At 51.3% G+C, this 67,484-nt stretch overlaps 4 protein-coding genes across 13 annotated transcripts in view; 1 reads left to right on the plus strand and 3 right to left on the minus strand.

Annotated features, from left to right (window-relative positions):
- Nucleotides 1-309: 309 nt before the first annotated feature.
- On the minus strand, nucleotides 310-21,378 carry INPP5B (inositol polyphosphate-5-phosphatase B). Of its 6 annotated transcripts, XM_081016982.1 has the most exons (22): nucleotides 20,982-21,373; nucleotides 20,798-20,868; nucleotides 20,339-20,436; nucleotides 19,597-19,626; nucleotides 18,722-18,838; nucleotides 14,043-14,145; nucleotides 12,969-13,139; nucleotides 12,369-12,470; nucleotides 11,574-11,688; nucleotides 10,701-10,817; nucleotides 9,360-9,547; nucleotides 8,275-8,386; nucleotides 7,648-7,757; nucleotides 5,906-6,041; nucleotides 5,216-5,326; nucleotides 4,429-4,591; nucleotides 3,224-3,459; nucleotides 2,769-2,885; nucleotides 2,341-2,425; nucleotides 1,411-1,538; nucleotides 1,178-1,289; nucleotides 310-817 (listed from the first exon to the last, which is right to left on the minus strand). In XM_081016982.1, exons 1-22 carry the CDS (start codon nucleotides 21,312-21,314, stop codon nucleotides 693-695), a joined length of 2,880 nt encoding a protein of 959 aa, XP_080873108.1. In that variant the 5' UTR covers nucleotides 21,315-21,373; the 3' UTR covers nucleotides 310-692. The 6 variants fall into 6 exon arrangements, with proteins under 6 accessions (XP_080873108.1, XP_080873106.1, XP_080873109.1 ...); XM_081016980.1 differs by having other exon boundaries at nucleotides 20,767-21,378; XM_081016983.1 differs by lacking the exons at nucleotides 20,798-20,868; nucleotides 20,982-21,373 and adding an exon at nucleotides 20,758-20,775.
- Nucleotides 21,379-21,589: 211 nt separating this feature from the next.
- LOC308483321 (uncharacterized protein) lies at nucleotides 21,590-30,195 on the minus strand. Of its 2 annotated transcripts, XM_081017070.1 has the most exons (9): nucleotides 30,143-30,195; nucleotides 26,350-26,421; nucleotides 25,739-25,798; nucleotides 25,416-25,483; nucleotides 24,954-25,052; nucleotides 24,315-24,480; nucleotides 23,970-24,034; nucleotides 23,361-23,456; nucleotides 21,678-22,873 (listed from the first exon to the last, which is right to left on the minus strand). In XM_081017070.1, the coding sequence occupies exons 2-9, from the start codon at nucleotides 26,387-26,389 to the stop codon at nucleotides 22,622-22,624; spliced, it is 846 nt and encodes a 281-aa protein (XP_080873196.1). In that variant the 5' UTR covers nucleotides 26,390-26,421; nucleotides 30,143-30,195; the 3' UTR covers nucleotides 21,678-22,621. The 2 variants fall into 2 exon arrangements, with proteins under 2 accessions (XP_080873195.1, XP_080873196.1); XM_081017069.1 differs by lacking the exons at nucleotides 26,350-26,421; nucleotides 30,143-30,195 and having other exon boundaries at nucleotides 21,590-22,873; nucleotides 25,416-26,019.
- A 2,354-nt stretch (nucleotides 30,196-32,549) lies between these two features.
- SF3A3 (splicing factor 3a subunit 3) lies at nucleotides 32,550-44,852 on the minus strand. Of its 2 annotated transcripts, XM_081018040.1 has the most exons (17): nucleotides 44,676-44,850; nucleotides 44,521-44,568; nucleotides 39,606-39,658; nucleotides 39,258-39,363; nucleotides 37,963-38,035; nucleotides 37,623-37,714; nucleotides 37,137-37,219; nucleotides 36,660-36,798; nucleotides 36,402-36,470; nucleotides 35,931-35,998; nucleotides 35,298-35,405; nucleotides 34,993-35,062; nucleotides 34,729-34,893; nucleotides 34,510-34,620; nucleotides 34,091-34,181; nucleotides 33,674-33,729; nucleotides 32,550-32,807 (listed from the first exon to the last, which is right to left on the minus strand). In XM_081018040.1, exons 1-17 carry the CDS (start codon nucleotides 44,769-44,771, stop codon nucleotides 32,730-32,732), a joined length of 1,506 nt encoding a protein of 501 aa, XP_080874166.1. In that variant the 5' UTR covers nucleotides 44,772-44,850; the 3' UTR covers nucleotides 32,550-32,729. The 2 variants fall into 2 exon arrangements, with proteins under 2 accessions (XP_080874166.1, XP_080874167.1); XM_081018041.1 differs by lacking the exons at nucleotides 32,550-32,807; nucleotides 33,674-33,729; nucleotides 34,091-34,181 and adding an exon at nucleotides 34,391-34,433 and having other exon boundaries at nucleotides 34,472-34,620; nucleotides 44,676-44,852.
- A 4,704-nt stretch (nucleotides 44,853-49,556) lies between these two features.
- Nucleotides 49,557-67,484, plus strand: part of FHL3 (four and a half LIM domains 3) — a 22,298-nt gene continuing 4,370 nt past the window's right edge. Inside the window, exon 1 of one of the 3 annotated variants that reach the window (XM_081017072.1) lies at nucleotides 49,557-49,687. The gene's annotated coding sequence lies outside the window, so the exon portion shown is untranslated. Of the gene's footprint in view, nucleotides 49,688-49,866; nucleotides 49,891-60,475; nucleotides 60,640-67,484 lie in introns of those variants that run through there. The other 2 variants (XM_081017074.1, XM_081017073.1) reach the window with 2 other exon arrangements.

The raw sequence follows: 67,484 nt of genomic DNA on the forward strand, positions 1-67,484 counted from the left end.
GAATCAACAGACTCCCTCCAGTCAAAAAGAGTGAACCAGGCTCCCAGAAAGCCATGAACTAGACATGAAGCCAGTGTGGCATTTGAATGGCCAGAGATTTAGCTTTAAGCCAGCTTTGTGCACACTCCTGATCTCTATCCAAGAGAGGGCTATCGAAGCCTACTAGCCATGATGGCTATGCTCATGATGGGCCATTGCCTGATGCAGCAGATTCTATGCTCTTATGTTAAGATCCCAAAGGCGCCCTTCAGGTGTTGCTGCTGCCAAGCCAGACACCTCCTTGGATTAAAAATGAGAGCAAGCAGCATGGACGTTAATAAGTTAAAATGTTTAATTATATTTATGTTACATTCTTTGCTTATAAAAGTAGCTGATTTGGGTTATCAAAGATTAAGCATTAAGACAATGGCAGATAAAGGAGGACATTGTTTTGTCACAAAACATGACATACCACAGTCAAGATCCAGTGTGCAGACTGACTGCTGGTTTAATATAAAAACTCACTGTGCTTTATAGTGCTGCTAACACAGTAGCAGCTGCTTCTTCCCCCCTGACCTGTGCTCCAGGATTAAAAAGTATGTACATGTCTTTACATTTTTTTAAAAAAACACAATTACTGCAAAATCTAATTTTCTGAATATACAAAACTATTTTTTACACAAGCCCTGCCTATAGTTACTAGTCCTCGGCCTTCACAGTGTGATCTCTTCCCGCAAGAGGAACTGCTGGATGAATTGCTGAGCTTTCCGCTTCTCGGCAATGTCTGGCTTGGTGTGACCAGGAGGGGGACGGAGCAGTAGCCCCCCAAATATGCTACCTGCACAGGAAACATGATAAAAAAATCCATTAGTGTTTGCATACATAAGTGGCATCTGAGTTCCATGTAAGGAGCTATCAAGGGGGATGACTGCCCTTCTCAAGGCCCACCACACCAGCTGATGGTTTTTTGGCACGGTGTCCCGAATAATTAAATGCACAGGAGTTGAGATGCCAACTCACCACCTCCACTTGGCTCAACCTATGTTTTGAAACAAGCTGCTCTAGGGCATAGTTAAATGAGCTGCATTCCTGTCAGGTGTGTGACATGCCAAAACATTTAAATCAAATAGGTCACGACCCCGTTTATCCCAGTTCACTCATCCTAGGATCATCCACCAAAGCCAGGATCAGTTCTTACCAAGAATATTCACATCCAAGTGGTTTTTCACAGAGTGCTGCAGTAGTTCCCGCAGAAATGCTATCAGATAACTGAAGACGTTTTTATGACACTTGGGCAGCGTGGAAACCACCTGGGAACAACAGAGAAGGAAGCTGTCGCACGCATGCAAACACACTTCCCCCACCAAGGGACCAGGCAGCCTCTTGGCATTACATGTCTCCCATTTTGGCAGCCGGCCTCTACTGGCTCACCTGATTGCTCAGCACATGGCTGTCAGCAGCCTCCAAGCACTTGTCGTACAGCATGTAGCAGATGACCGGCTCAGGGAGACTCTCCAAGAAGAGCAGCAAAGCTTCCGCCACCGAGTGGTTGCTGCCATCTGGCCAGTGATGTTTAAGGAACAGGCAGTCGCCAAGATGAGGCCAGTGCCAGCTGCAATGCTGAGACACTGGGAAAGCCCACTCATCCATAAGGAGGCCCCAGCGTAGGGGGCCGCACAACCACAGAAGCAGTAAAAAAATGCAAGATGACAACTAGCTGCAATAAGGTATTCACAGGGGGAGAAATGTTTGCCTCATCTGGCACAGAAACCCAGTTCATAGGTAGCTGGGATGGGGATCGGGTTGGCTGAACTGCTAAGGGAGGGAGTAAACATGCACAGTCATACCTTGGGTTGAAGTAGCTTCAGGTTGAGCGTTTTCAGGTTACGCTCCGCGGCGACCCGGAAGTAACGGAACGCATTACTTCCAGGTTTTGCCGCTCGCGCAGACGCTCAAAATGACGTCACCTGGAAGCGGCGAATCGCGACCCGTGCATACGCAGACGCACGTTGCGTTCACTTCAGGATGCGAACGGGGCTCTGGAACGGATCCCGTTCACATCCAGAGGTACCACTGTACTTTGCAGAGAGAATCAGCAGACTCCACAAGGGAATGCAGTACAATTGCCTCTTATGCAGGGGTTACGTTCCAGAAACACCAGAAGGCTTTCCCAGCATGGCAAGAGCATTTAAGCCCTCTGCCTTGCTTGCATTTAACTTGTAGAATTTCAACCAGCCTGCCTTCAATCGCATATGGTTGAAATCGTGCATAATATGCAGTTGTACTGTACTGAATTACAAGGGGTGGGAGAGAGAAAGATAATGCCAGTCCCGCTTTCAAACACACTTCCTCCAAGGATACTGAGTGTATCCATCATCCCTGTGTCCAGGCAATCACGGATCTGTTCAAACTCGACCCTCAGGCCCGGCTGCTGGAAGAGGTCCTCCTGCAAACGTGAGCAGCCACAGTAAAAGGCAAAGAAGGCAAAAAAGGATCAGTTTCACTTTGCTAGATCTGCTGGAAGTGCCTTCCTGTGGAGCTGCACCCATGAATACAATCACACATCCCAAGGGCACAATGAACCCAATGCAGCCAAACTCCAGGGCACAAACAGTGTAGAAGCCCCCTTGTTAGTTAGCAAGCACCATAGATACTGTTCGTTCCCCAGCATTTAATGAGCACTCCTGCCCCTGCTGGGCTTTGCCAAAGCTAAGCTCCTATCCTTCCCTCTTCCCATAACAAGGCCAAGCACACAAAAGGAAGTTCAGGTCCAGCGGCATCCTTCTAACCTGCTGGCAAGCATTGCGGTACAGGTGGTCAACCATCATCCACAACTCCTTAGGAATGTCCAAGGGCTTCTCGGGCCAGGAGGCATCATTGTCACTTGACCACAATGGCAGCAGAACCTAGAAGGGAGCAACAGGGTTGGAGAAAGACCATGATCCCAGTGGTAGAGCACCTGCTCTACATGCAGAAGACTCCAAAGCTCAATTCCCTATGGCATCTCCAGATAGGACAGGGAATGCCCCCCTGCTGAAGAGCCATAGCCAGTCAGTGTGAACAGTCCTGGATTGGAAGGACTGTGTAGTCTAAGGCAGCATCCTCTGCAAAGCAGCATTGCACATGAAGCAGAGTTGGAAGGTCCCCAAAGAGTCACCTAGTCTGCAATCCTCCTCCCAAGCCAACTCCCCCAAAATGTCTTTGGGATGAAGGGCAGCAGACTTGGTTGGCCATAAGAACTCACTAGCTTTCTGATGGCCTCTGGCGACATCTCTTGGATGGGCTCCCTCATGTGGCACAGGGTCTGCAGGGGGCACCCAAAGCAGCTGGGCAGGTAGTTCCCTGACACGGGCAAGAAGTAATCTTTGCCCCGGTCGAGGTGCAGCACCAGGATGTCCTCCAGCTGGTCCTCTCCAGAGTTCAAGCGCGTTGCTGTTGACTTGTTCACAAACAGTTCCAACTCGACCGTCACCTCGGCATCTTCAGGGAGAATGAAGACGGACAGTTTGACAACACCGAGCCTCAAAGCATCTCACAACCACATGTAGTTTGTGGGGTGGGGAGAAAGAGGAAAGATGGATCCCTACAAGGAAGGTCCCTGACGGAAGATGAGCAAGCTCCTGCTGAAAGAAACATTCCGGAGCAAACCCACAAAATGCTCACCCAGCCCCACTGTCAACACACACCAGGATCCACAGTGTCAAAGGCCTCAAAGGATAAATTGAGAGCTAGTGTGGTGTAGTGGTTAGAACGCTGGACTAGGACTTGGGAGGGACCAAGGTCTGAATCTCCACTTGGCCACCAAGTTTACCCGGCGACCTTGGGCCAATCAGCCCAACCCACCTCACAGGGTTGTTGCTGTGGGGATTAAATGAGGAAGGAGAGAAAACCATGTACACCACTCTAGAGCTCCTTGGAGAAAACGTGGGGTATAAATGCAAATAAATAAATGCAAACTGAGGGGCCTGAAGCTGCTCACTTGACAACATCTCCAAGAAAAGGGGAGCGGTGGCTGCTTTGTGAGTCCAAAGACTGCAGGCAGAAGACTGTCTCTGGATGAGGCACTGACAGCCCCAGCAAACAGAGTCTGCTCACAGATACCCAGAGCCCTCCCTGCCCTGACAGACAGTGAAATGCAAAAGGTACCTTGTGTCGCAATAAATCTGTCTTTAATTTTTTGCTGGACTTTTGCTGTTCTTGCTACAAACACGGCTGTTCTCCAGATCAATGAAGTGATATTTTAATTTGTGAGCAACTGTGGCTATTTTTTCGAAGCTTGAATCAAACTGAACATATTTGGAGGGCCATGGATGGATCGGGTGCACACAGCCACAGGATGCTGAAGCAGGTTGGGCTGGCCAAGAGCAATCTGTGGCTGTCACCCGGGGGGGAGGATCAGGCAGAAAGCGTGGTAAAACCCCATGAAAAGACAGAGACCTCCCAGCTCACCTGGTAACAGGAAGCCCTTGTTGGGGTTTGCCATCAGCCATGGCTTGCAGTAGGCCTCTTCATCCAGCTTGTTGATGAACTCAAACTGGCAAGGAACAGGCCCATTGTGGATGGTGAAGGACGCCAACTGGAGCTGCATGTACTTCACATCCTTGAAGAGGAACTGTGGGTGGGGAAAGAACCACAAACACGGAGGAGAAGGGTGGGAAGGGAAAGGGGAGTTGTGCATATGTAGCCTGGAGAAGAGACTGAGGGGAGATAGGAAAGCCATCTTCAAATAACTGAAGAGCAAGCTTGTTTTCTCCTGCTCCAGAGGGGAGGACCTGAACCAATGGAAGTGACAAGGGACAAGGAAGGGGATTCCAATTAAAGGTTAGGAAGAACTTTCTGAGGGTAAAAGCCATTCGGCAGTGCAACAGAGTCCCTCGGAAGGTGGTGCACTCTCCTTCATTGGGGGGTTTCCAACAGAGGTCAGACAGACACCTGTCAGGGATTCTGTAGCTGTGATTCCTGCATGCCAGAGGTTGGACCCTAAATTACCCTTGAGGTCCCTTCAAACTCTACAATTCTATGAACTAAGGGCTTGACCCCAAGCTCCACTGAACATCCAGGTCCCAGCGGCAAGCTTGGGAAAGAGGTCTGCTGGGAGGCTCGTTCTGTGGAATGCCACGAGCTTGCCATGCCCCATACGTGGCCTTGAGCCAGCAGGCCCAGTGGGGCTGTATCTCCAGAAGCAAGCCTCTTGATGCTGCCAACTGGCCAGGGCAGCAGCAGCAGCTGATCCTACCTCCCTCTTGGAGAGGGTGACCGACGGGATGCTGGCGTTCTCCATCTTGTCCAAGGAGCGCACTATGTCTTCGAAGGATCTGCGGTAGAGCTCCTTGTCCACCACCTTCACCTGAATGGAACATGCAGCAGCAGAAGGGTCATTGGGGGGAGAGACAGAGGGGAGGAGGTTCCCCCTCCTGAGAGTCCTCAGCATCACCTGCCATATTAACTAAGCACCCAACACGCAAGCTGCAGAGGAAGCTGGCTGTCAAACGCATCCCATGGGGCACCCCCCCAAAGTGATCAAGGGTCCTGCAATCCCACTCCTCTAGCTTACACAGCCATAATCCTTGTTCCAGCCCTTTCACCCCTGGACTGTATAAGCTCAGCTGATAAGGAGAGATGTCACCATGTGGTAGGTGCCCAGGAAAGACCTACAGAAAGGAGGCCCAAGATTTTATTTTATTTTTTGCAGGGGGGTGAAGGTGGAAGATGCAGCATTTGCCTGTGCAGCACAGTGTCTGGCCAGCTTCAGAGCTAGCCAAGGTTGCTGGGATTCTGGGTTGGACTGGATGACCCTTGGAGTGCCCTTCCAACTCCATGATTCTGTAGAAGAGAAGGAGAGGGTGGCAAAACAGAGGGAGCCAGAGTAACGGGAGCCCTCCCCAGGCTCTCACACCAGCTGGGCTTGCGGGAGGCGGATGCCTACCCCAATGTCAAAGATGGCACTGACTGGCTTGTGGTCGCTGCCCCTCAAGGCCATGTGGCTCCGGTAGCTCAGCTGAGAGATATTCTTCCCTCTCCACAGGATCCGGTCACACCAGGCTGGCGTGCGGCATTTCTCACTGCATGGGAGGCAAAGCAAGGAGAAGAATGGTCATTTCGGCCACCAGACTTGGCGCAGAAGCTCTTGTCCATTCTGCTGTTGCTCTGTCAGGAGGAGAGCACACAAAGACAGTGGAAACAGCAGACAGCGTCTGCAATACCCTGAGAGATGGGAGACCTCAGTCACTCCATACCCAAAATGAAAGGAGTCCCTGCCAGAAGAAAACTAGCATATCAGACATGCTGGTTCCAGCTTAGTCCTCTCCTCAATACGCTAGTTTTCTATGGAGTGGGGATCTACTGTGTGGAGGAACGTTTTGCTCTGGGTGTACCAGCTGTTTTCAACCCATTTTCTGAGATGTAGGAGTCACTGGCAGCCCACAATTGAAGTCTGCAGGGATGGTTTCTAGAGATGTCCTAGGAATGGGGGTCCGTATTGCTCCATTAGCTTCCCCATACTCCACACGGATGTTGCTGTTCTATTAATTCAGCTGCTCTGGAGAGTGAGTGGACTGGCCCCAGGCTTAAAAGCCACATGGGATGAGCCTGGAAAGAGAACAGTGCACTCTCCTGGAAACCTCCCAAAAGGGAAATATGTAACTGCCAAATAAAATTACAAGGCTGCTGTAAACTATATCAGGAGAGGTTAGCTTCCTAAGTCCAGGGACATTGTTGTTGTTGTTGTTTAATTTATTACCCACCCTTCACTCCAAGATCTCAGTGTGGACTGCAACAATTTAAAATACAGCATTAAAAACTTTTTTATAAAAAAAAAACTTAGTTTAAAAATACAACCACAAAAAATAACATCTCATAAAAATAACAGTAACATGTAATAAAAGGTAACCGAAAGTTCATAGTTGCTTATTTTTAGATCTGCAGTCTTTCTGCATTAGAAATCTCCAAGGCCTCTTTCTAAACAGAGATGACTTTTCCCACGTCGTGGGATGCATCCAGTAAAATACACCCTTTCATGCCATTTTAAAGTCCAACTACAGTGGTACCTTGGGTTAAGAACTTAATTCGTTCTGGAGGTCTGTTCTTAACCTGAAACTGTTCTTAACCTGAAGTACCACTTTAGCTAATGGGGCCTCCAGCTGCCGTCGTGCCGCCGGAGCACGATTTCTGTTCTCATCCTGAAGCAAAGTTCTTAACCCGGGGTACTATTTCTGGGTTAGTGGAGTCTGTAACCTGATGCATCTGTAACCCGAGGTACCACTGTACTAACCAAAAGTGGCAGCTTTCAAAATGGTGGGAAGGGCTGCCACATCATCCCCTTGCCGGCATTAAGCCAAGGGGAACATTTTGCTTGTGCTTCCTCCAGTTTGTAAGCCCTCTGAGGTGGGGCCATCACCAGCTTGTGTATTTCAGGGTTTTTTTCTCCAAAGCAGCATTCTAAAAGCTGCTAACTGGATGTTAAAAAACAAAAAACAAAACAGAAGTTCACAGGTTAAAATGGCTTTGCATGCATGTTTTTTTTTTTTGTCTGGTCTTGTGCAGATGCTACAGAGAAACATCTGCACAAGAGAAGCCTCTGGGCTGGACCATCACCACTTCCGTGTTAGAGATGGTGACATGCAAAGAACAGAGCATCCAAAATGGCTGTGGCACTCCTGACAAGCCTACCTGGTGTCCCAATCATCAGACCCAGTATTGTATTTGTACGTTGGCTGGAAGGAAATCTCTCCCTCCAGGAAGCCTTCAAAGACCGCCTTGGCCTCCATCTGCTTTTTCAGCTGAGAAGGAAAGAGAGCAGAGAGGTGAAACTGAGCAGCAAAGCATCTTTCGAACCCAAGCCTCCCTCGGGATTGTCCACGCCTCCCTTCCTGCTTTCTTGCGGCAAATCCTGCCTCCTGATGCAGGCCAACCACATCCATTAGAACTCCTGACTTACTAGAGCAAGATAGTTGATTGGTTATGCTACATGTCTTAAGGCTCCTTTGGAACTCACCAGGACTGTTTTCTGTCTTGATGGAATAACAGTCCAGTTGGGTTTTGTTAAATTTGCTTTCAGGTTTCTCAAAAATTTAATGAAAACATTTATTCAAAGGAGAAGTAAAGGGACTCTTGTAGCTGAAAGATTCCCCAGCCATTCCTAGCCACTTTCTGGAACCAGCTGCAGCAACAGAGCAGCATTCCCCAACACCTGCCCTGGCCCCATGAATGCTGCAAGAGCTCTGCACTCTCTCTTTGGAAGGTTGACCCTTGTTGGAAGGCAGATCTCGCCTGCCTACCGAAAGCTCCCTCACATACTTGGTCATGCTGATAAAGGGTGGCAAAATCGTGGGCCTCCACCAGCTTCTTCACCCGCTCCACGTCCTGCTCCTCCAGCCTGTAGTTCAAGTCTCCCAGCCACAAGACCACACTGCAAGGGAGGCACTGGTGTAAGGAAATGGCTCCAGCACCCTTGAGGCTCTTCACAGCTCCTATTCCCAGCCACGTAGCCCCAAGATGCACAGTGTCACCCCAGCAAATGAAGAGATGTCCCCAGCTCCTTGCCCACCTTCCTAGTTCCTCCTACTAACTTGGAAGCAAATCAGTGACCACCAGAAGCTCTGGGAAACAGATGATCCTTCACACAAGTCCTAGACTTGAAGCCACCTCACATAGCTAGAAGGTGGAAGACAGGCAGCAGACTACAGTGCTGGCAAAGAGAGCTGCTTTGTAGCCCTCCAGTTGGATTCCAAATCCCACTAGTACAGCCAAGGCCAGGGATGATGGGAACTGTAGTCCAGAGGACTCCCATTACTGGCAAACTGTCTTGGCTGATGAAATAAGCAGAACAACCAAACTACACAGCAGATACATGCAACTGTCTCCTGGGGGAGGCTTTTCCAAAAGCAAATGAAAAGCAACTATAGAAGTCTATGAGCACAAGAAGGGAGAGCTGCTGTTGCTGAATCCCTTTCCTTCCAGCTGTTTCTCCATCCAAAACACCCTCCTTCATGGGAGAAAGACACCGTGCAAGATGGGGTGGGGTTGTACTTTGAAAGGGAAAATGGCAGGAATGGGGTTAAGCAGCCACTCCCTAAACTGCTTTTCATTTTTAAAAAAGAAAGAAATGGTAGGTAATAGAATCAAATTTACGTAAAGCCAAACAAATATTAAAAATTAGGGAAATGGGGTGAGGTGGGGGGTGAGGAGAAGAGACAAGGCCCAGAGGAGACATACCATAAGACGACAACAAAAAACACAGTTCAGATGGGGGGGGGTACAAATAATAAAATTATTATTATTATTCCCAAACCCATAAAGCCAAGTTTCCATATTTGCTCCACAACTTCACAGAAGAGGCTGGATCCTATCCCACTTGCTTCCCTCCCCCTGCCCCCACTTACTCGTGCTTGCCAATGGTGAGGGGTGGGAGGCCTGGCTCTGGCGGGCAGAACTGCATGCGTCCACAGATATCACGGAAGTCCTGGTTCCGCCGCTCGTACTCCTCAGTGTGGGCTGCCAGGTGGGCGTTCACGAAGCAGACGGTGGTGTTGTGGAACCGGAAGCGGATGGCCACTCCCCCCTTGTTGCCCTTCATTCGCAGCAGAAGCAGAAGCAGCAGAGGAGAAGCCGGGAGAGAGAGAGAAAGTGGCGACTCTTACTCCCTGCCTGCTATGGAAGGAGCAGGCAGAACAGACTCCAAAGCAACCAGCCAAGACCTCTCTGAAGCAAGCAGGAAGGTGCAAAGAGAGGGCCTACGAAGCAGGGGGTGGCTAACCTTTTGGGGGCCAAAGGGCTAAAGCAAAACTATGTAAAAGCAGGCATGGCCAAGTTTTAATTAAAGGAGAAATTTTGCTGACTCTCAAAAAAATTTGGGCATCACAGAATCACTGCAGAGGACCCACAGGAGCAGATAGTGCAAAGTCAGAGTGGTTATAGCGTCAGACTAGGATCAGGGAGAAACCAGGGTTTGAATCCCCGCTCAGCCACAAATTCTATTGGATGACTTTGGGCCAGTCACTGCCTCGCAGCCTCACCTACCTCACAGGGCTGTTGTGAAGATAAAATGCAAAGGAGAAGTGTGTGCACCACACTGAACTCTTTGCAGAAAAATGGTACAGTGGTACCTCGGGTTACAGACGCTTCAGGTTACAGACGCTTCAGGTTATAGACTCTGCTAATCCAGAAATAGTACCTCGGGTTAAGAACTTTGCTTCAGGGTGAGAACAGAAATCGTGTTCCAGCGGCGCAGCAGCAGCGGGAGGCCCCATTAGCTAAAGTGGTACCTCAGGTTAAGAACAGTTTCAGGTTAAGAACGGACCTCCAGAATGAATTAAGTTCTTAACCTGAGGTACCACTGTATATAAATGCAATAACAGTAACAACTATTTTTAAAATGTTTTTTAAAAAGTTTGGCAAATTGTGGGGGTGGGGTTGAGTTGGGACCCCTCAAAACCTTTTGAGGGTCCAGATGCAGCCCACGTTCTGCAGGGGAGCCTGGTACCCAGGCCAAACAAAGCCCAGAGGCCCCCTCATGTTCATCTCCTGCAAGAGTAGATGAGATGCTGGTGACGGCAGTAAAACCTGAATATTAACAGGCAGCCCACAGCAGCCTCATCACACCCCAGAAAGGATGAGGGGCACCACCCTGCAAGGCTGTCACAGAGAGAGGTCTGGGTGGCCCCAGAATGGCAACAGCAGACTCTCCCCTGCCCACCCCCAGTTTGAGGGTGATGAATACTCACCATCCTCCCCATGATGCCCGTGCCAACCGTCTCGGCCTCCACCTCAGAAACATGCACAGCGAGCTCAGTCCTGACGTAGAACAGCATCAGGATCCCAACAAGCCGGATAAGTTTTACCTGCATGTTAACCAGGGAAACAAAGAGACAAAGGCTATAGAATAATAGGTCTGTAGAGAAATGACCTCTTGGGGCCATTTAGTTCACACCCCTGAAATGCAGGAATCACAGCTCAGCAATCCCCAACAGATGGCCATCCAACTTCTGCTTAAAAACCTCCAATGAAGGAGACTCCACCACCTTACTATCAAAGTCCTTCCTAATGTTTAGTCGAAACCTCCTTTGTTGTCATTTGAGTCCACTGGTTCGTGTCCTACCCCCAGAGCAGCAGAAAACAAGTTTTCTCCATCCTCCATATGACAGCCCTCCAGATATTTGAAGACGGCTCTTATATCACCTCCCAGTCTCCTGTTCTCCAGGATAAACATCCTCAACTGTTCCTCATCAGGCTTTCTTTCCATGCCCTTTATTGGTTGCCCGCTGCTAAAGTTCCAGCTTGCCAATATGCCAGGTGTGACTTCACTGGCTGCTGCCCACATTGCCTGGAAGGAAAATGGAATTCCCCCCCCCCCCCGTCCTTGCAGAAGGCCCCTTTTTGCCTTGCCCATCACCTGTGGACTTGGAGAAGGCATGAGCCACTTTTACAGTCCTTCACAGGGAAGCAGAGTCCCCTTGTCCCCAACCCCTGCCATTAACCTCTTCTGCAGAACATCCCTCCCCCAAATCATACACACAGAGGGCTGCATGAAGGGGCAGAAGAGCCTCAGGGAGAAAGAGGAGGTAACTGGGCCTTCTCGGCAGCTGAAGCCAGCTCACCTTGGCATACTTGGCCTCCGGGTGAAGGCTCTCGGTCACAGCTTTGAACCATTCCTCTTCTTTTGGCGTGTCGTTGAAGAAAAAGGCCTCTTTGCTCAGGTCAAGCTCCTGGAAGCTGCATTCAAGAGAGCAAACCATGAGCTAGCGGCATACCTTCCCTCCATGGAGAAGAACCTGCTGGATCAGGTCAATGGCCCACAGAGTCCAGCATCCTCTTTTCACAGTGGCCAACCAGATGCCCTCATGGAAAGTCCTCAAGCAGGAATTGAGCGGTTTCCAGCAAATGGTATTCAGAAGCACTGCTGCATCCGACTGTGGAGGCAGAGCCTAGCCATTGTAAGCTAATAGCCATCGGTAACCCTCTCCATGAATTTGTCCAATCCTCTTTTAAAGCAGTCTAGGTTGGTGGCCAACACTGCTTCCTGTGGCCGCGAGGCACTGCAGGAGCAAGAGACCTCCTCTACCTAGTGAAGCAGAAAAATGAAGGGTCAGTTAAACCAGATGGCGTTCAAGTGTTCAACTGCTCACACACGTGTATCCAAGTGGGCAATGCTCATCAAGAGGAAGAGGAGGAGGAGGAAGACAAGGGCAGGAGGGGATGGCAGGTGCAAATCCCTCCCACCTAGCTCACCGGGTGACCTGAGAGTGAGTCACTGCCTCTCAGGCTCGCCTACCTCGCATGGCTGATGTACAGACAGAATGAGGAGGGGATGACCCATGCATGTTACTTTCGCTCCTTGGAGGAAATAAGAGGTGGACGAGAAACATAAGAATAAATGGATAAGAAAAACATACCCCACACAGTAAATGTCTGGAGGCTCAGCATCGTGGCTCAGCCAGGGCTGGAGAGTCTCCTTGGGCGACTGGCCGTTCACGTTGTATGTGCCCACGAAAAACCTGTCAAGAAACACACAAAATCTTGTTCCAGATCTTGCCAACCACTTCTGCCCCACCAGCACAGGAGGAGGAGGAACTCCACTGCCATTTCTACACCCAGGCCCAGCTGCCCTGGCACCTGAGTGAGAGCCAGCGTAGTGCAATGATTAAAGTGTTGGTCTAGGACCTGGGAAACCAGGGTTTGAATCCCCTCTCAGCTATGAAACTGAGACCTTGGGGGCCAGTCACTGCTTCTCAGCAAACCCTACCTCACAAGGTCGTTGTGGGGATTAAATGAGGAAGGGGAGAAACACGCACCTATCCCACCTTGAGCTCACCGGAGAAAAAGGTGGAGTATGAATGCAATAAATAAATAAATTTAGTAGGCAAATAGCCAAGGGGCTTGTGCATTTGTGGTGGAAAAGGCTCAGCATCATTCCAGGAATCCCCCTAGGGGAAGCGTGGAGCCGCCTTTGCCACCCCCACCCCCCGGCATTGCTCTCTCAGAATCACCCTTACTTGAAGCCCTGGAGGTATGTGTACTCGTCCTCCTTCTGCAGGAGCTGAGACTTGATGATGGTGTCTCTCAGCCCAAAGGTCTGCATGGACAAGCCCCGCATCTCCTCTGACACCAGAACACTGGAGGACCGGACCATCTCGCTGGTAATGTCATTCTTGGGTTTGTTGGGCCTGGAAATGAAAGGGCAGAGGGAGGGAGGAAGATTGGGGAGGGGGGCAGGGGTTGGTTTATTTCAGGTGTTGTTGCTATCGGCAGAAAGAGAAGCCAGGAGCCCCACGCTGGCACAAGGAGGGCCAGAGTGGGGCTGCAACACTAGCCCACATGCATCCCCCTCACTGCCTTGAGTCAGTGCCAGGAGGAAAAGCCCACTTTGTTCTACACTTACAAGTGTTGCATCCTCAAGACAGGACCACTGCCCCCCTTACAGGTCTGCAAGAGGACAGGTGAGGACTGCCCCCCACATTAGATACAGGGTCTTATCTGGCACTTTGGAGTGGCCCAGCTGTGGGCCCAATCCAATTTGGGAGCCTTGCACAAGCACACGGTAGGGGTTGTCCTTTGCTTCCAAATTGCTATAGTACATGTCAGGCAGGTTACTCTTTCAAACAGTGGTTCCCAAAGTGGTGCCCTCTGAGGGGCTGTGGGATTCCCTGCATAGGGGGGGCTAAGAGGTGGGGGGCAGGGAGTGCTGCAGGTGCAAATGACTATCAGACTTAGAAAAGTTGGTAACACTAGATCAAGTTCATTCAGTTACTGTGTGCTATTATTATGTTATTATCTTCCTTAGTGGGTCATGCAAACCACTATTCTGAATAATGCCTTTTATAGAACCAAGGGGCCAGTGGCCAGATAAGGTTTGGGAACCACTGCTATAAAGCGAGAAGGAAGAGATAGTAAAAGAAATTTCAGGGAGGTTCTGCTCCTGTTAACTTTTGGAAGCCTGCCTGAGAAAAAGACACTCTCTGAACTGCAATCCAAGCCCGGCAACCCCAGAAGCAAAAGGCACAGAGGCACTCTGACCCCATTACGTTACATGTTTCCAAGGCTGGCTGTGGCTGTCATGTTCAACTTACTTGGAGACGGCAGCAGCAGGACTGGCACCACTTGTGCTGCCCATCTGGTTCATAGCTGGTAGCTGTTTCCCTTTCTGCTTTGGGTCCTCATTCCCAGCAACTCCTAGAAGCGAAGGGAAGCCCATGAAAGCTGTCTGTCTCTGACCAGTGCCTGGGAAATCTCAGCCTGCCCAAGGCTGACTCTCAGAGAAGGAGGAGGCTCCTCCTTATCTCGGCTACACCATTCCTTGGGGTGGGGGGAAGGGCAGGCTGCCAGAATGCTACGCTCCTCACAGTCAGTCTCAGGGATGGCCAAGCGGAAAAAGATGAACACAGCAAGAGGGAGAACTTGGGAGGAAAGCGAGCAAGCTGCCTTTTAGCACAGATCAGAGCCACAGGCCACAATGAGAGCAGAAGCAGCGAACCCTGTGGGCTAGGGAAGAGGATCCAGCATAGCCAATGGCAGCCTCCCAGATCCAAATTCCTGCTCCTGCCTTCTCCAAGGGATTAATGTTCTGGTCCTACACAAAAGCCACCTTTTCTCTCACCCCTTACTAGTCTGAAAAGCAGGCAGCAGGACAATCACGTGCCCCAGAGAAACGACAATGTCATCTGTGCTTCACGTTACTGGGTTTTTAGACTACTTAATTACAAGTGGTCTTTGACTTCACCTGCAAAAGCACACCCCTCCATCAGCTCCCCAGACAGACAGATGCCAACGGTGTTATTAGCAGATTATCCAAATGCCAATGGTGTTATTAGCAGTTTTTCACATTATGTTTCTTCCAGGCCAGAAGTAGAGTATTAAAATCACGGGGTGCAGGCAAAGCTGCCCATTTTGCAACCCTCTCTGCACCAGATAAGCCTGCCTGAGCAAAGCCAGAAACATCTAAAGTGATTCAGCAGCATGGGGGGGGGGGGGGAGGTTGAGTCCACAAATAGCACACGGACACACCAATCACTCACAATCTCTTACATTCCTAGATACTGAGCTTTTGATGGTGCTGTATTTTTGTTTTAAGTCACATTTCAAAGCTCAAGGAACCAATGGATCCACATACTGGGGAGGGGGGGGGGTCTTCCAGGGTACTGAAAAAGAAGTGCAACCACAGTCACAATTTAGCAAACCTTCAAACTTCAGAAGTTTGAATATTTGAAACTGAGTTCTGATTAATGCTTTAGGAACCCTGAACTTTTTTAAACAGCAGGTTAACCTCCCTCCTAAAGCCCAACATCCCAGTGTCCAAAATGAGGAATACTGTCTGTAAAGAATTTTCTTTTGGTAGACTACGGATCAAGTGTTTGTGAGTAAGCTCCACTTTCAACATCTCTATATTCTTTTGGCTGAAATGGCAACATCCGCTCCTCTTGGTAATCCACTTTCTGCAGGATGACGAAAGGAAGAGGCACTGGGGTGGAGGGAGAGAAACCAGCCGGAACTTCTCTGAGGCCAGAAGCAGCCCAACCGCTGCTGCCCTTGCAGACAAGCCCAGGCCAGGCAAGAGCCTCGGGTGGGGTGGGGGATTGCACCACCCCCACCCACCAGGAAAGCCTGAAGCCAGCTGTGCCTGGGACTAGGGAAAAGAGCCTTGAAATTGCAACATTGCAAAGAGCTTCCTGGCTCTACATGGAGCATCGCCAGGCAGCAGGTGGGGGCTGCTTGGGCAGAGAAGGAAAGTTTTGGAGGGGGGGGACCCCTTAGCCCTGAAGCCCACCGCGCCCAGAGAACATTTTCCCCGTTTTCCCCGCAGGCGGAATGGGCTCCCAGCCAGGAACCAGCAGGTGCTGCTGCTGCTGCTGCAGGAGCAACCAGGGACCCGAGGCGGGCAGGCGGCTGCCTGCCGCCAAAGGATTTCCTGCCGCCGAGCCAACGGATCTGTCCCGACTCCTCCCTGCAGAGGAGCCCGGCTCTCTCCATCCCTTCAGGCAGGGCAAAAGCCGCTTTGGGTGTGTGGGAAATGCAGCCAAAGTACAAGGGTGAAATCCTCCTCCTCCTCCCGAGTAGCTGCCTGCGCGGAAGAAGCGCCAGCCGAGGAAAAGGCGGGTAGCCCGGAGCAGCAGGAAGAGGGCGCGCCTCGGGGCCGCCCCCGCCCAGCCAGCACCTGCAGGGCTGGCCTAGGGCTGCAGCGCGCGTCGGGAAGGGGCCCAGCATCTTCCTTCCCTTAATCGGGCTCTAGTATGGGTGGGACCTGCTGCCACCTCTCCAGACTATGCAAGTGGCGGCGGCCCAGCTTCCCTCACAACGGCCCTGCGAGGTAGGGCACAGTCTGGGGAACACCCCGCTCCAGGGAGCTTCCCGCCAGTAGGCTAGCCAGCCGGCCGGCCGGCCACCGCAGGCAACGGCGGGCCATCTCTTCCTCCCGAGTCGCGATCAAGCGCCTAGTCCTCAGCGCGCGCCTCTTCCTACCTGCGCGCCGCAGCCAAGAAGCGCACATCGCCCGGTCTGAATCCCAGGAGAGGCTGCCCACCAGGCCACACCCTTCGCTCGGCTCAGCCAATCACAGTGGGGTTCGCCTCCAGAAACGCCTCCGCCCGAGGGTGGAGCGGATCCAGATCAGCCCAGCGGAGCTCAGCAGCGCCCCCACAGGAGGAATGGCAAGATGCGGACTCCCTCGCCTCGCGCTGCCGCGGCTAAAAATGCCTTGATTCATCGTTGATGGTCATGATCATCACAATGAGCATTTTCTCGCATTGCAAGCGGACCGGCCCCCTCATGCTTTGGGAAGCTCCGTGTGCGCTGACGACCCGCCACATATAATACTGGTCGTGCTAGCAGCTCGACTCCCGCATCTGTCCCGCTGGAGGAACATTAAGGGGCGAGGGGAGAAAGGCTGAAAGAGTCCGATCAAGTGCGCTTGAGCTTCACCGCAGTTGGGAGTGAGAAGGCTAAGGTTTTGGGGAAAGTAGGGGTAGGGGGGAGAGATTGATGGATGTGGGGGAGGAAAGTGGCAGCCCCTTGGACTTCTGGGCAGGAAAGGGGGCAGTCACAAGTTCAAGGTTAAGTTCAATGGGTTATTATTAGGATATAAGGCCCTTAACACCTTGGGGCCAGTTTACCTATGAGATTGCCTTACCTCCTGTTCACCCACTCAACCGCTCCAATCTGCAGAACTGGCACTATTACAGATGCCTCATAATAATACCCATTCCACATTTGTAAGAATTCAATATTTTAGTGTGGCAGCACCTACACTCTGGAACTCGCTGCCTATTGATATCAGGCAGGCGCCTTCACCCTACTATTTTCAGCACCTGCTAAAAACATTTCTGTTTAGACTAGCCTACCCAGATATTTATGAAGCTGATGTGAGTTTGAATCTGTTTTTGTTTATAGTTATTTTTACTTCTATTAAGTCTTAAATTATTGTTAATGCTTCCTATTTATAATATTATCCTGGTTGTTGTTGTTTTTTGTAAACAGCTTTAAGGTTGTTTGCAATCAAGCAGTGTGTAAATTTTATGAAATTAATAAATTAGGTAGGAGGAGGACCCCATTAATGGAAGGAGACGGGTAGAAAGACCCACTGTGCTGCACTGGGATATATTTTGGAGGCTCTCTTTCTGGTTAGTCTTACCACTCAACTACAACAGCACATAGGCAGAGTTTGGATTCTTCCTTCTTGTTGTCTTAACTGTCTGCTGCTGTCTTGTTGCGATCCTGCCCTAGAGTGACACAGGAGAGGGGCTTTCAAGTCTAGTGGAGGCCCCATTGCACTAGCAAGCAAGCACCGGATCTGTCCCACCATGACAAATGCATCTTGCTCACTTGCTCTCTCCAGGTCATCCTCTCACAGGCAGAGGATTTAATTGTTTATTTTATATTCTGACTTATACTCCCAGTGCAGGACCCATGGCAGCTCACAGCATAAATTAAAACATATATGGTATAACTAAGCACAAACAATACAGACATTAAAAACTAACCCTATTACAAACAGCACTGAAACTACTTAAAACCATTTAAAACCACACAAACACACACATACACCACCGCTCAGAAACCCTACCACAACAGCCAGTTAGTGGCCTAAGGCTTGTCAAAACAAAAAGGTTTTTGACTGCTGGCTAAAGGAAAGCTAGCCTCTTGTGGAAGGGAGTTCCACCATCTGGGAGCAACCATTAAGAAGGCCTTCTCTCATGTCCTCACCAAGCATGCCTGTGAAAGTAGTGAGACTGAGAGAAAGGCCTTCCTAGAAGATCTCAAAGCCCAGGCAGGCTAATTTGGGGAGATTCAGTCCTTCAGATAGCCTGGACCTAAGCCATATAGGGTTTTATGGTCACAACCAGCATTTTGAACTGCAAACAACCAAGCAGCCTTGTAACAACAGTGGAGCCGTTGTAACAAGGAGGATCCAAGCAACGCCCTTGCCAGCAGCAGGGACCAAGATACTTCCAGCTGTTCCTCAGTGGGTTGTAAGACTACTTGCACAACATAGGCTCCTCTAACCTTGCCAAGCTCTGTGACCAAGGGAAGCCCAGGGCTTGGAAGCCCAGACCATATTTCTTATCATGAAATGCAGCACTGGAACGCATCAGTGTAGTACGGTATATGGTGGTTTGAAGCCTTTTAAAGAATTGGTCACTGTGGCAAGCTCCCATACAAGCCTCAGGACTTCAACACTGACCCCCATTCCAGTCCTTTGCAAAATCAAATGTAGCCCAAACTTTGAGGCCCTCCCATCAGCAACAGAGTCTCGTACCTGCTGGGCTGCAGCGCTTCCTGACCTCTGTCAAGAAAGTCTGTGTCTGGGAACCAAAAGGCAGTTGCACTAGCAAGTTGGCGTCGCTTGAGATGATCTGGACAGTGACATCAGAGCCTATAGGAGAAGGAGAGAGGAGAGCAGCATAAACAACTTTGTGGGCTGACCTTGGGAGAAGCATTTCTGGAGAATAAGCTGCAGGAGCTCTCCTATTGCTGCCCCACCACGCAGCAGCATGGACAAACCTGGGCACAGCTAAAGCTACCCAGAAGCCAATGGCTGCATCATTCTCGTTCCCCATAAGCGACCATGGAAATATCTGTATTGAAGGGCACCATGCACACTTATAAAATGAACAATATACATATGGACGCAGCAGTGGGGATCAGTGGCAGCACCTTCAGGCAAAGGTCCACATGTGTGCCTAGTACACAAAAACAAGGCAAGTTTTAATCTTTCAAAAAGCAATATTCCAGCCCACATGGGTTACAAAGATTGGCTTTGAAGTGTGTGGTTGCTGAAGTTTCAGAATTCAGAGAGGGTGGGGCAGGAGGAAGGCAGGAGGCGGGAAGGGAGAGAGAAATTAAATAAGAAACAAAGACTTAGTGGAAGCAGAACGAAGCAAGCAGAAGAGCTCATCTCAGTGGGAACTGGCTGGCTTGGGCCTGTGTGTTGCCCAGTCAATGAATGCGGTAGCATTTCCCAGGTACAACAGTTTGGTTATTTGTGTAGTGTGCAGAACAATCCATGGCCCCCTTGGTGCTGCTCACAGCTCTGCTTGCCAGGGCGTGAGTGAAGCAATCCCAGAAAAGAGGGGCAGGCACCATCACACTTCTGGGGAATCATTGTTTACAAGAACCACAGCAGATGCTTACCTACAATGTGCAGGTCATTCTCCCCAGCGACTGTCAAAGGAGAAATTATTATTTTTATTATTTTAGTTATTTATTTGTATCCTGCCTTCTTCCTAGCTCAGGACTCAAGGTGGCTCACACAAATTAAAGCAAAATAAAAAAAATCCTTCCAGTAGCACCTTTAAGACCAACTAAGTTAGTTCTTGGTATGGGCTTTCGTGTGCAAGCACACTTCTTCAGATACACTGAAGAAGTGTGCTTGCACACGAAAGCTCATACCAAGAACTAACTTAGTTGGTCTTAAAGGTGCTACTGGAAGGATTTTTTTTTATTTTGACTATGGCAGACCAACACGGCTACCTATCTGTAACAAATTAAAGCAACACAGATAAAATACAGAAAGCTAAAAACATACAAAAGATAGTTTAAAAGCTGCCTGGCAGGTGGCTGGTGGAAATGCCACCAAAGGGGTCCCCCTAAGCCCCCCCCCCAATAAGGCCTGGTCAATGATTATTCATTATCTGGGGCGGGGGTGGCCAAGGGACAGAAACACGGGTGACAACGTTCCCCAAAGAGTGCATCCACTACCTGGCTCTTTGGGGGATCATTCATCCTGGATTCCTCCTACTCAAGTGGGTCAACGGGAATCATTTCAAGCGCCCCGACTCGCGGGGGTGGGGGGGGGGGAGGAGGCAGCGGAGCCTTCCCTGCAGAGGAATGTGGCAACGAAGTCAATAAGCCAGAAAGGAGAGCTAGCCCTCACCTTCTTCCACGGCAAAGCCTTCCTGCAGGAGCAGGACCTTCTCCAGGCGCACGTCCTCGGCGGTGATGGCCATGCGCCGGTGGCTGTACAGGCAGATCCTGCGGAGACAGAGCCGGGAGACCCCGCGCCCTCGCCATCAGAGACCAGGATCGTGGCCCCAGCACCTCGCCCACCACGTCTCAGCACCCCGGAGATGCTCCTGTCCCAAGCCCGCTCCTCCCTCCGCAGCCCACCTCCCCCGGCCCCCTCCTGGGATCCCCAGCGCCCCCTTCCGCTCGCTCCCGGGAACCTGCTCCTCTCTGGGGCCGCGCGAGACGGAGGAGCCGGGAAAGGAGGAGCAGCAGCCGCAGCCGCACGGAGGGGCGGGGAGGAAGGAAGAGACCCGCCTCCTCCATTCCACGCCCGGCTCCTGCCCTCACCTGTCTCACCTGTCCCACCTGCCGGGCGCGGCGGACTTACATGGCTTTGCCGTGGCTCTCCACCAGGCCCAGCAGCCGGCTCTCCCCACCAGCCAGGAGCCCCTGCACCGCCTGCAGCCGGAGGTCAAGGAAGGGGCCGGAAAGTGCCGGAGTGGCGAGCGACCCTCGCTCCACCCTGCCCGCCCCCCCGCTGGGTCCTTCCCGGGGCGACCCCCAAAGGATACGACCAGGCAGGTCTCCCCCGCCGAGAGCGCTTCCTGGATGGGCACCGACTGATCCATCCTGCGCGGATGGCGGAGCAGGCGGCACTCCCCGCTGCTGCTGCAGGAGGGAGAGGGTCGCCCGGACCCGGCCGGCAGCCCCCGCCGCAACCGGGGAACGTCAGGAACCGAGCCGAGGAGGAAGCGGCGGCGCTGGAGCCTGCAGGCCTCTTTCCTTGAGCACGGCGGGGCGGGGGGAGAAGACGGGTCCCGCCTCCGGCCTGGCCGCGGCTGCCTTGGCGGCTCCGGCCTCCCGGGCGGGCGCAGGAAGGCGAGAGGAGGAGGCCGCCGACGCATGGGCGCTCCCAGGCCCCGACGAGGCGCGGGAAGGGCGGCTCCGGGCTCCTGCCACCGGCCTTCCCCCCACGGAGCGGCTGCTGCCCGGGCTGCAAACCCTTTCCTTGCTCGACGGACTCGCCGAAGCTAGACACCCACCCGCCCCGTCTGCTGCCAGTTGAGCAAGGCAGCGCAGCTTGCCACTTCCTTAAAATGATGCTCCCAGCTCCCCCTGAAAGGTGCAGCCGCCCCTCAGTACATAGTGTGGCCGCCCAGGAGGGCAGGCGACCTCCGAAAAGCAAGGAGGCGCCCAGGGCCAGACCTCATTGATCAGCCGCTGATCTTGGCAGCTACCGGTACCTGTTGCAGTGATTGCAAAAACCTTGGGTGGTTTTTCTGCCTCTGTGGAGGAGACACGGTGCAGGCCCAGGGCAGAGACATGGACTTTAAACACACACACACTGCTCATCTAGTTAAATAGATTTATTTGCAATTTTTAGGCAAGAGAAACATTTCTGATACTAGGAGTGGGGCGGTGGGTGGAGAACGACAGGCAGCCCAGCGAGAAAGTGGGTCCCTCATTTAAGGCAGCAGCTAAGATCAGCCATGGCAGCAAGGACCTTTAGGTGGGATAAGCAAACTCCCCCCCCTTCTCCCTTGGCCCATCACCCCTGCAGAGCCAGAAGGGGGTTCACAGAGCCAGCTAGAGCAGGGTCAAGCTAGTTTAAAGAAGAAGGTGGGGGGACTCTCCCCCTTTCCTTCCCCTCCCTACCCTGATTAGAGGCTTTCTGTACAGCCCTTGGGACTCTGTCAAATAACAGAAGGCAACCTTCAGCTTTCTGCAAACCTGAAACGGTCTCAAAACAGTTAAATAGCTGCTCCTGGATAGATAGGACACCCTCCCCTATTTAATCCAAAAGAGAATTCCTGTCGCTTCTGTCACTTGCCCACAGGATCAGGCTTGTGACCTGCTGGCTCCAGCTCAGATCTCCTGCCATCTTTCAGACCAGGGCAGAGGGAAGGAAAGTGACTCTCGATTATGTAGGTCTGAGCTAAATTATTATTATTATTATTTATTTGATTTATATATCACCCTTCATCGCAAGCTCACACAGCCCAAAGGTTCATAAATCACTTGGCCCTGGAAGAAAGAGGAGGAAAGGGAGGAAGGCATTTGTTGGATGCCTCGTGAGAAAGGCCCAAAGCAAGTGGATTCCCCAAGGCATAGAGAGAGAGAGAGAGAGAGAGAGAGAGAGAGAAGGGAGAGTTGCTTTTTTGCCACCACCTAAGGACCCGAACAGGCCAGCTCAGCTTCAGTTGTGCCCGGCCTAGAACAGGAGAGCATAGTTCAGGCTGAGGACGGCTGCACACACCAGCAGCTGGAGCAGGGGGGTGAGGGCTGCCACCTGCTTGGCCCCATTGAAGTGCACTTTGCCATCCAGTTTCAGGCAGCTGGTCTTGGGCATCGCCGGGCAGCACTCCTGGTAGCAGGGCACCTTGGACCCCGCGGAGCAGGGCGGGCCAGCCGTTTTGCAGACTTTGCTGCATCCAGCCACAAAGTGGGGGCCGGTTTTCTTCATCTGGAAGGAGAGAAAGGAGCACGTGTTGGCCCACACAAGTAGCAGACACAGGAACCAGCTGGCTGCTGTTTCAGGCGTTGGTGCTGTGTGGGGGCCCAGTATCAAGCAGGGTGCCTGCAGAGGGCAGCTGGCACTCGGGGCTGCCGATGGGGATTTGGCGGGCCTCCCCCTTTCTTCCTCAGACTTCAGATCTCTCGTCCTAAAAAGCAGACTTCCATTGGATGCTCCACCACCCATTTAGCTTACTATTCTCATTTCAGAATCCTCACGACAGCCATCAGGGTGTGCATTTGGCCCCTGCCCAGCCCTTTCCAGTTTGCCTTGTGGCACCTGCTGCTCTCTTGAGGCACGCAGCTCCTGCTGGTTTGTAAGGAGCTTACAAGGCTCAAGCTGCATTCTGAGGCACTGCAGCAACAGGGCTCCATTCAGAGGGCAGAACAAGGGCTTGGGCGTTTGGAGGGGAGTGTTATCATTTCAGGAACGTTACCTCGCAAAAATCAAAGCCCACAATGCAGCCAGCTGCGTGCTTCTGTCCCTTGTAGCATCCTTCTCCGTGGCAGGTGAAGCTTGAGCACACTTTCCCCTACAGAGGGAGGGAGCGAGGGAGGAAAGAGAGGCAGGCCATTGAATTGTGGACACCAGGGCTGTGCACTGGATTCAGCCAAATCCCCAGACAAATCAGGACTGTTCAGAAGGACGCATGCATTTGTCAAGTTGGGTTCAGACAGTCACACATCTCTGCAGGTTGGACTGGATGGCCCAGAGCCATCTATGGCTGTCAGGAAGGAAGGAGAGGCGGGCAAGGCAGACAAACCCCACAAAAAAGCCCAGACTTTTCTGGGAGGAGGTGGGCCCAACTTCTTTCCTGCCCCCAGGGATCTCCCCCTCTGCTCAACAGTTCATCAATTAAATGATTGATCCAATGTGTGTGGGGTGTGTGTGTGTGCACCCCTGGTGTTGGGCAGGAGGGAGGACATAGGAAAAGAACCAGGATCCCATTTCCCACTCATCCACCCACCCACTCTGAGGATGCCACCTGCCCACTTGCCCCGCCAGCAAACAAGCCATCCCTGCCAGAACATGAAGTGACACCTACATTTTTGGGGGGTGCTTTGGTGGTGGTAGTGGTGGGCGCCGGCGTGGTGGTGGGCGGCAGGTCACCTAGAACAGACATGAGAGATGGAGGAGCTGGCTGAGGCCCCCAGGACTTCTTGACCGATGGGAGAAGCTGTCATGCCAGACTGGCAGGTTGGAGAGAGGCTGGCTGCAGGCTGAAATCCTGCCCTTCAGCTGCTCCAGGGACTGAGTCCCCAGAGCCAAGAAAGGCCTCTCTGAGAAGGCAGCTCTGCCCAGATGCCCCATAGGTCAGCTCAGCCTCCTCAGGGAGAAGGAATCCTGCCAAGCAGAGCATCCTAAGAGGCCTCCCATTGGGGGAGCTTACCGTAGGCTGTAGCGTTGAGGAGCAGGCAGTTTGGGGAGCTACAGCACTCCATTGAACACAAGTTCATTCTGATGGTGCCATTCTGCATGCACATGTCGGTGCCGTTGATTCCCCCACACTCACTGCTGCACCGGGCTGTGTAGCTGGTAGTGTTGAGGCGGAAGAGCTGCAAGACCCACCAAAGGGTTAGCAGGGCAAGGCTGACAACTGACCATCGCTGCATTATGATCCATGCAGAGAAGCAGGAGTGGCTGGACCCGACAGCCCCACCTTAGCTGACCCCCCCCCCCACTTGTAAGGACACAGTCCAGGATGGAGGCCAAGGCCACCCACAGTCCTTTGCAGCCTCTTCGGGGGGGGGGGGCTTTATTTTATTATTATTATTGGTTTATATACTGTACCACCCTTCAAGATCTTATGGTGGTTCACAGGATAAAAATACAAGGTAAAAACACAAGTCAATAGTTAAAACAAAAACATCAGAACAATACCTCCCAAACACATTTTAAAAGGCTATAGAGTATTAATCAACTTTATAAAACCCAAAAAATACGAATACAAAATACAAATTGACATATAACACTTTAAAACTGTTTAAAACAACCCCGCACAAATAGGCAACACCTCTTGGCTCCCTACCTCGCAGTGTGTTGCGTTGTGGCAGGTCTCTGTGTTGTTCCCATGAGCTTCGTCATGGTAGCATCGCTCCCCGGAACACTGGAAGCTCTGGCATGTGAGCTGCAGAGGGAGATGGAGCTAAGCCTTCATGGCAAGAAAACTAGACAGCTGCCCTGGCCTCCCCAGGCCAAGCATCCTCTGCCCTAGTAGCACCTCTCACCTGCGACCTGGACCTAACCTGCCACCTCCACTTGGGCCTCCCAATTGAATCATTTCCTGGTTCATCTCTCTCACATACAAACCTGCCCAATGAATACTTCCATCTGCAGGACGTCCCTTCTCACCAAAGGGCTGCAGCCAGCCAGGAGCAGACACTCCATGCCTGCCCCCCACCCACACATTCCCAGTCCATCACCTCCAACTGGGAAATGCCCAACACACACACCCCACATACAGCAGCGTCATGATGGGTCAGTTTCTTACGTTCATCATGCCTGTGCTGTTCGCTGAGCTGCTGGGGACGAGGGGTGCTCCTGAAATGGGCCCAGGCTCTGAAAGAGGAAGCAAGAGGTTAGTAAATCCCTTGGTGTGCAAGCCAAGGAAGTCTCTGCTCCAGCTAATGGTTTCCTGAGTGGAGCAGAAGCCTTGACTGCAACTGAAGCCATGCTTATGTTTCAGGAGCTGCATATAGGAAAGTGGCAGGAAGTTCCAAGGATCCGCCTCTTCCTCAGCCTGTGCCCCAGGGGCTGTGCCCTACACAAAACCTTCCCCTTCCCAGCACATAGCCAGCCAGCCAGCCCTCTCACCTGCCAGTATACAAGAGTTCCAAGTGCTGAAGTGCAGAACAACCCAGAGGAGAAAGATGCCTGCAGATGGAAAAAAGAAAGACCATGTTTGTTTGTTTCTTGAAAGGCAGAGAGAAAAAGCACCTCTGTCACCCACAGCTCACTGTAGGGGACCATCAGACAATGTCCCATCAAGTCACTGATGGATCCCACTGCAGACCACTGTTCTTTAGGGCAGTGGCGGAGCTTCATGCTCCGGCACCGGGGGTGGAGAGCAGGCAGGGGCATGGCTGGCACACGTCCGGGGGGCATGGCACACTGCCTGCGGGGGTGGGCAGCCAGCAGGGGGGGGCAGCCATGATGGCACCCCACCAGGATTGTGGTGCCGGGGGCGGTGCACTCCCCCCCGCCCCCTCTTCCTCCGTCAGTGCTTTATGGTGGGGCTCTTGTTCTTTTACCAGATGGTTGGGCAAGCAGAAATCCAACAAACAGCCACTCCCCAATACTACCCCGGTTCCTCTGACTTGCTCAGGAGACACTCTGTGTCTTCCAAATATCACCTTCGCCAAGGAGCGAGTCACATGTCAGGCTGTCACCTCTGCCAGAAATTCCACCACAATGAAGCCTCTTACCCTGGGCTGGGAGAATCCGGTGGTTGTTGGGACATGCCATCTCGAGCCAAGGGGATCTAATCCTGTAGGACCCTGCAGAGTGGGCAACAGGGAAGGAACATACAGTATGTATGTGTTTCTCAGATTTCTCAGCACGCACACCCCAAGCACAAGGAGGCAATGCAAGCAACCCCTAAACTCAAGACAAAGCTGTAGAAAGGATCCTATACAGGGTCTTGGCAGGACCTATTTCAGTTCTCTAGGAGCAATGGGTCGAATGAAGCAGGGGCCCTTTGCACATTCCTCTGTTTTGGTCTTCTCATCCAGGTAATGAGGCTGTGCAGTCACTGGCTAGGAATCTGATCAGGGCATCAGCTGTGCCCACAATAGTCAGGAAGGCGGTTGCCAGTGGACCCTTTAAAAGTGGCTCACTCAAGGAGAAAAGGCAGAAGGAGATGCTCTGGACTGCCAAGCCATTTTCTCCACCTGGCCAGTATAGTTGGAGCCAGCTGGTTCACCCCAGTGCAGAGCATCTGGATCTGGTCACAGTCTGCAAGGACAGAACTTGAGCTGCCCCAAGTACTGTAACATCCACTGGAGGGAGTCTGAACAGAAGACATTACCCCGGCCTTTCTGGGGAAAGTCAGCTGAGTCTTTCTCTATGAGAGTGATTATGGACAGGCTGCTGTTCCCCGTCCCTCACAACAGCTTCACTGCCTCAGGCTGTTGCTAGATCCCAGCCCTGCAGCACCTCCCGGAACAGATGCTACCAATTTTTAGCCATGAAGTGCTAAACAAACCCAGCAAAAGGAGAAGACCCGCATGGAAGACCATCCCCCTTCCCCATTATTTCTGTGTGGTGTCATCTGTGTGCCTGATGCTTTTACAGGAGGGCAGCACCTTCCTTTGATGAGCTTCCAGTCTTAAATATGACCACAAAGAGGAGAGCAAGCAAGCAAGCAAGCTGGATATGCCTCCGTTTTGGCTGCATGGCCTTGGGCTTCATTGCAGAAAGCCAGGGATGGGGTTTTGCAGGCAGGCATCCTGGGAGGCAGCTCCAGGCATGCAAGAGGAGCTGCTGGAGGGAGGAGACCTTGGGATGGCTGAAGGCTGTGGAAAGGTCACAGGCAGAGAGGCCTTTAGCTATGAGAGCAGCAAAGGGATAAGGCCATGCCAGGCTCTGCAGGGGGGTGCATCCTGGATTTGGAGCAGACAGGGAGCCAGTGTAGAGACGGGTGGAGTGTCACTTTCTGGTAGTCAGAGTGACATGGTGAATGTTTAGTTGGCAGTGTGCTAGAGACGAAGCGGGAACAAGATGAGAGTTGACAGTGGGGGGATACACCGCAGGAGTCATAGGAGCTGCAGAGAAGCTGAGTGAATTATTTGTAGCTCTCTTCACGGCAGATAGTGTAGGGCAGTTCCCGGTGCCTGAACTAACCTTTGCGGCAAGTCTAATAAACTAAGACAGATAGTGGTGACGAGAGATGACAATCTCTCGTCATAAAAGGAAAACTGCTGGACTAAATGGGCCAGTGGCCTAATCCAGCAGGCTCTTATGTAGTTTTGCTATGTTTTAAAGGAAAAGGCACAGTTACCTCAACCTAAGGAACTTCCTTGACAAAAGAAAGTGAGTGCCAATTTGGAGCATCAAGTTGTGCACATTGAGGTGCATTTTTAGTAACTGCCAAGCTTCTTTTGCTCAGACACTCAGCAAAACCTAACACTGAGCAAGTCTTAGGGAAAGTCTGTCTGCTTTTGAATGTGAACTGATGGATGGGGAGGGGGTGAGCAGCTGCAGCTCTGGATCACTTTATCTATTGCTGGGGGTTGGATTAGGTGACCCTTGAGGTCCTTCCAACTCTACAATTATATAGTTCTATGATTCTCCTACAATTAGCCTCATGCATCTTATTCCATGTGAAGCTTATTCCAGATTCTAAGAGGACAGGAAGTGCCATTATGGGTCGTTGCTGGTATAGCCTTTTCCCGCAGTGTTGGAAGACACCCCCCAACCTCCTCTTTGGGAAATCTTGCAATGTCTTCGTAATTAAAGCAAGTCATTAAAACAGTTAATATATCTTCATCAGCTTTATAAACTACCCTAAACGGAGTAATGTTTATTGGTAAGACTTTCATTAAAGGGTAATCATTTTATGTCTCTATTCAATACTTATTTTGTTTCGAAGACACATAGCGTGACTATTCCCAGGGGGCTTAGCAACAAAATACAAAGGATTTAACAAGTAAACCCCAAGAAAAATGGGGGGGGGGACCAGCAGGACAGAATACTTGCTTAATGCAGGAGCATAGAAAAATCTAACAAGCAGAGTTAGCAAGTCAAAAGCAGAATGAGAAAGTCTCTGACTGGTGCAGAAAACACACCAGTCAGCCATGGGCAAGCCTCCTCCAGCGAGCACATTCCTGTAACCAGAAGTTGCCCCTGCCTCATCTCTAGGGCACCCCCATTATCTGCGCCGGGCATATTGGCAGGTTTGCGCAGGATAAATTCAAGGAGTCCATACCATCTGAAGCTTCACTGGTCCACTGTGGGACCTTGACTTGTGCCACCAAGAAGAATGACCACCAGTCAACATCCTGCAGAAGATTCCTACATTCCCGCATTGCAGGAGGTTGGATGAGATGACCCTTGAGGTCCCTTCCAACTCTACAATTCTGTGATTCTATTATCTGTTCCCACCAGCAACAACGGCTCTCGCACTGAGCATTTGGCTGCTCTGTGTCTCATTCCCTGGTCAAATCTGCTTAGCCTTTAGCCTGATAACCCTCCAAGGCCTTGATCTCTTGTGGTGCTTCGTTAAGGCCATTAAAGCAGCTGCTGGTGAAGCGGTCAAAGGGGTAAGAGCACTTGCAGCAACAAGTACAAAGACCTAAGAAGGCTGTGGGCTGAGTTCCAGGAACCCCTGCAGTCCCCAAGCAGTGGCTGCCATGGAGACTGGAAAATGACACGCCCAGAGGCCCAGGGCTCCTCGCTAATGACATGTGCTGTTGTCCCAGCAACCCTGTGTTTGGTTGAGCCCCAGAGGAAAAATGGGAAAGCTGTAGACAGGCATCAAGGACAGAAACCCTCAAGAACAGAAGCCTATATCCTACCAGCACCTCCGGCCAGCCAACCCACACCCAACAGTCAGCAAAAAACCTTGTCAGCTCAGCCCTGGGTCATCCCCACCACTCTTGACACCACTTTGGAAGCTTGGGGGACACAGCTGAGCCATTAGTTGAAAAAGTGGGGCCTGGGCTCTTCCCTAAAGGCATTGCATATCTGAGAAAGATACCAGAGTTTGGATGATGAAGTGCAGCCCATTCACTTTCCCAAAATAGAGGTTTGCCAGAAAGGAACTGAACACCAAAGCTCACACCACAATGCTCTGTGTTCCTTTGCTTGGTTTCAACCCTCTTAGAACCCCAAGGAAGCGCTTCAAATTCAAGGGAGTCCTCAGGAACCAAAGCATGTGAGTTCTAATCCAGAAAAATGTACAATCCACAGACCATCCTTCCAGCTAAGGAGCTGGAGCTTGGTACGGTTTGGGGAATGTCTTTTCTTTCAGAGGGCCTCCACCCCACCTGATCGCTGCTCGCTCAGGATCCCATCGTACGTTAAGGATGCAGGTTGAGGAGCCAACTCTGCTTCATCCAGGGATGGATTGTCTCACTCAGAAGCCCAACTCAATACATTTAGAGGACCAGTCCCCTCTGTAGCAGGCAGGTTTCTCATACATACACACTCTCAAACATGCACCCCCCCCGCCTTCCTTAGCTAGTCCCCCAAAGGAACCCACCAGCTGCGCTCACTTACCTCGCCCTAGAAGCCTGTCTGAGCAATGTCTTCCTCTTGTGCTGGCAGAAGAGGTGCCCCTTGGGGAGCCCTCCTCCCCGCCCAGGCAGAGATGGCACCAACCAGCAGGTAGAGTGGAGTGGTGGGAGAAAGGAGGGGTTTGCTTCCATGATGCTCTGGGCAACCGAGGGCTGCTCTCCCCACATGGGGCCCAGAACACATGGCAGGATGATGCACAATCACCAAGGCTGGCTTCAGGGAGTCTTTGAGTAAAGGCATCAGAGCACTTAAGATAATCCTCATAAAAGATGGGGAAAGGAGTTCCAGCCTTCCCAACAAAGACTGTATGCTGTTTACAATAAGGATTCTAACAATTCAAGCTTTTCAGACAGACCTCTGGTATCAGAAAGACCTGCATGTGCCGCTCAACAGCTGGAAGTACCTCTCCACCTATGAAACATCTTGCAATGGGATAAAAGGTTAGGCTGCTGTGGAGAGGGGCACTACTTGGGGGGCAGGTCCACAATACTGATTGGCATAGACTGGTGTAGGTGAACAGAGATAAATTAAGGTGGTGGGGGTGGGGGGTCTCACCAGCAATGCAGAAATGGGGTGGAGTGAAGGGGCAGGAGACTTGGGGTATTTGGGACCACCCCCCTCATACTACCCCTGGGGAGAGGGGACTACCCTTTCTTTTTTTAAAAAAATCAGTCTTTAGAGTTGGCTAAGCTTGGAAGAGTCAACAGGAGGATTTTAGATTGTTCTGAGACAAATGGCCAGGGAAGGCGTCTTTGGGATGGAAGCGGGGAGAGACTGCCAGCTTTGAGGATGGAGCAGCTGCCTTGCTAAAAGCCGCAGCTAGGAGGAGGCAAAACCTACACCCCACCCTTTCCTAGAGACCTCCTCACCTGGGCGATGCATTGCAGAAACTTGGCAGAAACAAAAACCTTGCCAGACAAAGTGCAATGGCCACTTTGGGGAGGACCGAGAGGGAGTTTCTCAAAGAAGAGAGTCTGGGTGTGTGTCTAAATGCTGCCAATACAGTTTATCAAGAAACGGAGTCTGTGTGACTGTATATAAATGCTGCTGTTCCATTACAAGTCTAGGGTTGTTCCTCAAGTGAGATGGAATAGGTTCTAAACTTAGGCCCCCCCCATGCCAGAACACCCCAAATCTCCCCCAACCAGGGCACCCAAGAACACAGCTCAGCCAAACCGCCCTCCTCCCACTTCCAATCAGGCTGCAGCCACCCCCAGGTGCCCATCAGGGCCTCGCCTTCCTCAGGCAATTACAGCAACAAATCCATCCCAATTAGGGTAATTAGCCACGCTCTCTGTTCCCAGCAGGTCTCTGGGGTCCTTGGGTAGCAGCACAGAAATAACAAGAAAAAGAGGAACTAAACCCAGGGAGAAGAGAAACACAGAAAGCTGCCTTATACTGAATCAAGACCATTAGTCCATCTAGCTCAGTACTGTCTGCACTGACTGGCAGCAGCTCTCCAGGATTTCAGGTGGGAGTCTCTTCCAACACAACCAGAAGATGCTGCAGGAAACTGAACCTGGGATCATCTGCTTGCAAGGGAGATGCTCTAGCATTGAGGTGTGGTCCTTCCCCAAACAGAGACAGAAGATACAGATGTTACATGTGGTGGGTCATGTTATGGTATTCCCTTGTGGCTTGCCAGAGCAGCCTCCACCGCCACCACCACTGCAGCCACCTTGGATGGTTTTACCTCCTTTTCCAACTAGATTGCAACCCCCTTGTCGCATATGCATGAGGCCTGCAAGGGCATGCCTGTCCTTTCCACCCAGCAACTCCCTGCCTCAAAGCCACAATAGCTGTTTTCCAAAGCAAATGGCCCTTAAGACAAGTGTTCTGCTCAGAGGGAAAGGTGCATGGAGGCATTAGGACCCAGGAGCTGGAAGCAGTAGCAGGATATTTACCAGCAGCTGCTGAAGTAGCGGGTGGGTTTGGGGAAACCTAGTGAACACAATTGCCTGTCACAGCCAGGCCTTGAGTAGCTGCAAACAAAGGCACTTTCTTCTTTTCCTCCCCGCTCAACTGAAACAGAAACAAGCCTAGTGAACTACAAGGAGGGACAAAGGAACAACCCTAAAATCATAGAGCAGTGGAGTTGGAAGGGACCCCAAAGGCTTGAGTTCAAACCCCGCAATGCAGGAATCGCAGCTAAATAATCCCTGGCAGATGGCCATCCAATCTCTTTTTAAATATATCCAATTAATGAGTCTACCAGCTTCTGAGGGAGTATTTTGGGAAGGGAAAGTTCAGCTCTGGCTTAGTTCTCAGTGAGGGACTGAATCTGTGCCTTGTGTCCCACTTTTAGTGAACAAGGCTGCATTATGTGTGAAAGAAGCTGGGAGGAAGCCTGAACGTGTCTATCAAATAAAGCTGCAGACCACACCAGGTGCCCATTCCTTCTGCCTTTAAAACTAAGGTTTATTTTTTATGAAAAAATTGTTACAGGAATCATCACCCTGTGAGCTGTAAGTGTCCTTGAAGCACCCGTTCCCATGGAGGAGGGAAGAACAGGCACACACGCAACAGGGGAGGTCTGGGGTGGGGTGTGTCGGGCCAACGTCTCCTCTGATCACAGCAGGCCTTGGCGCTTCAGATCTTCGTAGGTCTTCTTGTTGACCACGTTCCCACTGGAATCCTCGTATTCCTCCTAGGTTGACAGAGAAGCCCAAGTGTGGGGAAAACCAGGAGAGCAGTACCAGGGCCCTAAGGTGAAGGTCTCCCCTACCATGGAGACAGCAAATCACTGAAACCCAGAAGCTGCTGCCACAGGTGACAGAAGCCTCTGCAGGCACCCTGCCACTGGGGGAGAAGTGGAGCGGCATCGGCCTCAAGCGGCAAAATGGGATGCGCTGCCTCTGCTGAGACTCTCTGAGGAGCCAATCTTGTCCAGCCTCCTTTGGCCAATCAGATGCTTCTGGGAAGCCCTGAAGCAAAGCAGGAGAACAACAGAGAGCATTCCAGCACCCCTCTATGCTGCAACTGAATATGGAGGCTCCACTGAGCTGTCATGCCCTGTTTCTGACATTCAGCCCTGAGTGCTATTGCTTATGCGGCCGAAACACCCTCACCCAAGCACAAAAGGAAGGAATCAGTAGCCCAGGGAGAAACCAATGCACAGAAACATGTTTAGACCAATGAAACCCCCCAGCCAGTTAACTACATGCTGGGAGTGGGGTAGGAACACACAATAGATACTTGTGTAGGAGGGGAAATAGGGTGGACAGTTATGGCGGAAACAGCCAATCTGGACATGGGAGGAGCTCCGCTCCACCCTGGGACATTTCAGGGCAGGCTCCCCTGGTCACATGACTAGTAACAACCAATAGTTCTTATCCCCCTTGACTTCAGTGGGCTTTGCTAGCCAGCACCAGCCTTTGCAATCCCTTTGCTAAACATTGGGGACCTTGGTAGAATTTGGCATGGGGACCAAAGCACACACCACTAACCCCCGGCCTGGTCCTCCCAGTCCCATTCCCAACAGACAACTGCAAGGGATGTCCCAACCCAGCTTACTTCTGTGTCCGGCTGCCACCTCTCCGAAGCCTTCTGTTGCTTCAGCTTTGCCCACACTGTAAACACATATGCACAAAATGTCAGAGGCGACTGTCAACTGCTAGCTTCCAGTCACAACCCAAGATACCCAGGTGGAAGGATAGCTGCTACTCTGCTTGGGGAAGCACCAGAAGCCCCGCACCCCTGCCCAACCAGGGGTAAAGGATCAGGCTCCTGCCACACCACAAGTTGCCCCTCTGAGAAGCTCCACCCACCCAGTCACTCTGCTGATCCTGGCACATCAGCAAAGAGGTAAATAAATCACACAAGCCAGCAGCTGACAGAGCAGGCCCATCACTCTGACAGGATGGCCCCCACCCCCCACAATGGCAGCCACAGGCAAGCTCAGGGCCAGGAAGGCAACTTATGGCTACTTACATGAAACAGCATCTTCAATCTGCGTGACGTTGGCAAAGTGAGCTGTGTTGGGGATGCCCAGGCATCTCATTCCATGGGCGTGGCGCCATTCCTATGGAACACAGAGGAGCATCAAGGCTTGGCCATGACGGAGCTAAAGTGCTCCGGGGGCGGGGGCAAAGAAGATGCTGGCTTATGCCACTGCCCTCCATGCAGAACTGCCACACAACCTGGGTCTTGAATAGAAAGCTAAGCTAAAAAGCAGCCAGTTGGGAAGGGTCCCCCCCTCCACTGCACAAGGGGGCTCTGCAAGTGTTAAGATTCAAGGGCTGCTGCCTAGCAAGAGCCCTGAACCTCATGCAAGCTGATAATTTGTTCCGAGGCCCAATCAAACACACACACTCCCCAAACAAATATTGTGGCACTTTCCAGTGTCCTACCGCAAAGTGTCGTTGGAAAGCTTTGGGCCCACGGTAGGTGTAGTTCCCACAGATCTCACAATTGTAGTTGATGTTCAGGCCGTGGAGCTTATACAGCCAATAAGGGATGGGCTGGAAGGCAAGGAGGTGGGGGGGAGGAAGAGAGAGTGAGCACACAAAGCAGTTGCTTTCTCCCATCCCCTGGGGTGTGCTGCGAGCCCCACAATGAGCCGGGCTTACTTTGCCATCCCACCCAAGGGGCAAGTTCTTGGGGTTGTAGATGATTTCATTCTCTTCGTCTTCACTCTCACTCTCGCTGATCTGTTCCTCCTCCTCCTCCTCGCGTTCCTCACCGGTCCGTGCCTGCTTGCGCTGCACATTTTCATGAGTCAGCTGCCGCTGCTCCTACAATGGGTGGGAAACAGAGCCAGTGAGTACAGTAGGAGGCCTACTGAACCACAACAGAACCCCAATGGCTAGGGAGAAGGATGGGAGAGAGCTTACCCCAAGAATCTCCACATGCTCGTAGATCTGAGCCTCCAGGAAAGCCAAGTCCTTGTTCCTCTCAGTGTCCCTGTCAAGGAAACAGCTTGATGAAGGGATAAGGATACACACACCCCACCCCACTTGCAGCGCCAAGAGGAACCACATGGGTCGCACAGCTCAGGTTGCTAGTCAAAGCTAAGGCCAAGGACAGCATCTTTCCCACCCAGCCACTGACAGAGCAGGAAGGAAGCAAGGAGCTGCCCCTCTGCAGGAAGGTGATCTGAGCAGGACATGTTCAACTTCACCCCAGCCATGTGCCTCACCGCTTGCTCCCCTTTGTCTTTGGGTTCTTGGCAAAGAGAGAAGGGTCAAGGGCCTCCAGAGACTTGCCCTTGGTGCTGAACAGCCTCTGAGCACGTTCCTCTAGAGTCCTGGAGAGGAGGAAGAGAAGAAACGCATTATGTGCTTGTATCTCCAGATCCGGATAAACCCAGAGCTCATCCAAACAACCAGACCTCTCATGTAAGAACGTATGAGCCTGCTGGATCCGGCCTGTGGCCCATCAAGTTCAACACCCTTTTCTCACAGTGGTCAACCAGATGCCCCAGTATGAAGACCACAGGCAGGAATCGAGTACAAGAGCACTCTCCTTTCCTGTGGTTTCCAGCAAAGGGTACTCAGAAGCATCACTGCCTCCAACTGTGGAAACATAGCATAGCCATCAGGGCTAGTAGCCATCAACAGTCCTCTCCTCCGTGAATTTGTCTAACCCTATTTTAAAGCCACCTATGTTGGTGGCCATGACTGCCTCATATGGGAGCAAGTTCCTTAGTTTAACTCTGTGCAGCATGAAGAAGTATTTTCTTTTATCTGCATTCAGCTTCACTGGGTGTCATACAGTGTCCAGCAGCAGCAACAACAACCCACAGCCAGCTCCAAACAAATCCTTTACTTACCCACCACATTTCAGACCCAAAGCCAGCAGTGCAGATTTCAGCCTGTCCAGTCCAAGGGAGGCCAATTCCTGTGGGAGAATGCACAGAGCTGACATGACTTGGATGTAAGTTAACCATCTCCTTTCCCTCATCTTGCCGGGCAATGGGTAGCAGGAACTTAGCCAAAGTCCCTGCACACCAGAGACAGCAAAGGCGGTGGCAGCAGCAGCAGCTGTTCTGGAAAGCTCGGAAGCTGCCTTATACAGAGGCAGACCACTAGTCCATCTAGCTCAGTATCGTCTACACTGACTAGCAGCAATGGTTCCCCAGGGTTTCAGGCAGAGTCTTTCCCAGCCCTAAACAGAGATGTCACTGGGGATCAAACTTGGCACCTTCTGCATGCAAAGTAGGTGTTCTGCCTCTGAGCCGCAGCCCTTCCCCTCCTGCTCCCTTCCCAGCACCAACAAGACAGGCTCACAAAGGCAAACAAACCTCCCAGGAAGAAAAAGCTGACAGGTCCAGGTGGGCCCCAGCATGGGTGAGGGCGCTGCTGGTCTCTTTCTGCCAAGAGACAACAAGAGGGTTAGTGGCTCAAGATCTCCCCCGCCCCCAAAACACAGTCCAGAGCTTTGGTGGCCAAATACTTAGAGCTCCTAAGGTGGTTCAAGGAGCCTGTCAGCAAAGACCTGCTCCATGGGACCATGATCTTGCCAAACCTCCAGCTCCCACCCCATCCTGGGCACTGCTCACCGGCCAACCAGGGAAAGTGCCGTTCTCCCACTTCTTCTCAAATTCTGCCTGAATTTTGCCAAACAGCTCATTCTGGTCCAGCAATGGCTTCACTCGGTCTGTATAATCCTGCAGGTATTCCAGGAGCATCTCCAGGTACCTGTAGCAATCATCAAGGGAAGAAAGGGAAGAGGTGACGGCCTCATACTCAAACAATGCTCCTCACCCCGCTGCGAGGAGCCCACCAACAGAGATCCTACACAGAAAGATGCCAAACAAGGTTTATGGTTCTTTCGGCTTGTTACTAAGCCCACGTGGGTGACAGAGAAAATCTGGTCACAATGGATTTTGGGGGGCATAAAACAACTTGAATGGCTTTAATAACTTTAGGAGCAGAACACAAAAATTAGCCCAGACTGATAAAGATACATTAGAGGCTTTGGAAGAGTTTAATGTCTGTTTTCTTCCTCCCCCCGCCCAAAAGTTCTGAGCTCTCACCTCCTGTATTCAGCATTTTTCCTCTCCTTAGGAATGTCAAAAAGCTGGTCAAAAGTGGACAGGTATGTGATATAATCCAATTTCTGCAGAGGACAGGGAAAAAGAGATAATTAACTGTGACTTCATGCAAGATCCCAATGCAGGCACTGAATCGTTTCCTGAATAATCCCTACTTCCTGCTGCTCACCCCCTTAGCTCCATTCCATTAGGTGGAAGAGGGAGACAGAAAGGCCAACTCTAATGGTTCAGCTAGTACCACCTGCCTCCATTTTGCTCTTCCCAGAACTGTCTCCCTGGTTATTAAATATTTCTGTAGCTATTAAGAATTAGTGCTTGAACACCTGTTGCTTGTTCCTTCTCCATTCCTTTTTCCTTCTGTTTGCACTCTAATGCATGCTATACTTGTTGGTGGGCAGGGCCATTTGGGTATAGAACAGAGGACAAGAGATGCTTCCAAATCCTAGACAACCTGGTTGGAAATCTCACCTCTGAGGACTTGAGGTTAATGTACTTGAGATAACAGTCATGCAGGTCCAAGTAGCGGCCATATCCTTCTTCATCAGTGAACTCCACAAGGTCTGCAGAAAACAAATAGAGACAGACAACTCAGAACTGGCATAATGAGGAAGAGAACTGAATCCCCAGGCCAAGAACCAAAGAACATTTCCTCTAGCTTGGCTACAGGTGCAGATGAAGACAAGCAAATAGCAATCTTGCAGAAATAGGTCCTCTGCCCATTTGTTCCAACTATCTGGAAAGTGTAATGGGCATCAGAATAGGAGGCCAAGCAAGGGGTTATGCCAGATAGGTTAGATTTAAAACTTACTCTGAGCCTCTTCACTGGGATTCTCCCGGGCCTTCAAGAGCTCCTCAAACTCCACCGACATCGGCACACAAATCTACAAGGGACAGATTACTACAGGTGTTTAGGATTAACAGGCCAGATAATGAACAGGTAGTAAATGCAGTGATACCTGATCCAAAATACATTAGACCTTATGCTAGTAGTTAGACAAGACATGAAGGAAAGAAATAAGTTTGCGGGAGACAACAGAAGACTAAGGGAACAGACACATTACAACAGTGGTTCCCCAAGTGGGTGGTATCACCTCCTGGGGTGGGGTGGGGTTACTTAGGGGCTGCTGCAGATGTGCTTCTACAAGCATGTTTTTCGCTTATTTATGATTGACCAGGATAGAGCCTAGAATGAAACACTTTCTTCACTTCTTACTGCTTATTTCTTTTACTCTTATCACTTTTGAGGCAATTTCTGATTTGATATCCTGCACTATTGACAATGGTTTAAAAGCTCCTTGTTGCATTTCCAACATCATATTTGGTGGAATGTGATTTTGGTGTAGTCATCCAACTTCTCTCCAAGCAAAGAAATCAACTCTTACAAAACATGGAGATTTAAGGCTCCTGCAAAGTGACTTTAAACCAGACATTGGGAAACGGATTTCACTTTATCAAGTCTGTCCATCACATTAAGAATTTACTGAATAGTAAAGTAGTTACTAAATGTGGTAATTAATAATCTTGCTAAATAACTATCAGACTTTGAAAAGCAAGTATTACTGGATCAAGTTCATCAATTTTGTTGAATTAATTAAGATAAATAGTTTTAATTGGATTTTGAATAAGCGTGCAATTAATTGTTACTGTTGTGCATTTTATTGTGTTATTATCTTCTTTAGAGAGTTGTGCAAACCACTATTCTGAATAGTGCTTTTTGTAGGGCAAGGAGGCACTGGAGGTGAATTTATGGAACCAAGGCGGAATTAGCATGAAAAAGTTTGGGAACCACTGCACTACCAAATTTTGGGAGGCAGACAAGGAGAGAAGTTGAACAACTGCCAAAAGGTTTTGGGAAGAAAAGCAGTGTGTATTTGGTGCATAAAAGGACAGCATGAAAAGAGGTAGTGGAAATTGCTTCCTGTATGCATCTTTCCATACTAGAAGCAAAGTTCAAACTAGAAAATATAGAATATAGGCTACAGCAGACAGTCAAGTCACTTTCACAATACCAGAAGCAACCATCCCAGGGTCTTCAGACCTAGTAGGGCAACTAGTCAGTGGTGCTACTCCTTGAGCATTCATTACACACACACACAACCTCACCTCATTTGGGTGTTTCCGATGGAACTCTTTAATCTGCTTCAAACGATTGTAGAACTCAGCAAACTCATTGGGCCCTGAAATGGCACTGAGTTCTTCCTTCCGCAACCTATAGAAAACAGGAGGAGGAAGCCTTTTCAGATTGGCTAGCAGGATTGCTTGCAGAAGGAGAAAGAAATAAGGGCTCTGACCTGACTGGTGCTGCACATGGAACAAGGACAACAGCAGGATTTTAAGTGCCCCCCCTCCCTTCCAGTACCCATTCAACTGGAGGCCCCCACCAGGTCCTGCTGGCTCAAAGTCTGCGGCCCCCTCCCCAAAGAAACTGCCAGGGAGGAAGACCCTTCTTACCCGTCTTTGTCATCGTACAAGTCTCTCAAGTTGCCGCTCACCTCCATGTATCTCTGGAAGGAAAAGAGGGACAGGGCCCACGAGTCAGCCATAACAGCTCTGGTGGCAGCAGGAGGTGGCTCCCCAAGTTTGAAGGGGCTGGGCTTCATGGTAAAATGGCAGCAGAGCTCCCTGCCCACCTTGCACCATCAGCTTGAGGAGCTTTCACCCCTCCCATACCCAAGAATCTCCTGATCATCTCCTGATGGTCTCTGCTGACTCTCCAGAGAGGAGGAGGCGTGTCCTGCCCATCTACTTATTCTGCCCAGCAACATATCAGTGTGTGTGTGAGAGAGAGTCAGTCAGTCAGTATATCGGAGAGAGTGAGAGTGTTAGAGATCCTAGAGATAAGATTGCTGCTAAGAGCAGCTGCAGACTCTCAGTGTAGCATTGATTTATGCTTAGAATATTCAGCTCTGTATGTCAATTTGTATCATAGTTGTAGTTATAGAATAAAAGGAAGATATTTTACAGAGCTGCTCTCCGAGTGGTTTATACTCTGCAAGACTCTGCAAAACTCTGCTGCGCAACGACTGTATTATTGAGACAGTGAATCCGGTGCTCTCAGCTCTGAGCTGTGAGTCCACAGCACTGTGACCGTTTCCTGTGAGAAGGAGGTCTCTGGCGGTGCTACCCAGCTCGCCTAGCCCAGTCGGGGTTGAGGTGCAAGAGTCCAGTTGGTGCACTGGCTCTAGGGCAATGCTGACATCGGTTATGGGCCCAGTCGTTGTTCCAGTCGTTGTTCCAGTCATCTGACCTGACGTTGTTCCAGTCATCCCAGTCGTCCCAGTCGCCAGAGGTTTCTGTTGCTGATTGCCGGACGGTGGAACGGACGCTGCATGCTGGACTGATTTGCGGTGCCCAGAAGCAGAGCTGTTTTGGAGCAGAGTATTCAAGCTGCCGCTGTTGCTGTTGCTTGATTTATGGAGGTATGTTGCTGACTGCCAAAGAAAGAAGATAGCATCCCTGTTTGCCTGTTAATTGCGCTCTGAGTGGGAGAGAGAGTGGCTGAAGGAGTCAAGGCTTTATCTGTGTTGCACGAGGGAAGTGTCTTGCTCTAAGTAATAGCAGACATGGCCTGTGCACATTCTGGCCAGATGGCTCTGTCCTTTCCTCTCCTCACGCCTGAAACCTATGCAGTTTGGCAAGTAAAGATGAAAGCGCTTTTACAGAGGGAAAAGCTATTTCACACGATAGAAGATGACCCTCCAGATAAGGATGATGATGATTGGGCTGAGTGGCATGCTGCGGACGTGAAAGCCCGAGGGACAGTTGTTTTGAGTGTTTCGGACCACTTGCTGGAGCTTGGAGGGTCGGGGGACTGCACAGGCTGTTTGGCATGGGTTGAGAGGTGTGCATCTGGGGCGGAGTGCTGGTTCCGGTGTGATTTTCTTTGGGAGGCTGTGCGGGCTGCAGTTGGAGAGGGGTGGTGATTTGCCTAGCCATCTGTCTCAATTGGGGCGTCTCAGACAGGACCTTGTTCAGCGAGACCTGGCTATTTCAGAGGCTGTGTTTGCAATGCTGATGATCAATAGTCTAGATGAGTCTTATGATGGAGTGGCTGCCCAGATTTCCACAATGCCTTCTGACCGGCTAACAGAAGATTATGTGTCTAGCGTGCTCTTGAATGAGTGGGATCGCAGACAGGCTGTTAGAGAAAGCCGGGACTGTGCTGTTAAAAATGTGCTTGAAAATGTGCCTGAGTCTTCAGCAGGGGAAAGTGAAAGTGAAACTGCTGCTGTTAAACCTTTGAAATTGAAGCGGTGCTTTTCGTGTGGAGCACAAGGCCATTTGAGTTTCCAGTGTAAGAAGTCTTCAAAGAAGAAGGGAAACTTCAGAGGCAGAGGGGGAGGAGGAAGAAATCCCCAAGCACCTGCTACTTCAAAGGCCTTGATCTCTCGCTGTTCCAGTCAACGTGGGCGGAGTTTCTTCGTGGTCGACTCTGGCTGTTCAAACCACGTGGCCAAAGATAAGAATCTCTTTGTTCAGCTTGAGAAGCAAGAGAAAGAAATTCATCAAGCAGATGGGACAGTTCTCACGAGTGTGGCTCAGGGAACTGTGTTCTTAAAGAGCCTGAATGCAACTATTAAGAATGTCCTGTATGCACCTGATATTCAGGACAATTTGTTGAGTGTTTCCCAGCTTGATCGTCAAGGGTTTAAGGTGGTGTTTGCTAAATCTCGCTGTGAAATTCTTAGAGATGGCAAGCTCATTCTGTATGCAAAATGTGTAAATGGATTGTACCAATTGCCTTTTGTTTCAGGTACAGGCACTGCAGAAGCAACTGAGAAAGAGTGTTGCAATTTATCTGTAGATAAGAATGAGAAGTTGCATGACCAATGTATTCATTATTACCATCGCGTTTATGGTCATCTGAATTTCCAGGCTGTGGCAAAAATGCCTGATATGGTTCAGGGTATGAAGTTGAAAGAATGTCCCTACCACATGAAATGTGTTTCTTGTGCAGAGAGTAAGGCAAGGCAAGCTCCCAAAGGTACAGAGTCTGGGAGAGAGGCCAAGAAACCATATGAAGTCATTCATGCAGAGTTAGTGGGGCCTCTAGCGCTCTCTAGAGGCAATTCAAGGTTTTTCATGGTTCTGATAGACTCCTATTCGAAATATGTTTGGGTCTATATGCTGCAGAAAAAGGCTGGAGAGGGTGGAGAGTTTTGTTCAGAAGAGTTTGAAAGTTTTCTTTCTGAACAGGGCATTGAGCATAGGACCGCCACGCCCAGATCACCCTGGCAGAATGGTTTATGTGAGAGAGTAAACCAGACCCTGCAGCAAGGAATCAGAACGCTGTTACATGATTCAGGGCTGCCCAATCCTTTTTGGGCTGAAGCTCTTTCGTTTTTCTGTCATGTGTATAACAGGAGATACCAGTCTAGTGTAAATTGCACCCCATATGAGATGCTTCACGGAAGAAAGCCATTTGTAAAGCATTTTAAAATTTTTGGTTCGGAGGTTTGGGTGCACACCTCGCAGGGTGACAAACTGAGCAAGCGTGGAGAACATGGTGTTTTCCTAGGATATGAGAAAGGGTCTTATCGTGTTCTGATCACAGACACGAAAACCATAAGGCTCACCAGGAGTATTGATGACAATCCACAATGGGACGGAGTTGGCGTTTTTCAGTGCAATCCCATTTGTGATGATGGTGCTAAAGGGGCAAAGAAAGTTAAGAGGGAGGCAAGTGTTGTTGGTGATGATAATCCTGATGCCAATGTAGTTCCAGATGATGGCACAGATTATCAGAGCCCAAAAGCCTCAGGTGAGTCTGACGCTGACTCAGACTTAGCAGCTTCATATACTTTAGCTCCCCATTCTCCCAAAGAGGAGGAAGCACCAGAACAAGAGGATCAAAGAGTTCTGCGCAGGTCCGAGAGAACAACCAAGGGTGTACCACCGAAAAGGTTTTCTGAAGAGTTTGCAAAGACTGCGGTCACGAGCAACTCTGGTGGGGTTTTCAAACCTAGCATGAAGTGTGCTGAGAGTAGTAGCACAAAACGCTTTATTTATTTCCTTACCTGATATTTGAAGGAAAGCGTGTATTTGAGTTCTGAAAAATGGTTTGTTCAAATCTGCCTAATTAGAAATGTCAATTTGTATTTGAAAGGAAGAAATGTGTGTGAAGATTTTTCCAGAAGCTGCTTATTCAATGGTATTGTAAAAGTGTTTTATATGCCGGGAGAGAGATACCTGCAGATATGTTAACCAAGGTTGTAAGCAGAGAACAACTTTTGGAGTGTATGTGCAAATTGCAGTTATGTTAAAGATTCTTGAAATGGTCGGATGAAATGGGGGAGGATGAGGAGATTTCACCCCTCCCATACCCAAGAATCTCCTGATCATCTCCTGATGGTCTCTGCTGACTCTCCAGAGAGGAGGAGGCGTGTCCTGCCCATCTACTTATTCTGCCCAGCAACATATCAGTGTGTGTGTGAGAGAGAGTCAGTCAGTCAGTATATCGGAGAGAGTGAGAGTGTTAGAGATCCTAGAGATAAGATTGCTGCTAAGAGCAGCTGCAGACTCTCAGTGTAGCATTGATTTATGCTTAGAATATTCAGCTCTGTATGTCAATTTGTATCATAGTTGTAGTTATAGAATAAAAGGAAGATATTTTACAGAGCTGCTCTCCGAGTGGTTTATACTCTGCAAGACTCTGCAAAACTCTGCTGCGCAACGACTGTATTATTGAGACAGTGAATCCGGTGCTCTCAGCTCTGAGCTGTGAGTCCACAGCACTGTGACCGTTTCCTGTGAGAAGGAGGTCTCTGGCGGTGCTACCCAGCTCGCCTAGCCCAGTCGGGGTTGAGGTGCAAGAGTCCAGTTGGTGCACTGGCTCTAGGGCAATGCTGACACAGCTGTCCCTTCTGCCTCTCTGGTTGTCTTGAGGCACTTACTGCTCCTGCATCTTGTGTCACTGAATTATGCCTCCTACTTGCTTTCCAAGCTTTCTTAGTGCCACCTATGCCAATGTAACCAATGCCAAATGCCAATCTACAGGGGAGAGTCTGCTGGGACCATCAAGAGGCACCAGCTTTCCCACCTGCCTTGTCCCCTCCCAGCCCCACCTGGAACCCTTATAAGGCAAAGATGATGACTTAAGCATTCTTATCTCTTCTTAAGGTTTGTTTTAGGGAATGCTCTTTGCCTTTTTGGCAAAGTGTGGATATGTTCAGTTTTCAATCCTGCTGGAATCCTTCAGATATGTTATCATTTGCATTTGCGTTGTTTTGGACTTGCTTTCTTGCATTTGTATATACTCGTTTGTTCTGGGCAGCCGCCTTGGGAGCCTTCTTAGTTGAAAGGCGGCATATGAATAAACAGTAAGGTAAAGCCCCCCTCCCCACAAGACAAGGCCCGGCCTACTCACATCCTGCATGGCCCGCGTGCGGTGGTCCGAGTTGATCTGGTCTCGAAGCTGCTTAGAGGGAGAGAGAGACAAAGAGGGATGAGGGGGTGCGGGTCAGTCGCGGATGTGGGGCGATGCGGGGCCGGCGCCCCCAGCCTCCCCTTCCCCCTCCTCACCGTGGACTTCCGCGTGAGCATCTCCTTGACCATGACGTCCATCAGCCGCTCGCGCTCCTCGTGGTAGCGGCGCTGCTGCTCCAGGATGGTCTCCATGGCGGTGAGCAGCGGCAGCGGAGGAGGAGGCCGGTATTACGACTAGAGTCCCGCTCGGCGGGACCGGAAGTGGCGAACCCTCAAAACCGGAAGCCACTCTTCCAGCGGTCCCTCGCAGTTCCTTCCCCGACGCAGGAGAGTTCCGGCGGAAACACTATGGCTATAGCTATGGGGGTCGGCGCGGGATGTGCAGAGGCGGATGGGGCTGCTCGGGGTTGGCGAGGGTGGGGGATGAACCGTCGCACCGCCCCTTCATCCGCGAGCGACATTAACCCTTGCAGAGCCGGGGGGTGAAGGGACGAGGATTGTGCCCAGTTTTGTGACCATTCCGACACGCGAATGTCTCGTGGGGTTAGGGTTAGAGAGTCGCCCATTGTGCTTATTTTTAAAGAGATGGCTGTTTCGGCTCCTGCTGGCCCCGGAAGAAGCCCCCGTTGGGCCAGACGTGATAAAGGAGACACGTGTGTGTGTGTTTTGGGGGCGCCTGATTAAGTGATGAGACAGGACGCTCTTTGTGGGGGTACCCCACTCCCCTACTTGCTGCGTGGCGATTGCTGGCGCCCAACGGGCCAGGAGCCTTTCAGGGCCACCCTGCCGGAGGACCTTCCCTTGCAGCAGGTGGGCTGAGGTGGGGATGGGGTGTGCCTCAAATCAAGCTGTGCCCCGTCCTGGGCTTGGTGGAACACGGAGGGAAGTAGCGTCTTGGATTCGGCTATTGCCTTCAGTGGGAGGTCCATGACTTTCCCCATCCCCAGCAGTGGGGCGAAGCTGCCCTGTCCATCGATGTAGCAACCCCTGGCGGAGGACGGGGATGCGCGCGAGCCATACAGAACTCGTGATCGCCCAAAGTTGCCCTCCAACTTTGTGCCACAGTAGCAGTGCCTTTTCTTCCTGATAACTTGTAAATGTCAGATACTTGCCTTATAGCAGGCACGTCCAACAGGTAGATCGTGATCTACTGGTAGATCACTAGACGTCTGCGGTAGATCACTGGCACCCCCCAAAGAAGCTAAACAACTTTGTCTCCCCTAAAAAGAAGCTCAACATTACTGCCTTGCGCCCCCCCCAAAAGGGGCTTTCCTCCTCCCTAAAAAAACTTTGACCTGAACCCCAAAAAGGGGGTAGGTCACTGCAAGTTTTTAACTCTGTGAGTAGATCGCAGTCTCTTAGGAGTTGGCCACGCCTGCCTTATAGCAAGGAACATTTTTTTATTTTATTTTTAGTCTGAGAGCTGCATATAAGTGCCCCATTCCTGGGCACTTATTGTTCACCCATATTTCTTCAATGAGTGTGAAAGCAGCAGGGGGCATTTTGACTGTGAAGCTGAACTGGCTCATTCTCTGCCGCCACCCTATACTCCACAAAATGGCAAATTGGTCCCTTCCCCCACCTGGTAATGTTTTGACTAGGTTGCTTTTCTGGCAGGGGTGTTTATGGAGAGGGGGCTCAGGGGGGCCAGGGCACATTCCCACACTTGTTTGTCCTGGAAGTTATAAATAGGGTTGACACATAAATTGTGTCCCATAAATAGGGACACAAAAACTTTTTTTGGGGGGGGGGGCAAAGTTGTTGAGTGAGGGCAGGCCGTAAATTTGTACAATATTAATTATTAAATTCAAAAGGGATCCAAACCCTACCAAAAAAAGCCTTCTGAACATTTCATTAATATTATGGTGGGGGAATAGCTGGAAGATCACTGTTGAGGGCTCAGAGGCTCCTGGACTTTCCACGGGAATTCTCTTTTTGCATAAGCTCTCTTCTCTTCACAATGGAGGCCAAACCACCCATCACTATAATGATAAAAAGCACAGTCACTCCCAATCATAACTCTCACCAACTTCCTGCTGAAACAAGGTGCTGTCTGCAGCAAACCAACAACCTACTCTTGTCCCCTCCCTTTGCTACATATGAGTAACAGTGTTAGAAACTGAGATAAGAAAGCTAGGAGCTGAATGGCACCTTAAACCTAGGTTACGGGCACACTTTTTATAACAAGAATACAAAGCTGAAAATGAATGAACTGCAGTTAAAATATGTTCATTTTTCACGTGGTGTAGTCCTTCCCTTGCCCATCCCCCTAATATTCTTAAGAGAGTCTCTCCTCCAGGATGATGCTGCCCAGCCATGAGAGTGACTGGCCAAACACACCTTTCAAGGATCACTCCCCCACCCCCGTAATTTGCAAGAGGACAGGGTGTGTGGGTACACACACAGTCACTGCCATCTCCCCTCCCCTCCTAGCTTGGGGTGGGAGTGGGAGAGGCTAAGTCATGAGCACAGCATTGTACCCAGGTGGCACAATCTCCCTTCTCTCCCACTTCACACACATTTAACAGTATGCTGGCTCAGGAACTGTGTGCTCCAGTTGAAATTCCTCCCTTCTGCGTGTCCAGCAGGGAGGTTCACCCCATTACCCGCAGAAGTGGCTGAGATGCTCCTGCATGGGGTTTACCTCTTTGCTCTGTCCTTGGCAAGCGCCATGACAGTTAAGGCAACATGTCAAGACATTCCTAGTATTGTTTGTAGCGGGAACACATTAATCCACTGCCCCAGGCTCAGATGCTCTCCTGGGATTCCTGATTGGGGCTCAGCAACTTCATTCCTGTGTCTTTGCTGCTCAGAATCACCTCCATCCTGGATGCTGCTCAATAAAGGCTGTGAATTTGCATATTTGTTGATAGGGCATGATAGAGAGGGATTGGAGTCTGAAGGGCTCAGGCACTGTTAGGGGGCAACGCCCCACCCCCACGGCCCCATCTCTTGACCCATTCTCCTCCCTTTTAAAAACTTCATTTAAAAAACCCAAGTTTTCTTCCAGGGTGGCTGGGTGAATTGCAAAACACAATGCAGGTGAAACTACAACCATCCACCTTAATTTGCCCAGAGGCTGTGGCTGCAGAGATGGATGTGGAAGAGACATGTTTTGTTGCAGCTGGGGCAGATGAAGGTGTCCAGTTGTACTACTGCAGATGCACCATGGTGATATTCAAATGTGTGGGTGTAATGGGTCTGTACCCCAGTCCTTTAAATTCTATGGGTTACTTCCTGTTCTCCCCTCTCAGGTTCCCTGCAGGCTTCTCAAATCACTTGTGGGAAGCAATGAAGAGTCATGCTGAGATGCTGCCCAGCGGGGCAGGGCTGGCCAATAGGACAGAAGAGAAAGTGGTCATAGGGTGGGGGGAGAGTGGGGGGCTAAATACAGGAGCCAGAAGGTTGGTCTAAGCAATGCTCACCTGATGCGCTTAGGTACGTATGAATGAAGGGTGGGTGTCCTGGTGTGGGGTCATATCCTGCATGGGGACCTGTGACCCCTGCATGACAAACACGAGCTCTTCTACCTCTCCAGGGTGCCAGCCCTTCATAATCAGGAGTTAAGGCAGTGGGGCAAGGGGTGGAGTAGCAAAGGCCTCCTTCAGTGCCTGACTCCTGTGTGCTGCTGTGGCTGTTAGGAACCTGCCCTGTGGAGCTGCTGGTATTGTGGCCTTGATCTTTCTCTTTTGCCCCTGACTAGAGGTCGTCCCCCCCAAGATATGCCAAAGGTGAGTAGGGGGCAGAGGCTCCATCTCCATCCCCAGCTCCCCAGACAAGTGCTCAAGAGGAGGCATGCTACAGCTGCTGTTGTAGGGTCTCCTGTCCCTCCCATTGGCTCCTTGTCAAAAGACTTTGCTTCCCTGAGTGGGTCTTGAGCCCTTGGCCCAGAAGGGCTGTGGGATCCTTGTCCCTTGTCTCCTGTTCCCCCTATGTGTGGAGACAGACAGTAGCAGGTATCAGCTGTGAGGCGAGTCTCTCTGGCATGGGTGTGTGTTCCCTATTGTGGTAAGTTCATGCTTGTGTGTTGGCGTCATCACCAGGACCATCCCAGGTTGCCATGCTTTGTTTCTAGGGATGCTGTGAACATTCTTGTCATTTTGTATTGAAAAGAGGACGAGCCCTTTTGGAAAAATGGAAGCGGAGTTGCAGAGACTCTAGTTCCAACTTGAATCGAAGCAACGAGGATTGGGGGTTGCTAAATCTTTCACGGTTTTTTGTTTGTTTTGTAAAGCAGGAAAGCCCGGCTCGAGGGAATTCAACCCAGAGCAACAAAGAGGAGGGAGGCAGCAGAGGTCTGATGCGACTTATCAGGCTAAGCCCGGGAAGAGCCCGCATTCAGGGTTGACCCAGCAGCATCAGAGCGGGGAGGGCTTCTGTTTACTATGTTAAGAGTCCACTGGAGTCGTCCTAATGGATGGGGCTGCCTTAAACGGGACACGGATGTCTTAAATGGAACTTTACTTTTAGTATACTATAACCACGAGCAGTATAAGATCAAAGCCGCAATCCTGTGCACGCTTATTTGGACATGAGCTCCATTTAAATTCGAGGTATAGGGGGTCTCATTTCCAAGGAAACCCGCAGCGGAAGCCTCTTGCGCCTTTGATCTGAATTAGCGCACCGGGGCAGTGGAACTGCGGGCTCCGGGACCAGCGATGCCACCACTCGCCACCGCCTTGGGGCTGCTGTACGCTATGCTGCGTTTGCTGCTGTTCCAGGACAGGGCAGGCACCGTCGGGCCAGCGGAGCCGCCTTGATCCAGTCCCGGGGCAGGATCAAGAGGACGGACGCCCGGCGAAGACTGCTGCTGTTGCCCCTCCAGCCGGCCGGCCGGGGGCAGCCTGCCCCGCGCCCAGGAAGAAGCCGGGCCAAGCCGCGGCGAGGAGGCCTCTGGGCCGGCGGCAGGGGGCTCTTGCTGGGCGGGCCCTTTGGCGGCGGCGGCGGCCCCCTCCCCTCCCTAGTGGGCAGCGGCGGCGGCTCCGGCTCCGCCCCGCGAGGGCAGGCCAGGGAAGCAGGCGCGGCCGCCGCCACTTCGACTCGGGCAGGCGGAGAGAGGGACAAGCCGAGCGCCTCTGGCGAAGCCGCGGCTGGACAGGGCGCAGCAGGTGGGCGCGACGGCGGGTGGAGGGAGCGAGGCGGGGGGCGAGGGGGTGGTGGCACCGCCTCGGCTTTGTTTCCCGGCGCTCGCACCCTGGCCGGCTCCGCGTGGCAAGCGCCTGGCATCGGGAGCAGCCGGAGTAGGACACGGCGAACCGGCGCGCGACTCCTCGGCTGCCTGCGCGACGGAAGAAGGCGTCCTTTTTTTCGGGTGCGCGCGCGCAAAAAGAGCTCAGACCCGTTTCTACCTCCCCCACGCCGGGCGCGGGCTGAGACCCTTTTGACCCCCGGGCAAGCGGGTCCCCTCACCGGTCCCGGGAGGCAGCGAAAGTTTGCCCGCAGGGGAACGCGCCCTGGAACTTTCCTCCCCGACGGCAAAGGCGGAGCTGCCGCTGCGTCCAGACGCGGTTGCCGGGGGGCTTGAAAACCGAGCTTGGCGGAGGGAGGCGTCCCCTCCCCTCCCCGGCTTCGCGGTTAGAAGCGCGCTGTGCAGCCTCGCCCAGGTAGGGCAGAGGGGGTGGGGAGGACCTCCCTGTCCCGTGCAGCTTCCGACGCGCGGAGACAAAGCGCTCCGGCCCAGCAACGCCGGGGAGGGGGGCAACAAAACAGGCCCAGGGGTCTCCACGTCTCCGGAAGGCCTTTTCCCACCTGCACTCTTCACGTCGGAAGCAAATGTGTGAATGAGCGCCTTGTGGGTCAGAGGATGCGGGAGAAATCTCGTGGCAGGAGAATTTGCGGAAAGTTGTAATAATACCTGGGGATTCCATGGCGCTTTGGTAGGGGGTGTCCCCCCGTTTAGTCCCTGAGTCAGGAAGCCCAAATGGCGCTGACTCGTCCCTGCCGATGGTTATCACAGAAAACTCCGACGACCACTAAGAGTTTTGTGCTAAACAGCTGGCCTGGGGGGTGGGCCCTGCAAAGGTTCCCCAAAATCTGCGCTTGGGATAGCCTGACCCTGTTTAACGGTAGGGTATGCCTGCCCTCAACATTCTCCAAGGTTTTGAGAGTAAGACCAAGTTATAAAGACAAGAAATCCCTTGCCTTCCCCCAAGACCCCCTTCCATTCTGATCTGTTTTCCACTCCGTGTCTTGTGAGTGGCAAAGACCAGTTGAGAGCTGAGCTTGGGGGTCCGGGTTACACGCCCCCCCCCCGCCAGCTGCTGCATGTGGCTGTGTCCATCTTCAACACCAGCCCCATCTCGTTTGGATGTGTTACAGGATTTGCAGGGGGGGGGGGAGCTCATACCCTCAGGTTCAGGTTGCTGCTGCGTGCGTTATGAATCGCCTCCCCCAAGAGAGAATTTTCTTCATGTGACTGTTGAACCCTCAACTGAGAGATCTGGATGCTCAAAGAAATTTTGGAGAGGAGGTTATATGTGGGAAATGAGCACAGCCAGATGTCCCTTCAATTTTGGACAGGATGACAGTTTTGGTCAATGAGACAGAATGATTCAGTCAGGTTCTCTTCCATCCCAGTGCAGACCCTGTCCCAAATGGGTGTGTCCTAAATATGACCATGCTCTAATTGACAATCTTGGGAATGTAGGTGCTCCAATTACAGGGTTCGGAGGAGGCAGCACAGCGAATATGGCAAATAAGTTTTGTGCAGGCACGGGAGCCAGCTGTGGCCACAAGGGTCCCACAGTTGACTTGGCATAAGATATTGAGTTGAAGCATCAGGCTTCTTGATTGTTAATGTCTAACTAACATTCCCACCCACCCACAACATTTGTAAATGGATTCATTCCAGCTCCTTTGTTTTTATGGCTACTGGCTTAAATGAACTCCCTGTGAACAGATGCTTTGTGCTTTATTGTTTTTTGAAAAAGTGTGCTGGGAATCAAGTTTCCAGGATTTCCAGATTCATTCCACTGCCACCATGCTCTTTTACCCTGCCTTCCATGTTTGCTTTTCCTGCGGAAAGGGGAAGCCTGCCCTCTCTTCCTGCTGCTGCTGCGGGTGTCTCTGGGCTGTCCAGCTGTGGACAGTTCAGGGCTGGAGGAAAGGAAGGATGTGTTGTCGTTCACAAGGAAATCCACTTTTCTGAGTTTGTGTTGTGCCCCAAGGTGACTGGGCTCATCTCTGCAGCACATGGGGACACCTTTTCATCTTGAGTCAGCAGGGTGGCTGAGTAATATATTTCCTACATGGTTTTCTTAAATTAAAATATTTCATCCAAATGGCTTCCAACATAATTGAGAGGGGGGGGGGAGAGAGAGAGAATATATATATATTCGTACCAAATGCAATGCAGTAAAAGCAACTGCCTTTGCACAAACAAGAAACTGATAGGAAATATGAAGCCTTGAGCCCCCGGGCTGCCTCCTGACTTTAAATGTTCAGAGATTCAGACAAAAGGAAGTCCTTCCTTGCTCAGTGCGTAGTTATATTATGGCATTCACTACCACAAGCTCTAGTGATGGTCACCAACTTGGATGGCTTTATAAGGTAATTAGATTAGTTCAGGGAGGATAAAGCTTTGTTCTCCCTTTGCTGTTGGAAGCTGTATGCCTCTGAAGTTGTTGGGAATTATAGGTGGGGAGAGTAGATGTTATGCTCAAGTCCTGCTTGTAGGCTTCCTATAGGTATCTGGTTAGTTTGCAGTGTTTCTCTAACTTGGGTTTCCAGATTTTGTTGGACTACAACTCCCATCATCCCTAGCTAGCAGGTCCAGTGATCAGGGATGATGGGACTTGTAGTCCTACAACAGCTGGAGACCCAAGTTTGAGAAACACATTGAACCCCACCTTTCCTCCAAGGAGCTCAAGGTGCTGTAGTTCATGCTACTCTTTCTCCACATTTTGTCCTCACAACAATCTTGCAAGGTAGGTTAGTCTGTGAGACCATGACTGGCTGGCCCAAGATCAACCTGTGAGCTTCATGACCCAGTAGGGATTTGAAACCCAGTCTCCCAGGTCCTAGTCCAACACTTTGCACCACACTGGCTCTCTAGTTGGCTGCTATGAGAACAAGATGCTGGACTAGTTGGGCCCTCAGCCTGAACCAGCTTTAGGGCCTTTCTCACGAGAAGCCACTGCTTTTAGCTTCACTCTTGCAAATGCTCCTTGGTGGATTATGACCTCCTTCCATCGAGGAATGCTTTCTATGCCTTTCAAAATCTACTTGAGGATCTCATTCTTGCTCTGCAGCAAAACATGGCAGAAGAAGATCTACTTTAGTAAGGCAGGAAGTTTTCATTTGGGCTGCTTGGCCAAATTCCTCTTGTAGGGCTTCTGATAAGCTTCCAAAGAGCCCAATGTGATTTCACTCTGGTTCAACGCTTGGGTGGCAGGGGAATCTTCCTATGATGTGTGAATACTCTCATCCCTTGTTTGCTTAAAAGCAGCTGAAGCAAACTGTAAAATGGGTGTGCATGCCACCTAAGTTGCCCTCCCTTGGTCTAGAACTGGAGACCTTGCCCCAGACTCCTCTCTTGTTATGGCAGCACTGAGCATAAGGGACAGGTCTGTTTAGCTAAATGGGCGGCGTTTTAAGGAGCTGACAAACATGGGTGTTGCTGGCTCAAACCTGGCCTGCCCCCACAGGCTTGTGCAACCTGCTGGGTGCTGGGCCTGCAACTGGAAGCCAATGTGGTCTCTTTGCATAGATGCCTCATCATAGCTAGATTTTGACTCTCCTCTTTCAGTTAGGGGAGGCCGGCTGGGCCTGAACCCTTGACCATACCCAGCCAGCCTGCGCTTTCTGCGCTGGACGGCTCCTTGCCATTTTGGGCTAGGCTGGAGGCCGGGCTCCAAGGCTGCTGTTGCATCAGTGTTCTGGGGGCAGCCTTGCCTTATCACACCAAGAGATCCTCAGACAAAGGAATCCACTGCAGACGATAGACTGACTAATCTATTTGAGACGGTGCCAGCATCATATTGGAGATGCCAATCTGGCACCTTGTCTGGTGACTCTTCCTCTGCTGCCAAGGCTGTGGGTGCCTTTCCTGGAAGAAGTATCTTTTTGCTTTGGGGCACTCAGAGCCTGCCTTGACCACAGGAGACCCAGCTTGCGGTGGCGGTGGCAGCCTTTCATGCTCTCTCTCTTTTTTACTAGTATCACTTATCCAAAGACATATAACTGTGAGATAGATATTTGCACTCTGAAAGGAGAGGCATTTGGAAAAAGGGAAGCTGCAGATACTGCATTCACTCTGATGCTTAGGGAAATGAGAGATATGAACATACGAAGCTACTGTACCTTTTACCAGGTCAGACCATTGGTCCAGATAGTTCAGTATTGTTTACACTGACTGGCAGCAGTGGCTCTTCAAGCTTTCAGGCAGGGGTCTCTCCCAACCCTCCCTGGAAATGCCACTGGGGATTGAACCAGAGACCTTCTGCATGCAAAGCAGCTGATCAACCCCAGGCTCTTGAAACTGGTGGCTCTCCAAGGCTGGGAGGCAAGAACTGCTGAGTTTAGGCACCTGGCTCCCAAAGGGGAACCTGATACACAGAGTTTCTGTGCTGAGATGCCCCTTCCTGGGCAGGGTTTGGATTTTGGCAAGGGTGGCTCCTTCAGCGCTCAACCCTTCTTCATAGGGGGTTGAGTACCAGACCTCCTGGGGGCTTCACGGTTGTGCTTATGCCTCATAGGGACCTCGGGGGCAGGATCCTGGGCCTTTCACACATGCTTGTGGGGCAGTGTGGTTGCTGGACAACTACTGAAAGCACAGAAAGAGTACTGTATGTGCAAAAAGGAGGTGCTGTGTGGTATGGAGCACAGCTTAACTCTGGGGTGTCCCCAGAACGCCCTGTAGGCTTGGTGGTGGGATTGGCACACATTTCGCTGTTTAGCTTTGGAGTGTCAGAATCTGGTGCCTCCGAATCCTATTGAAAACCATTTCTTAGCCATGTGCGTCATTATTATCACAGTTATGTCCCACCTTTGCTGCAAGGGTCCCAAGGTGGTGTACAAGGTTCTCCCCCTCCTCATGGTATTCCCACAACAACCCTGTGAAGTAGGTGAGGCTGAGAGGCAGTGACTGGCCCAAGGTCACCTAGTGAGCTTCATGGCCAAATGGGGATCCAAACCCTGGTCTCATCGAGGTTGTAGTCTGGCACTCTCACCAATACACCATACACTTGACTTGGCTGTAGGAGCATCTTCTTAGCTGTCTGTCATCTTTGCGAACACACTCCTTTTCTACTAAAGCACCACATTTGATTCCCTGCAGGAGACACTGGACCCTTTCAGTCCAGAATTCAAAAGATTCCTGTAAATAGAGGCTGAGAGGCAGTGACTGGCCTAAGGGTCACCCAGTGACCTTCACGGCCAAGTGGGGATTTGAACTCTAGGCTCCCAGGGCCTAGTCTGACATTCTGACCACAACACCTTGTTTGACGGCGTTGCTTGCACCCAAAACGAGTGGGACACAGCGATTCTGCACAAGACGTGGAGAGGGCTGTCCAGTTGAGGGGCAGGGACAGGCTGCAGGTGGTTTGGGGGTTCCGCTTCTCCCCACATGGGAAGCCCTCCGCAAGGCTGCTGGAATAAGGCAGCGGATGTGGGGCTTCCTGTTGTGGGAAATGTGCAAGGCAGAAGAAGCAGAGTGCAGACCCAGCCTCTGTTGGCTTCCTCATTTTTACTAATATTTATTTGTTCAGCTCTTAAAGGGACTCGTGCTCAGTGACTCATTACAGAGGAGGCTGGAGGTGACTGGGAGGAAGGTCCATGCTCTGCTGGGCTGCTGCTGCTTGCAAGCATTCAAAGAGCAGCAAAGACCTCTTCACGTAGCACACCAAGTTAAAGGATGCAATCCACTCCTACTTGTTGTGATGGATACCATTATGGATGGCTTTGGAAGAGGATTAGACAAAGGCTATTGATTCCCAGTTGCCACAGTGGCTGTGCTCTGCCTCTGAGTGCCAGTTGCTGGGAATCACAGGTCTCAGATCCTGCTTGTGGGCTTCCCATTGGGGCATCTGATTGGCTGCTGAGAGAACCTGCTGATCTGTTAGAGGGGCCTTTGTTATGAGGCAGCTGCAGGGCTTTTTTGTGTTCTCATGTTAAAGACAAATGAATGACTTGTTTTATTTATTCCTTTATTATTATTTTATTATTGAATTAATATCCCACCTTTTCCTCACTGAGCTTACCTGCTTCTCCTCCCCGTTCTTATTTAATCTCCACAACAGCCCTGTGAGGTAGGCTAGGCTGAGAGCCTGTGACTGGTCCCCAAGGTCACCCAGCGACCTTCATGGCCAAGTGCGGATTCGAACCCTGGTGTCACTTGTCATAGGCCGACACCGTCACCACTGCACCACAGACTTGACTTGGCTGTAGGAACATCTCTTAGCTGTCTATCATCTTTGCAGGCACACTCCTTTTCTACTAAAATACCATATTTGATTCCTTGCAGTAGGAGACACTAGACCCTTTCAGTCCAGAACTCAAAAAATTCTGGTCAATAGTGTTTCTGCCCAGCAGCACTTGGGCAGGCCAGACAGTATTGCTTCTTCTTGGTGCCCAGTGTTTTCTGAAAACTAAAACCAAGCCTGCGCTCAGTGTGCCACAAATAAACTTTCTTGCCTGCCTGCCACCCTTCTATGGCAAGAGGGGAAATTGCTTGCTGAATCAGCCCCCCAGCAAGAGGATGTGGCACAGGAAATGGAAGCAGCTTGGAATCCCAGCAGAGGGATCTGCAAAAACCTCCCCTCCCCACCCCAGCAACCTGGCCTCTCTCCCCATGGAGTGCCCTTCATTGCCAAGCTGGAGCCAAGCAGCTGCCTCTGATGACAGATTCAGTGGGGCTTCCATTGTTGCACAGCCAGGATTTTCCTCTCTGTTGGCAGTCATCGCTACAAATATGGCCAGTCGCAGCAAAGAGGAACCAGTGAAGGTAGAGTGAGTGTTGATGCCTCATAGCTGGAAAGGATGGTAGTTCTCTCATTGCTAACCATCACCCTGCCTGTCATTACAAGGCCAGCTGGCAGCGTGTCCCACCCCAGGAGCTTGGGATGACCATACTGCCCACTCTTTCCATGGGGCTCAGTCACAGTGCCATCTGTGTTCAGTGCCAGGGCCCATCCTGCAAATGGGTGCTCCTGTGGGCATGCAGGACATCCTTTGTCTGGATCGCTGCTCTGTAATTTGTAGCGTGAACAGTCCCACATAATCCAGATTTCCAATAGGTGGTGGAATTCCCAGCCATAGGCAGGCTGGCTTGAGCCAACAGCACTCCCCACCTCATTTAAAACTTAAGCAGGACCTCTGGGAGGTGGGTGCACTTCAGGCTTGTCAGATCTCCTTGTTCTTTTTACTAGAACTCCAAGATCTGCCAACCAGAGCCGGGTGCAAAGACACCGAATTAACACACTGGATTCCTTGGAGAACATTCTGAGCCCAGGAATTTGCTTTCAGTCCTAGAACTAAATTGAGCTCATTGTCCTTTCTCGGGTCTGTCTCTCTCACATACATTCAGCCCTGCCTACTCTAGGTAGTCTTCTCTTCACCAGGCTAAACAGTCCCAACTCCCTCAACTGTTCGCCTTCAGGCTTTATTTCTAAACCCTTGATTATCTTGGTCGCCCTCCTCTGCAAACACTCCACCGTGTCAATATCCTTGTGGTGCCCAGAAGTGGATACAGGCCTCCAGGGGGGTGGTCTGACCATGGCAGAAAAGCAGCTCTTTCCTTCTTTATTGGCTGCTCCTGCCTTGGTGGGAAGAAGCTGCCTTCCTTGTGTAACTGACTGGGGAGACATCCGAAAGGGTTAAATGTCTCTGAGCACTAGGAAATCATTAACGAAGGTGGATCCAGGGGAGGGGGGGGTTCCTCTCTGGAGCTACGTGCCTGGCTGGGCTCACCCTGCCTGCACCTGAGTGATGATGGGGCCATAGGAGTCTTGCTGAGGACAGGCTCTGTTGCTGCTTCTGGTGTGTTTTGGTGGAAGCTCTTCTGCTGAGAGCACCTCCTTTTGGAGGAAAAAGGGCGTGTTGGGGCAGCTCAGGACTGTTCGGGTCTGCTGTGCTGCCCCAGCATGCTGCTGTCTTTGGGGAACAAGGCTTCGTAAGGTGGCTGGGGCTGGAGCTCCCCTGTGCTTGCCTTTCAAGGTGATGGGTGGCTCTGCTGCAATCTGGAGGTCATGTAAGGGGCCATGCTGGCTGGTTTTTCTTTGCTCCTGGGAAGGTCAAAGGTGCCTCCTGAAGGGCTGCCTGAATTTATGCTCAGGGTTTAAACAGCCACTTTGGGAAATGACTTCAGTGTTCCTATTTGGCCAATCAACTTCATATGGAGGGTTCACAGTGTCCCTAAGAGGAATAGTGGCCATGATTTCTTGCAGAGCCTGAAAAGCTTGGAGTGTCTGTGACCCTGGACAGCTCCTCAAGCTGGCCCCAGCCTCAGGCCCATGGCCCTTGGGGAGCTCCTCCTGGCTTCACCCAGTGCACACCCAGGCCCGCTCTGAGACCCCTAGGTTACCTTTGGCTGGCAATTATTCAGGCTAGTGAGGCAGCCACAACATCCACCCCTTTCTCCCCCCACAGTTTGACTCAGCAGCCTGGAATGTTCCTTCTCCAGCTCTCCTCCAGGGAACCATCACTCCTCCTTCCTCCCAGGAGACATCCTGGGTTCACAGGGATGGGGCATCTTTCATCCAAAGAAAGTTCCTCATTGGGAGGTCCCCATCTGGCCCCAGAGGGTTTCCTAGTACAGCAAGGCTGTTGCTGTTCTGTTTTTCTCCCGGAAACGGGGGCTGCTTTGGGGTTTTTCCAGCCAAGCCAGGAGCTGCAAGCATTGCCCTCTGCCCTGTTTCTATAGGCCATTCCACCCATCCTTCAGTTTTGGAAGCTCCTAAGCCCCTGAGAGAGCCCCTTCATGAGAGATCTGGCGGCGGAAGTCCAAACAGCTCTCTGGGCTGCTCCCAGCCTTTATTGCCTGGTCCCCTGATGGCAATTGGGGCTCGGCCCTGCCTGGGATTTGGACTTGTTCCAGGCATTTTCCATGCTGTGCAACAGAGGGGCCTGCTGGATGCCCTGGGTGAGGCGTGCTCTTTCTCTCTGCGTGTGACATCAGACACACCCTTTAGTGTTTGTGCGCACATGTCTGCAGAACAGAGTTGAATCTCATGAAAACCCTTTTTGACTGTCACAGCAGCCCCTCAGAATCATAGCTGTGTGATGGTGCTGGGAATGTTTTTACTCAATCCCCAGCCTCTCTGCAGAACTGGGTATCCCCAGAAGGAAAGTTTTAAGAGGCTTCAAACAGATCCAGATCTGTACTTCTGAAAAAGAGAGGAAAAACCTCAATATAGCTTGGAAAACCTTCATGCTGCTCTTGACAAAGTGTTTCTGGATGTTTGGACTGAGAGGTTCAAGAGACCTTTTTCACTGCATTGGTCCCTTGGGCTCCTTCACCCAACCCAGCACCCCTGCCTAGGTACCCCTCTGGACCTGTGTCTTTTGCACCCATTTCTCAGCATATCATGGGAAAGTTTGTGGTGGGAAACGGAGGCTTCTCCACTGCACAGAGGGTGCCTCTATGCAGCTTGAGTGTAATGTGTTGGCAGCTGCCTTTTGGGAGCCCCGTCCTTCTAAAGCTGCCCAGGAAAGAAAGTTTTTTGGCCTCCCAACTGGGGTGGCTTTACCTTCTGGGACTGCAGCACCTCCTGCAAGCTCCACATTTCTCTGGGGCGACTGATCCATCTCAGCACCTTTGCAGCCTGGCAGGTGGGTCTTGGTGGCATTAGCCCTCCCAGGACACCCTCCCTGCCACTCTGCTTTCTAGCTACAGCCTTGAGCCAAGAGCAGTTGCTGCCTCCAGGTCTCTAATCTCTCCCCCCCCCCGCCACACACACACACACACACACACTTTCATTGAATGTTTGGCATCTCCCAGACTAAAAATACAACTCCAGAATAGAGGCAGCTCTTGAAGAGGGGTCCCCCTTGTGCCCCGTCACGTGGCCGCACAAAATGTCAGAGGCAGCTGACCCCCTCTGTCTTGGTGCGTTCCCAATTTAAGAGTCTGCCCTTTCCCACCTGCTGCTTTCACCATCCTCGGGAGATGCCTCCCTATTCTTTTTTGAGCCTGGATCGTGCAGGGGCAAAAAATAGACCGGAGGATTTTCACATCTGCCTTCCTTGTCAACCTTCAGGCCCCTCCTGCCAGCCCCGAGGTCTCTGCATGGGGTCTGGAGAGATGAGGGGCCAAACTCCAGGAGAAATGGGTGGTGTGTGTGTGGGGAGGTTGGAAGACCATCTCTGTTTGGTCTGATGTAGGGCTCAGGCACAGTTAGAGAGGCAAGGGACCCCATTCTGGAGTGGGGGTGTGTGTCTTTGGCATCAATGGTTTTCCTTCCCTGTCACTGCTTTCTTTTGCCCCCAGCTTTGTTTGTGATGTGTCACTTGCACCTCTCAGGCGCTGCTTGCTCACCTGCTGACATTGTCCACCTGGATGACCATTCTCTGGCCCAGCCACCTCCCCCTTGACAAACCCATTGGGACCCTTTTTCATGGGTTTCTTACAGTGCCTTTTGTTCTCAGATGGCCTGAATCTCATCACTTACTGGATATGAATGCCATCTGCAGCAAAGGGCACTTGGGCATATTTTTCAGCACTTGGAAAGATACATGAGTGGGACTTGATGCTTCCTCAGTTGCCTGCTGCATATAACTTAAAAGCAACAAACCATGGAAAACAAACACGTTCACACTTGGGACTGTGCGCACATGCAGACATGCACGCACGCACGCGCACACACACACACACACACACACCCTAGCTTGGCTTCCAGGGCACATAGAAGGAAGTCCTTCTTCAAGCAGGGCGTAGTTAAAATTATGGAACTTGCTCCTGCAAGAGGCAATGATGGCCACCAACTTGCAAGGCTTTAAAAGAGGATTTGACTGATTCATGGAGGAGAAGGCCATCCATGGTTACTAGCCACAATGGCTACTCTCCCTTCACAGTTGGAGGCAGCCATGCTTCCGAATACCATTTGCTGGAAACCAAAGGAGCCCTGTGAGTTCTTGTGCTTACATCCTGCTTGTGGGTTTTCCACTAGGGCATCTAGTTGGCTACTGTGAGAAGAGGATGCTGGACTAGATGGGCCATTGGCCTGATCCAGCAGCAGACTCTTCTTACATTTCGGCGAGAATGCCTTCAGAACGTGCATTTGGAGAGGGAGGGCCATGTTCCTTGTCCCTCCTTGTCCCCCTCCCCCCAAAACAATGGGCTTTGCCTTGTTTGTGTGCCAAAGGGGAAATCCAGGCCCCAGGGAGTCCTGCTGCCCAGCTGCATGGAGAGGAGAGCTTCTGCTTCTTCGGCTTCTGCTTTGGGTTGCTGCCTGCCGCCTCTCGCCTGGTGTGTGTGTGTGTCTCACTCACTAGCACCACCCAAACCTCCTGCAGCAATGCTCTTAAGCAATCCTAGCGGAGAGCAGGACCTGGCAGCTGGAGGATGCTTACCTCACCCGACAAAAATGCTCTGTTACTCAGAAAATGAAAACTGTCTGAACTTTCTGGGCTGGGAGGAATTGCTGGTGGTATCTGTTTGAACCGCACCACGGCAGAGGTTACAGAGCCTCCGCAAAGGGATAATTTCGTAGCTTCTCGAGCGCCGCGGAGACTGTGAGCCAGCGACTCCTTGGCTGGGAGTCCGAAGGGACCTCGGTTCATGCTTCAGCCTGCTGCTCAGAGAGGTGCTAGAGGAAACCCAGAAAATGACTCACCAACTGTCAGGAGTCTGTGCTTGACTCTGGTTGCCTCCCAAATACGGGAGCTCCTTTCCAGTTGGAGAGAAGTTGCTTCTGATAGCTGCGTGGGCCAGAGGAACAGCGAAGGTCAAGGCCTTCCAGTGGAAAGCAGACACCGCTATTATGAGCTTGACTGCCATTTGGATGTTGCCTGTGTCTGGGGTGTCATTGAGTGCTCTTGAGAAAAGGAGGGTTGAGTTGCCATGGGGAAATACCATCCCCACTGGCAATGGGCCCCAACAGGGAATGCCTCCTTCCACATTGCCCTTGTGACAAGGGCATGTCGAGGGGCTTGCGTGTGCTGTGAAAAGGGCTGGTGCCAGTGCTGTGCCCTCTTAACACCTGGTGCAAAAAGCAGGGAATCCGCTAGGGAGGAAGCAAGGAAGCCCTCTTTGAAGCCAGCGGGCGACATGTCCTTTTCAGTTATTTTCATTTTTACGGGGCCTTCTGATTCACCTAACCTTGGCAGGCCAGAAAAAGTGCTTGTGTGCGCAGCGAATGGAAATTGTGACCAAACAGCATAGCATGTAGGAAGACAAACGTCTTCCTTCCAGTGTTGCAAGCTGTGCCTGTGTGGGTGGGTTGGAGATGCCACTGCTCTGAGTGTGTGTTTCCTTTCAGTTGAGCAAACAGTCGCTGGCTTGTCTCTCTGCAGGTGGGTGAGGCAAAACGACTCACCTCCAGCCTCTTTGACCCACCTGGCTTGTGAGGCCCCTGTGCAGAATGTAGGCCCTTTGCTCCATGGCATTGCAGGGTGGGGGGCCCCTTATAGGCTCTTGGATCATGCCCACCACACCCCTGTAGCTCTTCCTGTGGGTGTGTGGTGGAATTTTTACCTTGCCTGCCTGTTGCTAGCAATTGTTTCCAACAGCCCTTTCACAGTATCTGTTGCCATCAATTGCACACCCTACCCAAAATGTCACACATGGAGCTTGGGAGGAAGATTCTGTGTTGCACGTGTCAGCCTTCCTTTTCCACCAAGATTCGCCTGCCTGTAAGCAAACATGGCACAAGGAGAAGGGGACGACAGAGGACGAGATGCTTGGACAGTGTTCTCGAAGCTACCAGCCTGAGTTTGACCAAACTGCGGGAGGCAGTGGAAGATAGGAGTGCCTGGCGTGCTCTGGTCCATGGGGTCACGAAGAGTCGGACACGACTAAACGACTAAACAACAACAAGCAAACATTTCCTTTTCCAGTGGAAGAAGGCCTCCATGAGGTAGTGATGGCCACCTGCTGCTGACATGGATGGCTTTAAAAGAGAATTGGACAAGTTCATGGAGGGTGATCGGGCTCACGATGGCTGGGTTCAGAGTCTGCCCGCCATTGCCACCACCAGAGAAGTGAGGACAAGTGGTGGCGGCTTCCTGTAAGATCTCACAGAGCTCATGTGGGATCTCGCCAGAAGCTGCCACTATGCGATCCCAGTAAGCAGGGCTTTGGTGGGAGGGTTGCACCTTCTAGTTTCCCCTCATGTGGGAAGATGGAACAGGTTGCCCCAGGCCATGGTCTTACCTGCCCTGCCAGAGGTAGGAGGCCTTTGAGTACCATGGGCTGCTTGGAGTAGCAGGTGGGGATAGCCCTGCCATTGACCTGCTTGGTGGTTTTCCAGAAGAGAGGCATCTGTCTGGCCCTTGTGAGAACAGAGTGCTAGACTAGACAGGCCCCCTTTGGCCTGATCCAGCAGCCAGGCTCTTTATGTGTGCAGTGGTTCTCAGTTCAAGAAACCCTCGCCCATTTTAGCGGCACAAGATCCCATCCGGCTCTGTAACTTGGCAGAAATCCTCGCAGGGTTTTGAAAAAGCCAGGGAGGAAGCCGGGCCTATTTGACTAATGCAGATGAGAAACCCCAAAGGGGGCCAAGCTGATAAGGTGGATGCTTTGGGATGTCAGCTGTGCAAAGGTAGCTTTTCCCCTCTCGTGCCTCGGCTGGGGAAGGCATCCTCTGGATCGTCCCTTTAAGACAGTTAGGGCCAGCCACTGGGTCGCTTGTCTTCTCTGGAGGCCCTCCTCATGGAGGGATCTTGTCTTTTCTAGGCTATTTCCACCAGTTTCTGGGCTTTCTGATCTCTTCTCCTAAGAAAGCAGAGGGAATTCCCTCAGCCTTGACCCTTCAGGCCGAGAAAAGCCAGACTTTTGCTCTCCAGTCTTGTCCAGTTGGTTTTGTGGGCAAGAGCCTGCTGTTTTCCACAGGCAGCACCCTTTAGCCTGGTCCTAAATGGATGGACTCAAGGCGGCCAGGTGTCCCATAGCACCTCCAGACATCTCCCAAGAGGATGGAATGTTTTGCTTCAAATTGGCATCTCGGAGCAAGCAACGGTTTGTTGTGGCACCAAAAAGTCGAAGTGCCTGTTGTTGAAAGAACACTCTGCTCCCAGCTCCGAGATCCCTTAATACCACCTGGTGCCCTGGCCAGCAGAGCCTGGAGCTGTGAGCCACTTTCCTTCTGCAGGCTGCTCAGAGGAAGGAGTTGGCAAGGAAGGAGCCCTGGTCCCCATGGGGAGATTTTGCAATGGCAGAGACGGATTTGCAGTTAGCTCCGGCTTGTGCTGGGGCTGTAATTGATACCAGATGATGTGTGTGCGCGCGCCCACTCTCACCAGGTCTGGAAAATCTCAGCTGTGCAGATGGAAATTCAATCCACCTCTGCTCTGATGGGGGAAGAGGAAAAGGTGCTGCGTGTTCCCCTCCTGCCTGCAGTATCGCCCGCCCCCCAAGTCACACTCTTAGAGACCCCTTTCCCATCCCAAAGGGCTGCCATTTGCATCCCCTGCCCGCGGCAGATGGCCTGGATTCCTATGCCTGCATGAGGGATGGTAAACTGAGTGACTTCCTGCTCATTAGGATCTGGTGCTATTCCAGATTTTGAAGGGCTTGCCTGTGGGGGGGACGACGGGGGGGGGGGACTATGGTTGTCTAATAGTCTGGAAAACGGATCAGGATTGGTCTCGGCTGCACTCTCTCCCCCTCCCTGCCATGGCTTCCCTTGAACTCCCACTGCTGCGATATCGGGCGCAAGAGGACAAATGTGGGGAAGCTGGCTGTGCTGAAGCCCAAGAGCTGCCACTGTGCCTTCACTTTTGGATACCTGATTTATGTCCCTCCCGCTGGAAATAACTCCCTCCTAAGCTGCAGCTCTCCAAACAAAGAGCCACAGCGAGAGGGACTGTTTTGACCAAATTTGGAGAAAACTTTCCTTGAGTCGTTGAGCAATATCAGCCTGTTGCCTCTGCCGGCCCCCCTCTTCTGCCACCAGGGAAACTCGGCTGCTCCTACAGCAGCAGCAGCAGCAGGACGCCACCCTGTCCTGGGGGAGATCCTCAAAGATGGAGGCTCAGCGAGGGACAGTTGTGGCACTCGATTCCCCTTTGGGTGTTTAGTAAACGCAGTAGAGCCCTTGCCAGAGAGACCTGCCTACTGGGGGAGCACCCAACCGCTGGTGTCTCCCCCTTTGTGCAAGGCTGAGACAGGGTGCCTCTGTTTCCCTGGGAGGGCTCTGTTGCTTTGTGGGCAGCGGGCTTCAGGACCCTGAGAAGCCCCCGTTTCTGTGTTGTGCCTTCTGTAAAATGCCTTGCAGCCTGTCCTGTTCTTTCCCCTCGTCCTGAAAGGCCACTTCCCACAATGCCTCTTACTTCTTGGGTGGCCATGCACAAGTCCTGCAGGAATTCTGAACCCTGGAGCTCAGCTGACCTTCAGGGGTTTCCGAAGCAAAGTTGTCCAGCTGATACAAGCCTGGCGTGTGGGCCTTGGTTGCACACATTGCCTTGGGGTAGCACAGGCAACCCTCTTAGGTGAGCAAGAGGAGACAGACGGGGCTCTTCTAAATTCAGAAAGGAAGGTAGATCGGTGGTGTTGCCTGGGCTGGGCTTAATGCTGCCTTGGCAGTTGCAGAGAGAGAGTTTCAGCTGGCAAAGGGACTGGCCTCCTCTGGCACAGAGTTGCTCCTCCTGTATCCCGTATCCAGGAAGTCAATTCTCTTCCTCCTCCCCATTCTTTGAAAATTGCGGCTGGCTTTGGGGCAAGGCCCCACGGCAAGAAGCTTCCTAAAGCAGCATGTCAGAATTTGTGCTCTTTGGCTTTTATGTATGGCCAGGAGTGCATTTGCTTGAAAAAGAAAAGTTACTGTTTTTCATTTTTCATTTCCAGACAGATACCATAAAGACAGAAAGATAACCAATAACAGAAAAGCATACAAATCTCCCTACAAAGGGGGTGGGGGGTGGGGCTTGGATAAAGAGATATAAATGCATAGGTCTGATAATTTCTCTAAAGGAAAGTTAGTGCAAAATCATATGCTATAAAAAAGCTATTTTGCATTAATTAATACATCTAATAAAAACACTTTAGTAAGCTTGTCTGATTTTGAGAGGCCTTTTAGTACCCTGAGCTTTTGCATTAATTAATTTCTCAATCATTGCTGCTAGAGGCCCTTAATTACAATACCAATAATACGCCAGTGATGATATTACTCCCCTTTCAGTCTTCCCTGAGCTTTGCCAGAGCCAGGCGGCTGCCATCAGAAGACAGTTCATGAAAGCTTTGCTCAGATTTTGGTTTGTGAAGAGGTTCACGTGAGTCAATGGCAGGGTCCTGTTTGTGGGGAGGTGTGTAATTTTTCTCCAAAAACCAGGTTCCAAAACGGCCGAGGCTGCGGGCAGAACCACCACCTAAAGCAGTAATTGCCAGGTTCTGTGCAGTCCTTCCGACATAAAGGCGTTAGGGCAAATTTGAGAAAACCTCCCAGGAGTCATGTCCCATCTATGCACAATAGCTTCAGCGTGGCTTCTCTGACCTGGGTTGATACATGCCAGGTATTATTGCAGGAAGGGAATAGTCACCCAGCTTGCCGTGATCAAAGCCTTGCATTGTTCTCTTGCCCTGTTCTGGGCTGTTTCCACTCTAAGAAGGGAAGCATTTTTACTTCTAAGGACATGTGCAGAATCTCTGGCTGCAATCTGCTTTTCCCACCACTGCTCTGGCCATGTCATGAAGAACTTCACTTGGTGAATTTCTGCATGTCAGGCGGCCATTAAGAGGCGCAGCTAATAGAACCATTTTTTTTTGTAAACAGCTTTGAGGTTTTTCTACAATCAAGCGGCAGAGGTGGTCTTGAGAAATTTGAGAGCCCCAAGTTCTCCACTGTAAGCAGTATATAATTTTTTTACAAAACAAATAGAATAAAACTGAAAGGAGAAGTTGAGGATCCAAGATTGCAGTCTACTTTTACTGGAGAGCAAGTCCTGCTGCATTCATGAGCGTGCAGCATTGGATTGGGCCAGATGTGGTCAAGTACTGTAACCCTTTTCCTGAAGATAATACTTGCTGGCTTCTCTACAAGAATGATAGACTGTCACTACATAGAACCATCTGTTGCGAGTACTAACACAATCATGCGTATTTTACTCAAAAAGTAAACACCGCTTACATAGGATTGCACCACCAACCATTGTGTGCCCTGCCCTCTACCCCATCCCATGGCCCGAAGGGAGCTCAGGCAGGGACTCCCATTTCAAAGCAGCATTGCAGGGGGGCGGTGAGATTTGCCTCCTCCTCCTCCTCCCCTTTGTCTTTGGTTTGTTTCGAAAGGATTGAAATGTTGGAATTTCCTGGAGGCCAGGAATATGGCTCACCCTCCTCTGGTTCCAGGCCAGCTAGTCCCGGCACGCGGCAGGAGCTCCAGTCTGGAGAGCAGCAGATGCCTGCCTTCCAAAGGTTCCTTGACCTCTTTGCTAGCACAGGGAACAAGCAGGAAGGGGCTGCAGGTTGTGGGGCTGGGGGAATGCAGTGATTCCTTGGAAGAGGACTTTGCTCCTCTTCTCCAGGAGGGTTAGCAGAGCCCCCCTCACTGCAAAAAGCTGGAGAGGCAACCTCAGTCCTCCTAAGCGCCTGATCTCTAGTGTATCAACCCAGTGCTCCTGGAATGTTTGCTGCTTCCAGAAAGGGGTCCTAAATGACAGGCCTTGGTGTGTGTGTGTGTGTGTGTGTGTGTGTGTGTGAGAGAGAGAGAGAGAGAGTGTGTGTGTGTGTGTGTGTGTGTGTGTGTGAGAGAGAGAGAGAGAGAGAGAGAGAGAGAGAGAGGTGACTGGATCTGTGAAACCAGAGTGGGACTTGGC

The sequence above is a fragment of the Podarcis pityusensis genome (assembly GCF_964106645.2).
Source record: "Podarcis pityusensis genome assembly, chromosome: 8".
NCBI classification, from domain to species: Eukaryota; Metazoa; Chordata; class Lepidosauria; order Squamata; family Lacertidae; genus Podarcis; species Podarcis pityusensis.

Bases quoted from the DNA above. Each gene is read 5' to 3' on its own strand.
- INPP5B (XM_081016980.1), bottom strand. From the start codon at position 21,314: ATGCGTCGGCGGCCTCCTCCTCTCGCCTTCCTGCGCCCGCCCGGGAGG. The intron at 18,839-19,596 runs GTAAGCATCTGC...CTTCTCCTATAG, and splicing joins GAATGACCTGCACATTGTAG to GCTCTGATGTCACTGTCCAG. The intron at 7,758-8,274 runs GTATGTGAGGGA...TTTCCTTCTCAG, and splicing joins CCCTTTATCAGCATGACCAA to CTGAAAAAGCAGATGGAGGC.
- LOC308483321 (XM_081017069.1), bottom strand. From the start codon at position 25,619: ATGCAGCTCCTGAAACATAAGCATGGCTTCAGTTGCAGTCAAGGCTTC. The intron at 24,481-24,953 runs GTAGGGAGCCAA...TGGGTCTTGCAG, and splicing joins ACAACGCAACACACTGCGAG to CTCTTCCGCCTCAACACTAC. The intron at 23,457-23,969 runs GTAGGTGTCACT...CTCCCTCTGTAG, and splicing joins CCAAAGCACCCCCCAAAAAT to GGGAAAGTGTGCTCAAGCTT.
- SF3A3 (XM_081018040.1), bottom strand. From the start codon at position 44,771: ATGGAGACCATCCTGGAGCAGCAGCGCCGCTACCACGAGGAGCGCGAG. The intron at 36,799-37,136 runs GTGAGAGCTCAG...TGATTGCTACAG, and splicing joins AAAAATGCTGAATACAGGAG to GTACCTGGAGATGCTCCTGG. The intron at 35,999-36,401 runs GTTTGTTTGCCT...ATTCTCCCACAG, and splicing joins CAGCTTTTTCTTCCTGGGAG to GAATTGGCCTCCCTTGGACT.